This window comes from Procambarus clarkii, chromosome 83, assembly GCF_040958095.1.
Source record: "Procambarus clarkii isolate CNS0578487 chromosome 83, FALCON_Pclarkii_2.0, whole genome shotgun sequence".
NCBI classification, from domain to species: domain Eukaryota; kingdom Metazoa; phylum Arthropoda; class Malacostraca; order Decapoda; family Cambaridae; genus Procambarus; species Procambarus clarkii.
In genome coordinates this window covers 10,708,141-10,780,229 of record NC_091232.1, presented here as the reverse complement: position 1 = coordinate 10,780,229, position 72,089 = coordinate 10,708,141, and the positions used below count along the sequence as shown (strand labels likewise).

General features: G+C 41.9%; 2 protein-coding genes and 2 non-coding genes across 4 annotated transcripts in view; 2 read left to right on the top strand and 2 right to left on the bottom strand.

Annotated features, from left to right (window-relative positions):
- The first annotated feature begins 38,883 nt into the window (after window positions 1-38,883).
- Window positions 38,884-38,955, top strand: TRNAP-UGG (transfer RNA proline (anticodon UGG)). The gene has a single exon. It is a non-coding gene; the product is annotated as a tRNA-Pro (tRNA).
- Window positions 38,956-39,486: 531 nt separating this feature from the next.
- On the bottom strand, window positions 39,487-39,558 carry TRNAH-GUG (transfer RNA histidin (anticodon GUG)). Its single transcript has one exon. It is a non-coding gene; the product is annotated as a tRNA-His (tRNA).
- Window positions 39,559-44,146: 4,588 nt separating this feature from the next.
- Window positions 44,147-57,729, top strand: LOC123768856 (uncharacterized). The gene is made up of 4 exons (XM_045759646.2): window positions 44,147-44,242; window positions 50,777-52,779; window positions 53,401-53,549; window positions 55,135-57,729. The coding sequence occupies exons 2-4, from the start codon at window positions 50,779-50,781 to the stop codon at window positions 55,328-55,330; spliced, it is 2,346 nt and encodes a 781-aa protein (XP_045615602.2). The 5' UTR covers window positions 44,147-44,242; window positions 50,777-50,778; the 3' UTR covers window positions 55,331-57,729.
- Window positions 57,730-70,033: 12,304 nt separating this feature from the next.
- LOC123768857 (uncharacterized) overlaps window positions 70,034-72,089 on the bottom strand; it is a 2,918-nt gene continuing 862 nt past the window's right edge. The window contains exon 2 of the mRNA XM_045759647.2: window positions 70,034-71,333. Within this exon, the coding sequence (XP_045615603.2) occupies window positions 71,261-71,333 (73 nt within the window). The 3' untranslated portion in view covers window positions 70,034-71,260. The remainder of the gene's footprint in view (window positions 71,334-72,089) is intronic.

Sequence of the window (72,089 nt, the reverse complement as noted above, 5' to 3'; positions counted from 1 at the left end):
ATCCTGTGAGTGGTCCAGCCTATGAGCGGCAGTGGAGGTCATATCCGTAAAGTGAGCGGTAGTAGACCGAATACCTTGCCTGTAAATAGTATTGGAAAAAGGTTATAGAGGTACATAATGAGCTCAGGAACCGAGCCTCATTAATCCTTCGTAAACTTGGTTAGGTTCCCCGGCAGGATGTATGGTTCGACAGTCAACAGACGAGGCCCTGATAAGCCTTCCGCCGGATATTACAGCGAGGCGTGCAGCTAAGAAATCTTACATTCCCTATAGATGCTTTTTTATATGAACAATTGGATTTACCGGAAGCGATTAATGAAAGATGTGAAGATTAATTCTGGAATATTTTGCTGTTTGTTTAGTACTGAAATTCAACAAAGAAGATCGTTTGATCTCTACACTAAAAATCAGAGTGCATTAGAAAATTTTTTTGTTTTCTGCTATAGAAAGTCCATAGCTTCAAAACTTCAGTGATGGGGAGATATGAGGCGCTTTAGCAAACAAGTGCTCAGTCCACAAGGTTTAGGGCCGCGGCGGTTTGAAGGTTAAACAATGTCGAGGCCCAAAATAAGCATAGTAGGTCATTCTTGCTTAGAGAAACTAGTTGTGGATGACGGTCACTTCGTTTATAAGAGAAAGCGCAATAGAAAACTCTTCTGGGGGTCGTCTTCGTCACGCTGTCACGCTGAAGTAGGTACGAAACAAAGGTCTTCGTCAGTAGGGTCTTATATGACCCGGTTACTAACGCTCGCGGGGAAAGAAGTGGAAACGAAGGTCTTCGCCAGCAGCGACTTGTATCACAAATACACAACTGAATTATCTGTGACTCCCTCTCATCATTACTTGCTGTAAAACAGCTTACAATCCCCCCGTCCAATCCCAAATCCTTATCCTGATCCCTTCTCAGTGTTATACAGTCATAATGGTTTGGCGCTTCTCCTGATAATGCCTTTCTTCCTTCCAATTGCAATGTAATTTGATGTTAAGCACGTGTACCTAGACACCCAACCCACACATCTGAAAAAAGGATGGAACAACGTTTCGCTCCGTCCAGGATCACTATCAAGTCGTGGACGGACCGAAACGTCGTCACTTTCTTCATTTTCAGATGTGTGGGTTAGTCGTCTAATTTTCAGCCACAATATTGTGACTTTCTGTCAACATATATGCATAATTAAGGGGCCAAAGGCGGTGGATTCCCTCACACATTGAATCGCAAGAGCATGACACAGCTAATGCCATTGCCGAGCTTGCAGTAAATAAAGACAATGTTGAACATATTCTTGAATTGCCAAATAAAAGCCTATAAAGTGCCATTAGGGAGAACCTCTCATATGAAAACTAAAAAGAAAGCAGAAGTGAGCAAATTAGAACTAACAACTCCATTGTCTATCATAATAAAATGGGTCAAATAATATACATTTTATGGGTCAAGTAAGAAAATCAGTAGACTGACAGGTTGTCACAACTCGAAACACGACTTGGCTACAAGCATCTCTGGAAGCTGTATGATGATCTATATGTCATGTAAAGTGCGGGGCCAAAGACACTTTACACACTATGTGAGCACTGAACCAATTACAGAGAGATCGACACTTAGCGTGAAGGAGCAAATCATTTAAAAATAATGAAAAAATATATGAAATTCTCGAATTATATCCAGATTTGGTTTCTGGTAAAATAGCAAGAAAATATGATGAAAGTATGAGATTAAAATCACAAACAACACTCGGAATTCCTTATAATATCCAGTGTCGAAAATTGTGTTAAGAATTACTGATATGGCTTAGCTATATTGGGCAATATAATGTCATATGTGAGCTACAATGCAAGCCCTATTATGCTGTCACAAACAATATTGCTTACACTGTATCGCTTATGTTGTTAGATAGTATAATGAACACAAGATGTGCATATTAATTAATAAAACTAATAGCTTCCAACATAAACTGGGTCTGGTAAACAACTTTGATATCCTTGTGCACTACTTCTCACAGGTTGAGTATGGGGCGCACAGTAAAATACCGTTCAAAGTTCAAGTTCAAGTACGTTTATTGACACCATACAATACATCTCAACGGGATAGAGTAGCTTAGGCTATTTCTACCCCCTAGCCATTCTCCCATTCTGGCCTGGCCCAAATGGTCATTGGTAGAATGATCATTTGGTCATTCAACGGTAGAATGGTAGAATGGGCCATTCTGCCTACATAAAGTATCACATGAAGGTATTGTACTTCACAAATTAATCTTAATTTACGTAATAAAAAGCCTACAACCAGGAGCAGTCTCGACAGCTTATTCTTAATGCTACAATAAATCCGATTTGTTAAATGAAAAGCTATACATTCCGTTCAGGGTTAACAAATAGAAGGATACTGTTGACATTTGGTTTTTATAGAAGGGAGACCAAATATAACGGGTTACTCTTGTGTAAGAGAGTAACTGTAGACTTTCTCCTGCTGTTACAACTTCTACCTCTCTTCAGTGTCAATATTTTACACCGAGGTGAATTTTAAACTTACGCTTTCGCTCATAATTAGTTGTTTAATAAATAAATTATTATAAATGATGATGAAAATAATAATTATAAATATTTCTTATCAACATTACTGGGTTAAACATTTCTGTATTAGGGATATAATATATTTATAAGTATATTTTGGATGCAGTCGTTCTTGAAGACAGATATTCAAAATTATGAAACAAAATAGATCAATGATTCTAGCACGAATTTACTCTATATTCTGATATATTTCTATACTTGTGAAGGAAGTTAAAAAAATAACTTTCCTAATTATATGTTTACACTTTTAATGGGTCTAACATTTATCGTTTTAAAACGCGTTTCGCTAAATCACACTTAAGCATCCACGAAGATAATAAATATATACGAGCACAGACAGTAGTATATATATTCCATGTAGGCAACCAGCCACTTGGGCTGGACGGTGGAGCGACGGTCTCGCTTCATGCAGGTCGGCGTTCAATCCCCGATGTCCATAAGTGGTTGGGCACCATTATTTTCTCCCCGTCCCATCCCAAATCCTTATCCTGATTCCTTCAAAGTGCTATATAGTCGTTATGGCTTAGCGCTTTCTTCAGACAGTTTCCTTCCCTTCCACGTAGACACTGCTTTGAACATTTAATATCAAGAGGTAAAGTTTCAGGATATTCAAAATTGTCATCCACTCTTCTGAGGAAATATATATTCCATTCACCTGGGCTGTGTGGGTCTCGAACCCTGGACCCCTCATGCGTGTGAGGCCGCTCACACGCTGAGACTGCTCGTAGCCCAGTCGACAGAGCTTGAAAACTGAGAAAAGCTAGAGCTTTTCTAGCTAGATACAGCTAGAAAACTGCTGAGCGTTATCTAGCCACTCTTGTACCATGCCGCAGATTTAACCCTTCCTTCAGCTTGCTCAATTCCTGTTAAAACTTTATACGTACTGATCATGTTATAACACAAGAACTTCTGGCATATCTAACGCCTCCAGTCTCTCCTTATATCTCTTGTGTTTTAGGTCCGGGACCCATTTAGTAGCATATTTTTGGTTATTTGATGAGATCTGAGTACCACGTAACTGGTGCATATTCTGCTCAAGAAAGAAAGGGATTATTGGTATTGGGTAATTTTAATATGAAATTAACAGACTGAGAGATTAATGGGCAAAAAACGAAAAACAAACGAGCAATAAAATTCGTAGACATTTATGCTCAAACGTGTAAACCTGGCCACGATAATAAGGGAATGGGATATCCATTAATTGCTGGAATACAAAATGTGTATGTATGTGTATGTGTGTGTGTATGTGTATGCATATGCTAATTGTACCCGCGTTTTATTCTAATGACTAATTTCATAAAATAAAATATATCCACTCAAAATGCTTATGTTTTTACTATTAAAAACAGGTAAGATAATATTATGAAATTCAAATTAACTAACTTTTTTTTACCTCATTCCTAAGTTTATTTAACCTATATTTATACCTTATACTTAGCCCAAAACTATGGAGAAATACCAAGGTCCATATTCTTTATATTTACTTATTTTACACATTTACTTATTTACTTACACCTCAAAAGTGTACTTGGTATTCCATGTGTCTGTCGTACGTGTCAATTTACCGCAAAAAAAATGAGAAACTCCAAAAACCGTAAGATAATTGTCTAGAATTGTGTCTAAGTTCTCTCACTAAGTTCGCTCACGAGGGTCTGTCCCTGGGATCTCCTGTAAGACAAGAGACAATCATTTACATAAGAGTCTGAGGCAAGACTAAACAAAAAGCCACTCTTCCCTCAGGCTGTAAACGAAAGTTAACAAAAACACACAACAAAATTGTGTTTGAAGCGACGGTTCTGTCACAGGCGACGACAAACAGCCCAAGGAGAGAGCCTAGAGGTGGGTTTTGGAGTGACTGGTGCGGAATGCGATGCTGTTACTGTGGTCGCTCTTGTAAGGTCATAGTCAAAGTCGCTATACAACCAGCAATTAATATGACCAAGCCTTAGTGTTTTTTTCCCCCCTCGGTGGAGTCCGGTTAGTGGCGATTTTCATTTTCAATCCAATCGTTCGAGTTTATCGTAAGATGTATAGCTGTTATCAGTCACATCTCATATCCAGTTGTTCTGATTTGGGGTGGGGGGCCTAGGCCTGTGGTGTATATAGAGCCTCGAGGCCAAACGACAGAGCCTCGGTTCTATAACTAGAGGCTAGGGGTCAAATGCAGAGCCTATAGGAGCCGTAGCCAAAGCCTAGGGGTCAAATACAGAGCCTATAGGGGCCGTAGCCAAGGCCTAGGGGTCAAATACAGAGCCTAGGAGCCGCAGGTATGGAGCCTAGAGGGAGGGGGGGGGGGGTACCGAAGACATGGTTTACTCTACCCGTGAGCAATAAGAGAGACACAAGCGTAATACATGTTTACCAAGAGAAACGACCGTAGAAGACTGTCGTTTTAAGACATTAAGCGCCTCACCAAGCAGCGCCACACGTCTCGCACCCGGGATTATTTACACCCCTCAACGCCTCGGGTGTAATTCACTGTCACGCCGTATTTGAATGAGTGTGAAAATCCAGATTGCTAGCAAACCCATTACAAATTCTAATGGGCATGTGGTATGCTTCGAGCACACACACTCAGTAAACACGTACTGTATGTTTTGCTTTCACGTGAGGTGTGTGTGTCAGTTTCCCCTCCCACCTGTCGTGGAATAGGTGGGTGTGATGTGTGGGTTGTTCTTCTAACTTATGTGGGAAGGGTGGATGTGGTGTATCTGACTTTCTCTCATTTGCTGTAGGATGGGTGGGCGTGGTTTACAAGTCCATTATACAATTGCTATGGGAGTTTTGGGTGGTGTGTCAATATCTCTTCCACCTGCTGTTGGATAGGTTGTATTAGTCTCCTAATATGGGAGAGGAGTGCCATATCATCCCCAGTTACTGTGGGAGAGTAGTGCCATACCTTCCACAAGCTACTGTGGGCGAGGAATGCCATATCTTCCCCCAAGAGGACTGTCATATTTCTCCCCAGCTGAGATGACAGGCGAGAGCTTGCTCAAGCTAGATACAAATGAAGGTTCGAAAATCATGCTCGAATGCTCAACACAAGCCCAGTGCTCACTAAGAGTAGTGCTGAGCGCCTCTTCAAATCCGAACAGCGGGCGAGTATAGCACTCTGTGAACACCGATTCGCTAGTCGTTCATGAGATGGCCCTCGTGAGAGGAGGTGTGGGACAGAGACGTCAGTAGTCGTGGAAACTGGAGGAGGGATTGTACCAATCAAGCACAATCGTATAGAGACTTTGTTTCTTATTGGACGGTATATATAATGTGTGAAGCTCCCGAGACGCATCAGTAAGGGTTATGAACAAATCCACACGGGGCCTTGATTAGGGTTTTAACCTATGCTCTGGATGTCCACAGACGCGCTCTGAGAACCCTTGTGGATTTGTTCATTTGATTATCACGTTATTGTGATCGCTGTGTATATTGAAGAGCTATGGTAGTGCCGCATAATAATAATCATTAATATTCTGTATTGATATAAAATACATATATAACATGTTACAGAGCGGTATTCTTAAGAACACAGGTAATTTATATGAAGACACTACTACACTGAGGGCGTCGGGCATAATTTTGTGTTAATAAGCAACTGTTAGTTTAGAATGTGGTAGAGCTTATTAGCGCCGCACTTGCGTTCCTTGCTGCTATGGAACATTTCCAGAGAATCTTTTTTTTTTCAGATTTACGAGTTTCAGGAATTTCGGAAAATTCAGAAATAATATAGATTTCCAGATTGAAATTGAATACCTTACCTTACCTACCTTGAGGTGATTTCGAGGCTTAGCGACCCCGCGGCCCGGTCGTTGACCAGGCCTCCTTGTTGCTGGACTGGTCAACCAGGCTGTTGGACGCGGCTGCTCGCAGCCTGACGTATGAGTCACAGCCTGGTTGATCAGATATCCTTTGAATACAAATAAGTTGTTACAAGTAAAGTCGGATTATACCGATTCTGACCACCCTTTTCAATATACCACTATGTGTGTACCCTCTTTTTCCCCATTGCTCTATTTCTAATATAAATAATAACTCTAACTTGGCTCCTGCGCCTACCCACACCCTGTGCCCCAAGCTGAGCAGGTGTAATGGACCACACAAACTCTGCCTGGAGAGAGAGGCAGATTCACAGAGACATTAATTCACTTCCCACTCCTACAGTCAAGGGGGTCGCTGGTGGCCAGGAAATGACATGGCTTGCTTCGAGGACCTCCAAGATTACTCTCTGAAAGCACCACTACAAGGCACCTGGACAGTATGATGTGTGTATATCCCTTCCAGCTGCTCAGAGAGGTAAATACTATAGCCGTGCGGTTTCACATTGTCTGGGTACAGGCCATCCACAGATCTCCAGTATGAGCTATTGGTACTGGTAATGGCTATAAAAGGGCCTCGACTGACAGGCTATTCATGCCCGTGCCACCTTTTGGGTGGCTTAATCTTTATTAATAAATCTGGGGACACGAAGCCTATTAGGTTCTTAGATGTCCCCTCCCCCCACCTGGACCAGCGAAGGATCTGGTCCACCCTGCATCCTTCCTACCTACATCCATCCTACTTGCATCCTGACCTTCTCCAGGATGCAACCGTCAACAATTGACTAACTCTGGAGAACTCATTTAATGCTCTGACCCGTCATTACGGGGATTGAAACGTGCACAAACGTCTCCGTCCTATTCCAGAATCGACTTCAGGACCTGACAGGTTGTGACTCACCTGTGCTGACCAATAGGTGGTGTAGCCCAATTATGCTTCATTGGCATGACAGACATTTTGATACCCAATCCATACATCCGAAAATGAAGAAACGACGATGTTTCGGTCCTATCCTACACCATTATCAAATCAGAACACGACTGGATAATGGTGCAGGACGGACAGAAACGTCGTCAATTCTTCATTTATCAGATGTGTGGGGGTCGGAATTCAACGCTTCAACCACATTATTTGAACTAATCGTCTGCACGACTATTTGAGTCTGGCACGACTTAATTACCTACAAGATCCGAATATCTGACCCCAGCCCAACAATGAGTATAGAGAGGTGAGGGAGGGGGAAGATGTGCGGTGTTGGGGAGATTTTGAATGGTGGTGGGGGAGCTGACCTCGATTGGGATACCGAAAATAATTTAGTGCCGTCTTTCAGGTGTGTGTCGGTTCTGAGCTAGTTATAAACGCTGATGGAGAAGCTTTTCTCTCTCTCATTGGTTTGAAGAAGCTTTGAGGAGAAATAATCACTCGTCTAATATTTGGTAATTGCCGGAACTAGATAAATGCCTAATAATTTATCTTAAAAAAATAATGTTGTCTATGTTTTTACGCACTTGTCTATCACTTCCTTTCACTGAGGTAAACATACCAGAGTAGTGAGGATCACTACGCTCGAGTGACCCACGGAGAAAAATGGAATATTTTTTCCAAGATGAATGACAATTTTAATGATGCCAAACTGCTATTATTTCTACAGACTCTAAATCGATTTATAAAATAACATTTCCTTACCTGGGTACCATAAACTCTCATATTCGTTAAGAACTTCAGAACTTTTTAGAAACACTTACCTAAAGATGAATTTCCAATGGATGTTGGGCAACAATCAAACTATCGCCACTTATTTAAAGCACAGATCTTCTGCTCTTTGATTTCAGATCTGATGAAACTCGCTCGCTTCCTTTTGAAGCGAGCTGCAATGTTCGATACGTGATCAATATCTCACGATGTCTTTAACACTGTATAAATGAACACATGGGTTTATCTTATCCGTGATCACTGAGACACCAGGAGTTACCCTCCTACGTATAACGACTACCCGCTACTGATTTTTATTTTTTTCAGATTGAACCTTAACGTCTTAGAATTTATTCATATTAAGTGAGACCTGAGCTGAATAGCTCAGAGTCCTCGACTCCGTTGTTTACACATTAATTCAGCCCGTCCTCGACAACAAAAGCCAAATGCTCGATAATCCAGCCGCCAAACCAGCCCGTCCTCATAAACAATAGCCAAAGTCCATTCCATGAGCCCGCCAAACCCCCTGTTTATGAATGAAAAATGGTTTACACACGACTCCCAACTGATGACGTTCGAACATTTCTCGATCAGTGCTTCACTGGTGACCTCTGCTCGAATAGCAACGCTGTAAACAGCCCGTCCTCCAAGCAAAGATCCAAAAGTGATTCCATCCACCCGCCAAACCCCCTGTTTATGAATGAAAAACGGTTTACACACGACTCACAACTGATTTCGTTCGAACACTTCCGGAACAAGTGCTTCACTGACGAATTTTGTTCGAACCACAACGCTATAAATGCTTAACCCACGTACTAAAAATACAAATAATCGACAACAGAACCTAAACACCTAATCTAACCTACGCCAAACAATACATAGAAATCCTAATATATGATTTTATTAACTTTCATATGAGAACAAACCTATTTTTATTATCCAGTATGATAAGTACCCAGCTTCAACGAGCCTGGGGGCTAGAGTCACGAAGCAGTTACGCAAGCACTTACGAACGTGTACAACTTTCTTCAATCTTTGACGTCTTTGGTTATATTTATTAAACAGTTTACAAGCATAAAAACTTGCCAATCAACTGTTGTTATTGTTATAAACAGCCTCCTGGTGCTTCGAAGCTCATAAACTGTTAAATAATTGTAAACATAGCCGCCGAAGATTGAGAAAAGATGTACAGGTTCGTAAGTGCTTGTGTGACTGCTTCGTGAATCTGGACTTACGACAGGTTGTTGTTTACTCACTGCGTAACCAAAATCAATACTTTCTCGAATATAAACAAATATTAGTGTATAATAACATTTTGTGAATAGACTATATATAACTTAGCTCAGGTGTTTTTTTATTCTATTGTCAATTATTTGTACATTCAGAAGGTTGTGAAAAGCACCGAGAAAGGTAGACTCGTGTGTAAAGTGTTTGTCCTTCTAAAACAAGGGGATGGTGGCTGGAGTAACTAGGGGGCAGATTCACGAAGCAGTTATGAATGTGAATACGAAGCAGTTCGTATTCACTTACGAACCTGTACATCTTTTCTCAATCTTTGGCGGCTTTGTTTCCGATTATTAAACAGTTAATGAGCTCCGAAGCACCAGGAGGCTGTTTATAACAATAACAACAGTTGATTGGCAAGTTTTTATGCTTGTAAACTGTTTAATAAATATAACCAAAGACGTCAAAGATTGAAGAAAGTTGTACACGTTCGTAAGTGCTTGCGTAAGTGCTTTCGTGAATCTGGCCCCAGCATTTGATCATTGTTTATGAAGGTGGGCTGCCTGAAGGAGGCCTGCATTGATTTCATCTTGGGTTAGACAAGTAGGTCGATATGTCTTTTGAAATATTTTGATAAAGTGTTATTGTGTCTCGCGACATTTAATTATATTTTTAGTACATTTTTCAACTTGTATTATTTTCTTGTTAAAATTATTGGTAGTAATTTATTCTAGCTTTTAGAAGTTCAGCTGTTAGAACTAAAAGCTGAACATTAATTACTGTATGGCAAACAAGTAATAATAAAACACATATTAATCACAATAGCGTGATGCATCAAATGAACAAATCCACAAGGGGATTTGTGGATTTTAGCGTAGCTTCGAACGGGCGTAAGTTCGAACCCTCATCACGGCCCTTATGGATTTGTTCAAGTAATAAAAAACCTTCATTAGCCCAGTTTTCTGAAGGAGCTAACTGGTGCCTGCGACCTATACCGTAATGAACTATAAGGTGTATTCATGGGAGTGTGTCTCAAGCACCACATGCTGTCTGTGAAGCTGGCGTGACTGCAGAGCAGCAGCAACAGCAGCAGCAGCTGGGGACCCGCTGCCTGGCCATCATGCCAGCAGTAACACCTGGTTATCATACTGAGCTGCGATAACCGCCGTACGGTTATCTACGGTCTGCGCTACGGGATTTACTCTCCGGGTAATTTCAGGGAAATTTCAACGGTTTCTTTGTGCTAAATAAACACGTGAAATATATGTAATTTCTAGGTTTAGTACTAGTAAACTATTAGTATTAGTAAATTATTAATAATAATAATTTAAATGATAATTCAAATCACTGTTACTGATCATAGTAAAAAAATAGTAAAGGATTCAGAAAATACGGTCAAACTGGTAAGGTGAAGTATCTTTCGTATACACAGGTGTATACGAAAGATGCTAAGAGCCAAGAGAGTCGTATTTCCACGATTCAGAGGCGGAGCCCTGGAGATGGAGTTTACTGTAAGCAAATACAAACTGGTGAGATTTAAAAGGTGAATGCGAATACGTGCAACATACATACATACACACATACACACATATACACACACATATACATACACACACGTGTAAGTTTCAAGTGTAGATATGACAGAGCCCGATAGGCTCAGGAATCTGTACACCTGTTGATTGACGGTTGAGAGGCGGGACCAAAGAGCCAGAGCTCAACCCCCGCAAACACAACTAGGTGAGTACACGGACGCTCACACAGTCTTAAGATGAAAGCCTCTTCCGTATGTTTTCACAGGTGTCTTAAGCTAATCTCTAATGATGAGTGAATGTAAATTTCTCACAATTTTATTTCCAATAGGCTGTTGGTTCCTTTGTCTGGTCCTCTCCTCACTTCTGGAGTCCATTGAAGGAGCTTTCCTATATATATATTACAATATATATGTAATTGCCATGGATCATCGAGGAATTGAACTAGGGCCTGAAAAATATTTGGAGAGAATTATCCCAATAAGAACGTTCTCAAGTACCTACCTCCTCACTAGTTCAGCTGAGAATATAATATTAACAATAGACTGACACTGGTATACTACTGAGAATATAATATTGACCATAGACATTGCTATTCAACTAAGAATGGAAAATGATTCATACACTAACAGATTCCTATACATTTTTCTTTAGCTTTCAAGGTGCATTTCATCGAGATGGTTCAGAACTTTAACAACTAGTTCAGTCTCCGTCACATTTTTCTTCTCTATAGAGGAACTAAACGAGCGCTCATTACAACAGGAGAAATATTTATTTCAGCATTATCATAATCTCTAGTGAAATCAGTTTTGTATCGTTAAATAATATTACTCTAGGTAATGATCTAAATGGCAATTACATTAATTATGCATTATAAGTATCATTACTGCTTATATTAAATGCTAAATAACGTGCCTTTATGTGCATCATAAGAAGAGGAGACACAATGACAAAGATCCTGAACATGTGCATAAGAGTCAAACATCGAAGATGCAGAGGAGATTGATGAGGACAGTCTCCTCTACAAGATGAGGAGGCTGCCTCTTTACCTCCTCCTCTCCAGAGTCGGAGGACCTGAAGAGATGAAGTGAATGATCATTTACGCCATTAATATAATGTGAACAAGAAGGAGGAGGAGGACTTTTCGAGGAAGAATTTGGGTACCTTACCTTGAGGTTACCTTGAGGTTACCTTGAGGTTACCTTGAGGTTACCTTGAGGTTACCTTGAGGTGCTTCCGGGGTTTAGCGTCCCCGCGACCTGGGACCACGCCTCCTGGTTGCTTAACTGGTCAACCAGGCTGTTGGACGCGGCTGCTCTCAGCCTGACGTACGAATCATAGCCTGGTTAATCAGGTATAAAGGGTAGAATGAATATATGAATATATCAGGGTAGAATGACAAATCAACATCTAGGACCCACGAATTACAAAGTGTCACTGGGATAAGAAGTACGAGTTTACAAGGAAGAACTTGGGTAGGTACGAGAGAGCAATATCTAAGATCAACGAAGAAGTTAAAAGCTGGCAAGGAATGAAAATGAGAGTTTACGAGATAATCTTTGTTACATCATACATTGTTTAATATTATAATATTATTATAGGACTGCCTTACCGTGAAGCGAATCGTTTGCTAACAGGCTCAAGAGAACTCATCATTAGTGAGTGGTTTGCACTTATTTTTTTAAATGCCAGTTTGTGAGTTTGTATTTTCAGGCTTCATGGCTGCTTAGTTCCACATTTTACACATTGTCTTAATAATAATAAGAAGAATAGTAATAAGAATAATATTATTAATAATAACAGTAATAAAATAGTAATAAGAATATTAAAAATAATAAAGATATTAACAAGGCCCAACCTTGGAGTTCCCACAGGTCTCCAATCAAGACACAGAACACCTACAAGAGAAGTTCAAGGGAGCACAGTGGACTACCAACGCTGTAAAAGAACAAGATCTAAGTAAGTTTAAATGTAGGTAAGTTTTATTTGTAGATAATTTCTGTACAAATTAAATCTAATCTCTTAATATTATTTCTCGGCATCTACAGTGACTGATAGCCACATGTGGCATCCTATCATTCTGTACATAATTTTATGAAGGAAGAAACTGTATTGAAGACAAATTAGGGTTAATACTTTGACTTTGTTTAATTCCCAACACCAGACACATTTCTTCTGTGTCGCTTCATCAGATGTATTGCATTTCCTTCTCACCAGATGTCTTGACCCGTCTTGCATATTATCTAACCATTTTGGTTGATACTGAGGACAGAAATGTCGAATTAGAAGAGAATAATCCATGATGAATCTAATCTACGAGCTGTAAGATGTTATGAGCTCTCGTTGGTATCTAAGATATATGGCTATCTAACAAATATCTAAATGGTATCTAGTATCGTTGATATCTAACCCATGGCTATCTTTTTGAGATCTTGGCGAATTGATTCCATATTGAAATTTCACACAAGTACTTTAAAAAGCTAGATGATGTGATTCATCATTCAGTGTAAGGTGTTGAACACTTCCCAGTGGGCACGATACCCATGATCAACGCCAATTCAACACTGAATCAAATTCCTCAACGTTGATGCAACGTCAAACTCACGTCACTCTGGGATACTGTATCCACTGAGATGTGTAAACTCTGTTTCAACACCGCCACACTTCAACCACGTTGACTGAATATATTACATCAATTTGGATAGATCTACTTTTGTTAGGATGAGAAGGTCTATCTCATAGGTCTATTTTGAGCAGCTGAAACCATCATCGGTTCCGATCAGCTGTAAATTGGTTAATCGCCATTATACAAAACTTATTAGCACTGCTGTACCATGTATCCATACACTGTAACACAACCAGTCGTTATTTTTCTTTATAAATTATTAATGACATTATTTGTTCACCCATGTTGTGGCTTATTCCCTGCATTTTATTATTATTATTATTATTATTATTATAATTTTATAATTATTATATATAATTTGAGGAATCTGCTAGCTGCTGTTCATTAGAATAATCAAATATAACCGGAAGCACGGCCATATTGCATATAATTCTCATTCTTGGTAGTTCCACTACCATTTAAGTGTTTTGTTTTGGTAATTTTCCTGTCCAAATTACTCAGACATATGTCTACTCTAAACTCATATGCCACCTGCTTATTTGCCAAGTCACTATTGTTTTTTTTTTTCACCGCTAAATGTAAACAATGGAGTCCCTTTAGATTCGTCTGACCCAAATGTCTCATCAGACACCTGTGTGTGATCACGGCTCTGAAGTCTCTGTTTGGTCGGCTGTAGCCATAGGGGCCACGTTCAACCGCTTCAGCACACCTTGGGAAACGTTCAACCGCTTCGACTCACTCTGGGCCACGTTCAACCGCTTCAACACACTCTGGGAAACGTTCAACCGCTTCAACTCACTCTGGGGCCACGTTCAACCGCTTCAACACACTCTGGGGCCACGTTCAACCGCTTCAACACACTCTGGGGCCACGTTCAACCGCTTCAATACACTCTGGGGCCACGTTCAACCGCTTCAACACACTCTGGGGCCACGTTCAACCGCTTCAACACACTCTGGGACCACGTTCAACCGCTTCAACACACTCTGGGGCCACGTTCAACCGCTTCAACACACTCTGGGACCACGTTCAACCTCTTCAACACACTCTGGGCCACGTTCAACCGCTTCAACACACTCTGGGCCACGTTCAACCGCTTCAACACACTCTGGGCCCCGTTCAACCTCCCCGGGCCGCGTTCAGCTCCCAAGACTTCACAAGCAGCTGTTCTAAATCTCCAGTTGTAAAATTAAAACTTAATTACACGTAATCGCCACAAAAACCTATGATAATTTGCATGATAAAAGACCATGAATATTAATGTCTACGTCACATGGTGACTCTTCTCACATGTAGGTTACAAGAACACTTGAAACAATAGTCCATCAAGTGAAAAAAGTTTCTTTTGGCCATTAAATGGCCGAGAGAGTGACATAGAGTTGCGTCGTTTGGCTTCAAACAATTTTATTACGTGCTAAAGATATTGTAAATCGGTTCAAATATTTATAAAACATGAATTTTAAAAAATCTGAAATATTTTCAAAATATTTTATCCATCAGTGAGATAGGAAAAATTACGACACGAAATTTAATTTTTAATTCGTGCTCTTGTTCTTTGAATATATCTTATTATCTATTCTTAATCACTTTAAATGCCCCCCCCCCGTTATCAGTAACCAGATGTCTCGTTATCAGTAACACTCGAGAGAAAATCAGTAGCAGCCATTCATTGTGCAATAATATACGCGTTATCATATTGATCTTCTCGGCTCTTTGGTCACAAAATAACCTATTAAGCGACTTGCATAGTGTCTCCGTTACATAGCAGACACCGGTACAGGAAGCTCACGGCAGGTGGCGTGGTCGACCTGGGAGGTAGGGGGCAACAACTGTACATTATAACTGACAAACAAGGAACTCTCACAACACACACACACACACGGTTGAGAGGCGGGACCAAAGAGCCAGTGCTCAACCCCCGCAAACAGAACTAGGTGAGTACACACACACACACACACACACACACACACACACACACACACACACACACAATACAGGCATTTTTGAACCTAAAATAGCATTGATTTATTGATTTAATTGATTTATAAAAGAAAAGAACCTGATTTCGATGCGACATATTCGAAAGGATGAGCTCGAATATTTATTGTCTGATATTCAAACTATTATTCTCAAAAGAAAATGTTTGTAAATGATACAGTCATCAATGGGCTCCTTTACGTGTGCGAGGTCGTGTGGATGTTTATGTACTAGAATATATTAATGGTCCTGATTTTCCCTCCGGCATATGTTTGTGTTTATTCACTGGAACACCACCGCTCGTGTCACTTCGAACCAGGCTTTCACCCTCGAGACATTCATCGAAGCAGTCACCATCGCGCACCACCGCTTGTGTTACAACAAAGAGGCTTTCACCTCTGTGTTAATAACCTAAGCCATCAACACCGCTCCTTCAGCCTATCAACTCCTAAAGGAACAACATAGCAAGGAGCCGTGGTGTAGCGGCCCCTGGGATCGAGTGTATTATGGCAATGTCCTCGAGGTGATGTTAAATTACCTGTGCCATATGCTTAATGGAGTATGAAAGACCAACATACGAACGTGCTAATCCAGATGGAGCGCTTCGACTCCCACTTCGACTCGCGGTTTGGCTTCCATTTCGGCTCCCGTTTCGAGTCCCGCTTCGACTTCCGTTCGCTTCTACTCAGGTTTTGCTTCTGGGCCGCAGTCTGCATTCCTGTAACTCGGATGAAACGATTGAGGCGAAATAATGTTGATATCATGACAAGTTTTCCACCTAACAAGGAAAAATAAGTGGTGCTTTGTGCTTTAAATATCTCGAGGGCGGTAATAATGCTGTTTGCGCATGCTGCTGCCAGCTTATTATTATGCTAAACAGCTGTGCTTTACCTGTTGAGATATAATTCTTACTCCAACCCTATTTTTCCATGAATATATTTCTGACTCCCATTTTCATGGATGCACCTAGAGGTATCTCTCCGTTTAAGTGTATATACGATGAGAGGATAATCCAGGATATATATATATATATATATATATATATATATATATATATATATATATATATATATATATATATATATATATATATATATATATATATATATATCCTGGACAGTGTCAGAGACTAAGTATACTTGCTGGTTGGTCAGTAAACCATTGTGGTGGGCTTAATAACCTTGTGGTGGCTGATATGGCTTAAGAAAATAAGGGAGCAATACAGGAAGAGACGACTAAAGACATGAAAAGTTTAACCCGCTGTTCATTCCCCCCATTTACTGGGCACTAGCATCCCGTCACGAAGAACCAACACCGCCACACTCCAGCAAATCATCCAGAGCAGCGCCGCTTTGTAAGACTAGGTGCACAGAGCTTCCCGTGAGTTGCCATATATAGACAAGTTAAACATTCAAACTGTTGCATTGCTCACACACTCTCTTCGTGCAGGTCGGCGTTCAATTCCTGACCGTCCAAGTGGATGGGCACCATTCCTTCCGCCGCGTCCCATCCCGAAGCCTTATCCTGACCCCTTCCTAACGCTATATAATCCTAATGGCTTGGCGCTTTCCCCCCTGATCCTTCCCTCCCTTCACACTCCATCCTCGCTACCTCCAACCTTTATACCAACTGGAACACAGCACCGCTCCTGTGCCAGGTAAGTCCACTACGGGCTCACCATAGCCCGTGCTACTTGGTACTTATTCCGAGTAGCTGAATTTATAGCAACAACCAACTAGATGGGCTCCGTCCTGTTACTCTGTCCTCTCATATCCCAGTGCCTTCTTCCTTCTGGGTATTCTATCGGAATAAGATTGAATCAAGCAGGCAAAACGCTTCCTTCTGATAACTTCGTAATTCACTCCTCAAATGATGATAGGTTTTTATGGGACAAAATTGAGTCATAAGTTCTGTAATGACGACGTGACGTTGACCTAACACTGAGAAGGTTATACAGAACAATGCAGAAATGGGCACATGCGAATCTGTGCTGGAGATCAATGATATGAGTATAGCATGAAAGTTAATTGAACAATTTTCGTTAAGAATCGAAAATGTGTTAGATAATATAACGCTGATAGTGATTGTGAGGACTTGATTCATCAATCTTAGATTGAACCAATCGTGTGTTTCTAACAATTTGAACGATCATACACATACATAAATTTAAACAATCAAAAATATCATCAGGAATTTGTATCAGAAAATTGTCCTCGCTAGGAATGTTCATCAGAAAATTGTCCTCAGGAACCATATTTTCGTCTCCGTAGGCTCGGAATCTCGACATCTCCACCATGTCTACACTACACGGAACTTGTCAGTGCTGACCACACAAGTCAGCCTGTATAAAAATTAATGACTAAATCAAGTTCCAGATCTTTGAATCTTTACTTTTACAGATCTTGACAGTGAGATCAACTGCCAGGCGAGTTACCCCCAACATTGACACCCTCCCCGGTGGAGCCGGTGGCTGAGCGGACAGAACACTGGACGCGTGATCCAATGTCCCTGTTCGCTTAGCAGTATAGTAAATAGGAACCTGGATATTACACAGCTGATATGCTACGGGCTGCTTTCTGGTGGGGGGAGGGGGAGTAAAAAAAAGTGGCCTGGCCGAGGACCGGGCCGCTGGGACGCTAAGCCCCGAAATCGTCTCAAGAAAACCTCAAGATAACCAAGATATTAGCCAGAAAATAATACAAATAGTGCATTAAAAGGCCACAAAAAATTATAAAAGTAGTTTCAAAAGTTATCTGGATATTCAAAACTATCCGTATAGCTGTACTAGAAAATATTCAGAAAAACAAAAATCATACGAGCCAAATTTGTTATGATCCTCAGTGAAGCGAATTAACACATGTGTCTTACCTCCAAGTGCTTTTGGTTGAACACTTCTCTCTCTATTTACTGACAGCTTTCTATTTTCTAAGAGTCGAAAATGAAGAGCAGAACACACAAAAGGGGTGTGCATGTGTTGGAGGGAGTCCGCCGGCGCGTGAGCTGCCGTATGGACCAGGAGCCATAGGCGGGTGAGAGGCAGCAGCTGATGTGATCTACACAACGAGTTTCTCTATTTGTAAACAATCTTACGATTGGAAATTCTCACATCCTTCTGGATCCGTGTGGCGTTTGACAACGATTGTCACTGTGGTCTTGACAACGACAGCCACTGTGGTTGACAATGACAGTCACTGTGATGGATGACAAACGATAACTATATTAGATCCTTCATGACCACTGTGGTGCTTAACAACGATGGATTAAAAAAGATTAAAATGATTAAAACAAAGATTAAAATAAGAAAGTGTGGGACTAGCGGAGACGCGGATGACCCAGAGAGATGTTTGGTAAAATATATTTAGCGTAAATTGCAGGTAAATAGATAAAAGATAGATCTTTCTTTCTCATGATTTGATACAGTAAGCAAAATAAAAATCCTAAACAGAAACCTTCAAACCAAAGCTGTTCACATAACATATCAAGATCGATGCTCGAGACACGTTAATATTACGGGGCTTCAATTTTTTTTATACTAAAACTCCGCAATTTGGACGAACTGTTCAATTCCTTTAGAAATTCGATGCAGCAGGTGAGAGAACAGGTTGAAAGAAGACGTTACCGAGACGAATTCAGTAATCAACTTCAAACGCAAACACCACAAGAACCGTGAGTAAAAAACTCTCAATGAAACCACAATAACCTGGTATATCTATTATCTTCACTAGCTGAGTGTGGCATAGCGAGGTGGATTCCACACTCGGCCTCAAAGATGCTGTACATCTCGAAACATTCCACACTCGGTCCCCTCATTAAGGCAGCGTCTGGGATGCTCTCGGACGCAGGTTCGAATCCTCGTCACGGCCCTTGTGGATTTGTTCATTCCACACTCGGCCTCAAAGATGCTGTACATCTCCAGAGTTTCCAAACTCAGATTAAAAGATTTTCTCGATGATAAATCAGGTAACTATCTTTCCATTGACCATTAGACGTTAGACGAGGAGCTCTATTCCCCACACCAGAGCACGAGCGAAGAGCACTACAAAAAAAATGGATTTCGATCCAATCAATTTCGATTTGGTATCAATTTGGTACCTCCCAACATCATATATACGTCTGTGCGGGCTTCAGGCTGATTTGCTTTTAAGCACATTATGGTCAAGTCGGTAATGTGTGCGTGTCTGGGGTGACGTTAAACACGAGTTCGAGCCCCCACACTGCTTCAGAGATTTCCTCATAAGTATAAGGAAGAGCCTTAACTGAGCTAGAAAGCCGGAGCTTAGGAGCTAATGCATCAAACTACAAGTATATAAAGATGAGTACTCTGATATATATATTCTGTATTAACTATTTTCTGGTTTAGGGCTTCTATCCCTCTAACTAGTACTCTTGTATCAGGGTTTAGTTGGAAGAGTTCTCCAAAAGTCATGTTCGTTTTCGAGGTGAAGAAAAAGAAGTAAATAACTGTAGAATGTATTACACTTATTATAAAATTTTATAATAGGTGTAATACATTCTACAGTTAATATTCTACAGAAAGCCTGCTGCCAGTATACACGGAGATATATATATATATATATATATATATATATATATATATATATATATATATATATATATATATATATATATATATATATATATATTTATATACACACACTACACACTCATACAATGGATTACAATATATCACTAGTGTGAGCTGGTTAAGGTTAAGGTAACTTAGGCTAGGTTATAGTTAAGTTACGTAAGGTTGGATTAGGTTAGATTATCTTCAGTTAAGTTAGGTTAGTTTAAGTTTGCATTGCATGAATATGGCTCCTTGCTTCCCTTCAAAACCTTCTTTGAGCTTCACAACAAAATTAACCAGTAAAGTAAGCAATAAATCTAGACAGAAGATTGCGGCTTAAAAAAGCCTTCTTACTTAATAAAATAAAATCCCCATTGATAAAGCATTACTACAAATGAACCACTACAAACAATTTGCATAAAATGTTAACTGATTTGGGTCAATGAAGCAAAAAAATCAGACAGTCAACCGGACAAACAAATAGGCAAACAGCTAGTGACAGAGACGGATAAGAAAAAAGGGAGAGATACACCCGATGTTTGGACTTTCCACTGTGTAAACCATGTGATACTACGCTTAAGCTTTACGCTGCTGGAACCGAGCCTTTGTGTCTCCCATCAGCGTGATCTCAAATATATCACATAAGGTAAGGTAGTCATCAGGAGAGAGAGCGCTCAGGCAGAGCAAATGTACAGCAGGTGAATGGGAGATAAGACAAGGTTGGCGTTCAATCTCTGACCGTTTAAGTGATTGGACCATCATTCCTTCCTTTCGTCTTGTCCTAGATCCTTATCCTTATCTCGACTGATGAAGACTAGGCCTCCAAAGAGGCAGCACGGGCATGAATAGCCCGTAAGTCCCAAATCCTCATTGAATGATTGATGAAGATTCAGCCTCCCAAGAGGTGGGATGAGCATGAATAGCCAGTAAAAATCCTCAGTTGTTGTTGTTGTTGTTATAGATTCAGCTACTCGGAACAAGTTTAAGTAGCACGGGATATGGTGAGCCCGCAGTGGACTTACCTGGCACAAGAGCGATGTTCTTCTTTTGACTCAGAGGAAAGATACTCGTTGGATTGTGCAACCGTTGCCCGCTTCCCCTGACCCGATAGTTCAACGGTTATTTAGGGCTCATCACACCCAAACTCAAGAGTGTCTACAAGTAATTTTACTTATGGGCTATTCATGCCCGTGCCACCTCTTGGGTGGTTTAATCTTCATCAATCAATCAATCATGTCATTGTAGCGAGTCTGTGGTCCTCGTGCCGTTTGTATGTTTCTGAAGACGTCACGTTGTTGACGAGACGCTGAAATAAACTGAGAATAAAACGTGTGTATGTAACCACGAGCATATAGTGCCAACACATGAGACAAAGGCTGCGATTAAACTCAACTCTTGAAAATTTTGTCGCTATTTATCTCCTTAATCCATTCACCCAGTCGTGCTAGAACACAGGGGCCACAGGGGGTTGCTTCTATGGGGTGCGGGTGAGGGGGATGGGTCGAAGGGGGAGGGAAGAGGTCGAGGGGGATAGGGAAGGGGTCGAGGGGGGGAGGGAAGGGGTCGAGGGGGGAGGGAAGGGGTCGAAGGGGGAGGGGGGGACAGCCCTTTGAGAGAGACCCACGCAAAATTATGCATCCTCCGGGCGAGGCTTGTGGCAACCCTCAGGGCTCTGGAACACCGCCATGAAACACCTGCCTTACCGTAAGTCACCCAGATTTCTCTTGTTGCTGTGTAATCCCTCTAGCCACCCGGGCCTAGCGACACCTCAGCGGCGTAGAGGGAGGTCGTGAACTGGATACGATGGGATCTGTCCGACGTGAGAGCGCCGACGCCGCAGTCGGGGCCACCTGGAAGAGCGTCCAGATCGAGGTTTCACCCAGCGGGCTGCAGACAGCCTGGCCGCGGCCACGGCTGTCAGGTTCTCACCACACAAGACCATTAGACTCCGGTTGCCGAGTCTTCCTCAACCACCTGGTGGCTGGGAGCCAGTAGAGGCTTTCCGCTATGAAATGAGTGGACACAAATTTGGCACATGGCCAGACTCTGGGACTTGTCCAGACTCAACTCTAACTAATATTTAAGTGCATATTATTTGAGGAAGGGAATTATCAGGAGAAAGCGCCAAACCATTCAGCTACAGCCCCGCTCCTGTGCCAGGTAAGTCCACTACGGGCTCACCATAGCCCGTGCTACTTTGGAACTTTTGTTCTAAGTAGCTGAATCTAAAACAACAGCCAAATCATTACGACTATATAGCACTTGGAAGGGGTTAGGATAAGGATTTGGGATGGGCCGGGGGGGAAAGGAATGGTGCCCAACCACTTATACGGTCGGGGGATTGAACGCCGACCTGCACGAAGCGAGACCGTCGCTTTACCGTCCACCCCAAGTGGTTGGGTATATTATTTGAGCAGTAATATATTATTATCCTTCGAACATTACTATATTTTCTTGATTATTTCTCAATTTGTTGGAAATACTTGATGTCAGTATTTCTACCGCGAGCTTACTTGTAAGATGTTCAACAGCGAGCAAAGGAGAAATTATTTTTCTGCGCTGAATGTACAGTATTGAGACCTGGCGTATACCTCGTGTCTGTGGCTGAAGAACCTCTAACAGAAAATAAAATGAAACATTGTTGGTACCACAGAGACTTCTTGCCAACCTCAGACAGTGTCGTCCATCACGATGGAGGGAATGAACATGTCCTCATGTTCCAGAGGAGAGAGAGAGAGAGAAGATTAAGCCACCCAAAAGGTGGCATGGGTATGAATAGCCCATAAGTGGTGGCCCTTTTGAGCCATTTCCAGTATCAATAGATGATACTGGAGATCTGTGGAGGTGCGACTGCACCCTGCGTGACGGGAGATGTCTCCCGTGATGTTCCAGGTCCTCATCTTCATATATATATATATATATAATGTCCATCACGAAGGTGAGAAGGACCCTGGTGGTGCAGTTACCAGTCCCGGCATGATCCTCAGACCACCGCACCAGTGAAGGAAAACAATGAAGAGAAATATAAATTTCTTTTTCAATTAGAAACTAATTTAAAAAGCTTTCTCCATCAGTTCAAGCAGTCGTGAAGACCATTCACAAATGAGCCAGCTGTTGTTTAAGATCCCACGCGGTAGACTCTGCTATTAAGATAAAGTATACATTTATTTATTTATTTATTTATTTATTTATTTATATACAAGAAGGTACATTGGGTTTGTGAGAATACATTGGATAGTACAGTACTTGCACTCTTGTAAAGACACTAGTACGCGCAGCGTTTCGGGCAGAATTAAAATATTAATATACATAATAAAAGTACTGTATTTACTAAATGTATTCAACATTAATGACCAAGATGCTCAAATATATTTGACCAAGATTTCTAAAACATAATTAACTTGAATATTTATACTATTTATATTTGCATTGCATTAATATAAATACAGCTTGCGAACTTGACGTTAATTGAGGATTGAGGATTTTCTACTAATCCTCAAGACAGTTAAGCTGTCATTAAATATCATTTAGCAGCTCAATATATATTATATAAACTCAGCCTGCGTGAGGAGAGCATTATGTGCGTGTCAATAATATTAATTTGATCAGTATATTAGCCAAATCTCTTCTTTGTGTCCGGTCAGTTTATTGCAGAAATATCTCGCATGCTTTCAATATCACCTTTCAAATTCTAAGTTAAGTGTTACTCGAAGCCGAAATTGAGAACATTGATTTAGACTAATGTGAATGACCTGTGGATTTTATTATTTGTGGATAATTATTTGTAATGATTTGTAAAAGATGCTATGGAAATAATTTCTTACTGTGAATTAGACAACTGTAATGATTTTAAGTTTACAGATATTTCATGTTATTATTAGGATTTTCTCCTAGGTAGTTAATTTACTGTAAATTTGTGTAAACTAACGCAGCTATAAATGTACTAAACGAATTTTTCTGAATAAAGTTATGATTGAGTGACTGGACAGCGTAATATATAACTAGATTACCTAGAGCAGTACAGGGTCATCCACGATCCCCTAGAGGCACCTAAGGTCACCCTGGGGCCCCACATTGTCCCCTAGAGGCACCTAAGGTCACCCTGGGGCCCCACATTGTCCCCTAGAGGCACCTAAGGTCACCCTGGGGGCCCACATGGTCCCCTAGAGTCACCTAAGGTCACCCTGGGGCCCCACATTGTCCCCTAGAGGCACCTAAGGTCACCCTGGGGCCCCACATTGTCCCCTAGAGGCACCTAAGGTCACCCTGGGGCCCCACATTGTCCCCTAGAGGCACTTAAGGTCACCCTGGGGGCCCACATGGTCCCCTAGAGTCACCTAAGGTCACCCTGGGGCCCCACATTGTCCCCTAGAGGAACCTAAGGTCACCCTGGGGCCCCACATTGTCCCCTAGAGGCACCTAAGGTCACCCTGGGGCCCCACATTGTCCCCTAGAGGCACCTAAGGTCACCCTGGGGGCCCACATGGTCTCCTAGAGTCATCTAAGGTCACCCTGGGGGCCCACATGGTCTCCTAGAGTCATCTAAGGTCACCCTGTGGGCCCACATGGTCCCCTAGAGTCACCTAAGATCACCCTGGGGGCCCACATGGTCCCCTAGAGTCTCCTAAGGTCACCCTGGGGGCCCACATGGTCCCCTAGAGTCCCCTAAGGTCACCCTTAGTCACATAGGTTCACCCATGGCCGTTCAGGGACACCCAGAACTGCTTCTCGTTCTGTTATTCATCATCGCATGAAACATGTCGAAAATTCTGCACGAGTGGATGACCTGACCACCCACGAGTGGATGACCTCACCACCCACGAGTGGATGACCTCACCACCCACGAGTGGATGACCTCACCACCCACGAGTGGATGACCTCACCACCCACGAGTGGATGACCTGATCATTCACTCTAGGAACTCCTGAAGACCAGCTGGGCAAGACGTCGTGGGAGCGGGGATTCAGATTGGCAAACTCCCTCTCGTAGATATATTGACCTGGTCAAATAAAAAAAGGGTCTAGATCCATTCAAAATTTCCTTTTCTGGGCATGTTGATGTGAAAACCTTGTTTTGAAGGTGATAAATTGAAATAATAATATCCTCCACATATGCAATTAAAAATAAAGATATATTAACTCATTCCTAATTCTGAAATGTTTTTAATGGATTACAGGACTACTGGAAGTTTCTGTTATTTAGTTTAAATGAGAACAAAGAAATTACTATGATTCAGGAAATATCCTTTTAAAACCGAAAACATCAACGCATTAAAATATATAAAAATAGTTATACTTTTAATTTTTACTTGGGATTTGGTTACCCGATTTTAGAGAAAATGAAGCTCAAAGCATTACACATATGGCAAGCTTTTCAGCTTTGTTTTAAAACGTGATGGAGAAACGAGAAGGTCAAGTTCTCGTTAATGATCTCGCTCAACGTTTGCGAAAGGAAAGCATTGTCACTCGTCACAGACAGGGACAAAGTGGCTGTGACCACTCCACAGCTGAGCCCCGCATCCCTGTGTATATATAAATTGATAGTTTGCCTAAATTCTGTACCATTTCGGGACTAAATTATACAGGTAGGTTGGTCAGTAAACTATAGTCACAGCCTTAATAACCCTCGGGCGGTTGTTAGGCCACAGTTCGCAACCCTTGTTATTGATGGAGCGGTAACCAACGCAGGAAGCCAAGCACCGGAAGCAATTCACAGGAAGAAACAAACACACACCCACACACACACACACACACATACACACAACACACACACACACACACACACACACACACACACACACACACACACACACACACACACATACACACAACACACACACACACACACACACGTTGAAGCCAGTCAACCTCTCCCTCCTCAGGACGGAACATGACTGAGGACTCTCCGCCATCCTGGGAAAAGATCCTGTAGGTCAGGCCTGGGAGATATATGCCTATTGTTATGCTAATCATTTGTTCAACACAACTATATACAAGAAAGTAATACATTGGGATCTTTCTAATTGGAGTTACGCACTTATGCAACGCAACAGTGTATGACTTATATACACCCTAGATATACACCTGAGATGACACAGGTAAATTACTGAACAAAATATTAACACGTGGACTAAACCGGGGGCATCGCTGCTTTAGAACACACGGGGAGAAACTTAAATATCAGAAGATATCCAAATAAAACATACTTTTCATGTATTTACTTTGGCATAAGAACCCTCTACAGTACCTCGGAATCACGATCTGTCAAAAAGGTAAAGATGTTTCGGCTATAAGCAATGGAGACCTTGAAGTGCCCTCGAGTGCCTAAGTGTACAAGACACCAAATAAAAAATTAAACGACTAAACACTGTTTATATATGACTGGTGATGTCTGACCTGGGTGTCCGGTGCCCCACGGGAATGTTAGTGTGTTTCACCCACCCAAAACCTATGTCAACAAGTGACCGAATCTCTCCCTACACACACACACACGTCCGGAAAATTTCACCATTCATGCCAAGGCCTTTTGACTCTTATGTTAGAACTGATATATTCTGAGAATACTTCATGTTTCTTCCCTACACTGATCTATGGTGTAATGTAAATATGTAAAGCGAAAACATATACGAGTGAGAATCATTCACAGGGTTAAACTGTACATTATTTCTAGGCCACATATTTTGTGACATTAATCGCACATTTTATATAAATATAGGAGTCACACAGCGTGTATGTACTAATTATTATTGTTTTCTGGTTAAAGTATTTTCACTCAAAAAATATACGAAAGGTTAAATACAGGTTCGAAGGTAAGATGACATCGCGTTCTCCATTAGAGCAGGTATTCCTTGGCTTGACATACATGAACTGTGCCATTTCACTACACAAACGAATCCACATCAGTACAATGTCTGTACTCACCTATAATCAATTTCACTACCTGTGCTTTCTGGGTTGCGGTCTAACTCCAACCCCCCCCCCCCAACCCCCCTGTTGCTCCACCACCTATCTGGTGATTAACGCAACGGCTCATTTCCTACTTCTGAAGTCAACCTGTCCTCAGGTTAGGCTCGTTAAAATGGCGGCCGACCCCCCCCCCCCCCAAGAAACATTCATCAATATTAACGTATTGTGTTTTTTAAAAAATAGGTTTGTTTACATATATAAATTAATATTATTATTCATTCAAATTCTATGTATATATGTAGTTAGGCATAGGTTAGGTGTTTAGGTTCTGTTGGCAATTGTTTGTATTTGAAGTACCTGTATGAAACATTTACACAGTTGCGACAACCCGTCCTCGACTCAAGTCCATTACATCCAGCGGTCGACCCCAAAGACACATTCATAAATTTTAACATGCTGTCCATTCAAAACGGGAATTTTCTCAAATATAAATTAATATTATAATATATTAGCATATTGTGCATTTATAGGGATACGTTAGGTTAGGTGTTTAGGTTCTGTTGGCGATTATTTGTATTTGTAGTACGTGGGTGAAGCATTTACAGCGTTGTGGTTCGAACAAAATTCGTCAGTGAAGCACTTGTTCCGGAAGTGTTCGAACGTCATCAGTTGTGTGTAAACCGTTTTTCATTTATAAATAAGGGGTTTGACGGCTGTTTTAACGAGTATTTGGACTTACTTGAAGAGAATGTGCTGTATAAAAGCCAAAATCCTTCTTTATGAAATAAATCCAATCTTCTTTCGGCTCACAAATAATAATATTTGAGCTTTTTTCTATCATTGCTTTGCTCACTTTCTATGTTCGAATCGCACCACAGAAAAGGCTTTGCTTGCGTTCAACAAATGCAAATAATTGATGACATAACTATAAAACTTAATCTAGCCTAACATAGGTCTATTTATACACGAAATTGTATCATGTAACAATATTACTTTATATTGGAAGAGCAAAGCCTGTTGTGGTGTTCTCCACACGGCCATATTGGCAAAGGTTCCTTAAACAGACTGTTGCCGACATATAAAATAAAAACAACAGAAGAGAGAAAACCGCAAAAGGCTTTTTGACACTCAGTTTCGTACTCCAATTTATAATCAACCAAACACATTTGTGGACCTGTAGCAATATAACTATCTTACGTCTATTATGCTTTCTGGTAGTCTATCCCATAAATCTACACCGTAATTCTCACATAAGAGTCATATTGACACATCCCCGCGATCCACTACTGAGAGAATGGGTGATCAGCTGTCACTTTCAGACATGACATTCTCATACATTCGATCGGATTTTATGGAAGATCTTAAGCAATTTCATATATTTTGAAAGTGAAATTAGAACTGCATCTTTTTTTATACGAGAGGTTTATTTTAGCTCGAAGCTGCTTGAAAGGTCTGCCTGCAAGCAAAGTGGACCCCCTCTTGACCTTCAATAGGAGTAAAGTTGAGTATTGATTTTGTTTTCCTAATAACTTTCTACAGATAACCTTTACATCTTTACTACTTTCTCCATACTATATCTGGTGCTCTTCCTCTTTATTCCCTTGTCTCTTTCTCTGAGTAACAGTAACTTTATCTTGAGTCATTATGGGATTCTATATCACACGTCTGTACTGTCAACAATATTATATATATATAATTACACTACCCATCACATGGTAATTTAATGAGACCAATAACGAAATAACTATAAATTTTACTAAATTTTCCTGAGTGGCTTCAACGGAATAAAAGAATCTAAAGTCGACCCAGTATCCTCGGTGTTGTCACAAGGCACAAAATTCCTCACTCACCAGCCAGACGCAGAAATAGAAAGTTCGTAAAGAAAGTACTTCAAGAGGACCGAGACCATCACACTTTCGCTACACGACATCCTGTTCCCATTTTGACGCGTTGCGCTCTTTCACTGACCCCATTTTTGGCGGCCTCAGTCTTCAAGATGAACCGTTGATGAAGTAAAGCCATAGTCATCACGTGGAGAAAAAGTCGTTGCCTGGTGATTGGGACTCATCAGTGCTTCTACAGTCAACTCATCTGTATGTATTGAGAGTTTGTTGATAGGCTCAATTTGCAGGTGGTTCTTATGTTGAGAAAATCCCTTGTTGACTGCGTGAATCACAGCTGTATGTACCCTGATTCATTACCAAAGGGAATAGGAACGCTTGTTAAAAAGGTCGATGGTGCCAAACAGAACCAGAAACTGCTTAGAGAACCGGAATGTAGGCCACCGATGACTTGCTAACTTTCCTGACAGCAAAAAGAAGCTACGGTACAGCTTTCCGTAAGAGCGACAGCCCCTTAGATTAGGAAAGAAAATATGGACCGCGTGGACGTAGTATCAGAGCGAAGTTAGGCTACCGCTCCTGTGTCTTAGATCTCACTGGCTGCTGAGGCTCCAGCAAGCTTGCTCTCCTGCTGGCAGTCACCTCATATTTTCACGGCGGATGGTAACGAAGCCCAGCTCGCAGGCCAGCCATTCCGCCAGGAGAAATAGCGACGAATCAATGACAATGTCCGCTGCTCCTGCTACTGCAGAATATACGCTGGTAAAATGGCTGAGGCAGAAGAATATAGCCTAGTACAACACCCGATGAAGCAGAATATATATTGGTATAGAACATACGGCAGCAGAATGTATATACTGGAATAACAATAGTTCACAACAGCAAACTCGGCAAGAAAATTACTGATGGGTGTTATACCTGAACTCATTATAGATAGATGTTATACCTGTTATAACAAACTCCTGAGACTGATGGATGCCTATTGATGAATGGAGGAAACGAATGGTGCCCAACCACTTGAACGGTCGGGGATTGAACGCCGAACTGTAAGAAGCGAGACCGTAGCTCTATCACCCAGTTCAAACACATGGGGCAAACGTCTATCTAAATCTCGAAAGAATCTCGCGAAGCAAAAGTACCACACTCCCCACTGTAGTAACTGAAACGATAACAATTGCAAGCGAATTTCTGCTGCAACAGAAAACATTATGATTGGAAATGATTTTCTCAAGCAACAGGAAAAATAATGATCACAAGTGAGTGTCGCAGGCAAGACCACGGACCCCCACACTAGGGAGGGCGGCTCAGTATACTTGCATCAGCTCAACAACAAGTAGTTCACGTGGCCGGACCTGAGGCCCGACAGAAGCCGGCAGAACACGCTGGACAAACAGCAGGAGGCAGTCGTTCACACACGCCCAGGCGCACCTCAGCCGTCTTAGTCATTCTTATGGAGTCCAGTGCAAATCACGTCCGAGGCTGGTAGCGTTATTTTCCACACTATTTGTGGCCTCACACCGTGGTTACTGGGACGGCTGTGCCTTCACCTAGTTGTGCTGGCGGGGGTTGAGCTCTGGCTCTTTAGGCCCGCCTCTCAACTCTCAATCAACTGATTTTTGTTCACACACACACAGGAAGCAGCTCGTAGCAGCTGTCTAACTCCCTGGTACCTATTTACTACTAGTTGATCAGTGGCATCAGGGTGAAAGAAACTCTGCCCATTTGTTTCCGCCTCCGCTGGAGATCGAACCCGGGTCCTTGGGACTACGAACCCAGAGCGATGTCCATTCAGCCGTCAGGCCCCCGAATCCTTGCTGCCCCTCTCGATCCCTGGTCAGCCTGTCTACTCTTGATCTACCTGTCTACTCTTGCTCTACTTGTCTACTCTTGTTCAACCTTTCAACTTCCAAAGTCCATTTACTACTCTCAATTGCCATTCTGGCTCAGCATATCACTCCTGCCTCAGCTCGTAGTAGCCGCCTGCCACAGTGCTAGAGCTGAGCCGGCTGCCACAGTGCTAGAGCTGAGCCGGCTGCCGCAGTGCTAGAGCTGAGCCGACTGCCGCAGTGCTAGAGCTGAGCCGGCTGCCGCAGTGCTAGAGCTGAGCCGGCTGCCGCAGTGCTAGAGCTGAGCCGGCTGCCACAGTGCTAGAGCTGAGCCGGCTGCCGCAGTGCTAGAGCTGAGCCGGCTGCCACAGTGCTAGAGCTGAGCCGGCTGCCGCAGTGCTAGAGCTGAGCCGGCTGCCACAGTGCTAGAGCTGAGCCGGCTGCCGCAGTGCTAGAGCTGAGCCGGCTGCCGCAGTGCTAGAGCTGAGCCGGCTGCTACAGTGCTAGAGCTGAGCCGGCTGCCTCTCAGCTCTACAACAACAACTGAACAGTGCTATAGATACACACAGAAATCACAATAGCATGATATATATATATTATATTAAATCTAAGTAAATCTGACTAAGGCAGCGTCTGGGATCATCCCGGACGTAGGTTCGAACCCTCATCACGGCCCTCGTGGACTCATTCAGTGCTATAGATCACTACAAAAATGGTCAGTAAAGGCCGCGATGACTTGCAAGAGTGAAGAGTATCGACCTTCCCTCACGCGGGCTCCTCCCTGTTATTGTTTTTGTGTCTCTTCAGCTTTTTTTTACCTTTGTCCCTTCTCTTGCCCAAATTCATTGTTATTTATTTTGACCTGCTTCTTATTTAATCTATTTTCTTTCACGCCGCTCATATGTTGCTTCATGTGATTCATGATTCTTATGACTCATATTCTTCAAGTTCCTTCAGTCACCCTTTTCTCATTCCTGAGACTCTACGTTCTCTCACTTTTGTATTCCTTTCTTCTGTTCCTATTTACTCCCACATTTCTCACCTCAAATTTATTATGTGTGGCCTCCCGCCCCTTAGACAAACATCCCCTACATTTCCACACCTTGGGGTACCTCTCTCCCTATTCTCGCCTAGAACTTCAGCCCCGACCTCACTATTATAGAGCTTCGTGTGTCCTATTTAGCCATCCCCCATTACTTTGTAAATCTTTGCTTATCCGTTCTTCACCCTATTTTTTCGGCTTTACTTTCCTAATCTCTATTTATTGTCTCTTGGCAGTAAGATTTTTTTTTTTAGCTTGCACTTCTATCTTCTGTTTCCTCTCTCTTTCTCTCTTTCTCTCTCTCTCTCTCTCTCTCTCTCTCTCTCTCTCTCTCTCTCTCTCTCTCTCTCTCTCTCTCTCTCTCTCTCTCTCTCTCTCTATCTTTGGCTTATGTTTCCTCATTTGTTATCATGGTAATCTTACTCTTCCTTCTCTTAACGTTTCTCCATTCATCTGCTGAAAGACTAATGTTTGTAAACAAACATGGCTGAAATTTCGAGAACCATTCAGAAGTGTTTACATTATCAGAGCGTGTTTGTGTTGTGTGTTGTGTTGTTTTTTTCAAGATAGTATCCTTATTATACTCGTGTTTACTTTATGTTTTTTTCATAACTTTGAGCTAAAGTCTAGAAAATTTAAAACTTAAATTATCTTAAGTCTAGAAAGGTACATACTTTGTGTGTGTCCTTCCACGTAGAAGAAGTGCACATTGTGTAATGTACCTTTAATGTACATTAGGGCCTCAGATAGCGTATATTAGTCCAATTCTCCAGCTTCCTCCTCCAAGAATACCCAACACTTCTCCAGCTTCCTCCTCCAAGAATACCCAACACTTCTCCAACTTCCTCCTCCAAGAATACCCAACACTTCTCCAACTTCCTCCTCCAAGAATACCCAACACTTCTCCAACTTCCTCCTCCAAGAATACCCAACACTTCTCCAGCTTCCTCCTCCAAGAATACCCAACACTTCTCCAGCTTCCTCCTCCAAGAATACCCAACACTTCTACAGCTTCCTCCATCAAGAATACCCAACACTTCTCCAGCTTCCTCCTCCAAGAATACCCAACACTTCTCCAGCTTCCTCCTCCAAGAATACCCAACACTTCTCCAGCTTCCTCCTCCAAGAATACCCAACACTTCTCCAACTTCCTCCTCCAAGAATACCCAACACTTCTCCAACTTCCTCCTCCAAGAATACCCAACACTTCTCCAGCTTCCTCCTCCAAGAATACCCAACACTTCTCCAACTTCCTCCTCCAAGAATGCCCAACACTTCTCCAACTTCATCCACCAAGAATACTCCACGCTTCATCAGCTTCCTCTCATGAGAATATCCCAAATTTCTGCAGCGTCCTCTCTCAAGAATTAATTACCAAATATCTTGGAGCCACAAGTTACTAATATATAGATGTCTCATATGTAGGAAGAGACATAATTATTTGGTTTTAATTCGTTTAAAAGTCAGTAAAAAACAATTGTTTGGTTCATAATTATTTATTAACGTCAGAATAAGCAAGACAACAATTTATTTTATTGATTTGCGGTATTATATATGCCCTCATTAGTGGATATATAGATGCTTCCGTCGCAGTAATACGATTTATCGTTAATGACAACGAATTAGGACTCAGTGGCCAAGATCGATATGCGAATATATATATATATATATATATATATATATATATATATATATATATATATATATATATATATATATATATATATATATATATATATTATATATATATATATATATATATATATATATATATATATATATATATATATATATATATATATATATATATATATATATATATTGGGATGTCTCTGCACAAAAAATAATCAACACCGTGAACAAAAATATATTAAGCGTTACGCAGTTAACAAAGATCATTCAATCGTTCTTTGTCATAATGAGACCGAACTAATGACATTCACAAACACCAGCCTGGAGAACCTCACGTTTGAGTGTCTCACTTGAGTGACAAAGCTCACGCTCCAGTGAGGCTGACTGGTGAGGCTGACTGGTGAGGCTGACTGGTGAGGCTGACTGGTGAGGCTGGTCTAGTTTTTTTCTCTCTTTTTAACAAGCCTGGGAAAATGCAGCAATGTGCTGCTGCCCCTATTCAATATGGAAGTTTATTGAGTATAGATCAAGAGCTGGCTAGGAATTCATCTAATATCATCATCCGATGTATCAGGATGCAGTTCCAGCCCCGCTCTTGTGCCCGGTAAGTCCACAACGGGCTCACCATAGCCCGTGCTACTTGCAACTTTCTTGTTCTGAGCAGCTGAATCTCAAATAATAATAACGTATCAGGACGGTTAGTGATACGTGGTTTATTTCCACGGTAAACTCCACAGTAAACTCGTATCTCGTGGTACCACGAGATACGATTTTACTCTACGAGTCTGCACTTGCAAACTCCACTTGCAAACTTGCACTTGTAAAGCACAAGAATATTCACTCAAGAATACCTGCTGCTCATGTTGGAGAGCAGAAGGGAGTGATGGGAGGAGGAGGTTACAAGTGCCATCTGATGCTATATTAAGTCCGCTATGTTGAATACCTTGTGAGAATTGGCTCTTCTTGTGTGCTTTGTTGATGTATGGTTAGTAATGTCAGCTGTTGTGATGTGGAGGGCTGTTATATTACTGTGTAAGGCTGTTGTGTTATTGTGTTGTGATATTTTATTGTTCAGCATGGATGCTGTTGTGCTATGATGCACTCCTATGATAAGGAATGATGTTGAAGTGTCTTTGTTAAGTACGAGGGAGGGAGGGAACTATCCGGGGGGAAAGTGCCAAGCCATTACGACTATATAGCACTGGGAAGGGGTCAGGATAAGGATTTGGGATGGAACGGGGGGAAAGGAATGGTACCCAACCACTTGGACGGTCGAGGATTGAACGCTGACCTGCATGAAGCGAGATCGTCCCTCTACCGTCCAGCCCAAGTGGTAGGGACATTTGCTTTTGAATTATTAAGGACAGGTACAGTGTTATGTAGGGCTGCTGTAGTTTCATGCAGGGGGGGGGGGGAAGGGGGGAGGTGGGGGAGGGGGGAGGGGGGGGGGAGGGGGGAGGGGGGTAGGGGGGGAGGGCGGTAGGTGATATGTAATGCTGATTTGTTAATGGTTGTCATACTTTAAGGTTTACCAGCTGTTGTGTTCAGAGGGACCACTGTGGTATTAGTAGAAACGGCCTTAGTATTATGATTGACTGCTGTAGTGTCTATGGAGGTGCTGTAGTGTGTGTAGGGCTACTGTAATGTATGTATGGCTGCTGTAGAGTAGGTAGAGCTGTTGTAGTGTGTGTGGAACCGCTGTAGTGCATGTAGAGCAACTGTTATATATGTAGGGTTGCTATAGTGCATGTTGAGTTCATGTTGTGTATGTGGAGCTGCTGTAGTATATCTACGGCAGCTGCAGTGCATGTAACGCTGCTGTGATGCATGTAGAGCTGATGTAGGATATGTAGAGCTGATGTAGGATATGTAGAGCTGATGTAGGATATGTAGAGCTGGTAAAGTGAATATACAACTGCCATAATGTAACGCAGTTGTAATGTAATGTACGTAATGTAATTTAGACGAAAACAAGACACATTTAACTAGTCTTAGTAAAGAATTGAAAAGCGATGGCAATAATGGAGGAAGTCAGAGGTCGTAAAATTAAACTGAGAATCACGTAAAACAAATCAATACTAAGCTATTCATGTGAAGACATTTTAATATCTGTTATTGAACAGAAGATAAAATTGGCATTAGCAACCAATCGTGCCAGACGGAGTGACCTGAAAGGAGAGAAAGGGAACAGAATAACAGTAAGGAGAGCTGAAAGATGTAAGCCAAGAGAATGACAAACAACGGAGAAGCTTATACCAGAGTCGAGAGAAACTGATACGAGAGGACGTGAAGTGGACGTGGAAGTCACAGTCGAGTGTGTCACTCTGGGTCAAGATCTTGACATACGTGAAAACTTGTGAGCAACTGTAGGGAGAATATCGTGTACTCTCTCTCTCTCTCTCTCTCTCTCTGTCTCTCTTTCTCTCCTGCAGGAGAAAATCTTATGAAAACACAGATCAGCTATTTTGAATGATGTGTAAGTACGCGCGCGCGTGCGCGCGCACACACACACACACACACACACACACACACGAATCTGTACACCAGTTGATTGACGGTTGAGAGGCGGGACCAAAGAGCCAAAGCTCAACCCCCGCAAGCACAATTAGGTGAGTACACACACACACACACACACACACGCACGCACGCACACACACGTACACACACACACACACACACACACACACACACACACACACACACACACACACACACACACACACACACACACACACACACACACACACACCGTTGTTCACTCCATTATTCTAATTTCACTCCTGTCACTGTGACAGCCTCCGGTTAGGCAAGTGTTCCCTCAACCAGTTCAGGGATCTTCCCGTTACCCCGGCCTCTTCCCCAAGTTAAAGTACCCAGAAAACAAAAGCACTTTGCCCGCTGACAACTCCAAGCGCAAGTGGTAGAGGGAAAAGCAGCTACGTCGAGGAAATCAAATAGTATTGGAAAACGTATAGGAAATGAAATTTGTGTATATTATAAAGAAGCCTAAAATTTGATATAGTGTCGGGCTGCGGCCCATCAACCAAGATAGAGTTATATCAGGTGACCGGGACACCTTACTCATCAACTAGCAAGAATTCTTTAGGTCCCGTCATAAATGAGGATTATTATAAACTCTAAGTGTATTTTCACAGAGTACATCCCTCGCTGCATATATACAATTGATATATACAGTAAACTTGAAATTGTCCAGCACTAAAACTATCGACTATCTTTATTTTTTTTATTTATTTATTTATTTATATATTATATATATATACATCTAATACATAGACCTATATATTTTCCTTAATGTTTAGTTTAGGGTATACCAAAAAGCTGTGTGTAGCTGAAATTTCCTTTTAAATTAAGCGTCATACCATTTATTGATACAAATCAAAACTTTATTGACCATAAGGACAGATTAACCATTGTTTCTAGTTTGAGTGAAATTGTGAGTATTTTGTATTTTATTAATTTAGACACCCTTGTTAGTATTGAGTTTTCTGTAAAATTGCTTTAAAGAAAATGGAAATATGTGTGATAACTTTGGTACCTAACTTCAGTATTCGTTCCATTCACCTTGTCTGTGAATGGGTGGTACCCAGATTTTATTCGTTGTTACCATCAGAAGTTGCTAGTCACTGGTGAGAAGAAAGCTCCTATAATTGCCTAACTGGGAGTTCACAAGGCCAGGGTAAGGCTGTATTTGTGTTGTTAACCATCCAGCTGCTGGCCACTGAATGATATACTCAGGACCGTCTTAACAACATTGTAGGCCTGGGACAAAGCAATGCCCTGGGGCTCACCTACCCAGATGATGGGCATGAGGGGCCCCTACCTAGATAATGGGCACTGGAGGGGAGGTCCCTACCTAGATGATGACCACTGGGACCTCGTACCCAGATGATGGGCACTGGGACCTCCTACCCAGATGATGGGCACTGGGGCCTCCTATACCCAGATGCTGGGCACTGGGACCTCCTACCCAGATGATGGGCACTGGGACCTCCTACCCAGATGATGGGCACTGGGACCTCCTACCCAGATGATGGGCACTGGGGCCTCACCTGTCCGCTAGTGTACAGGAGCACCAACTGAACATTATGTGCAAATTATTTATTTTATAAATATAATTTGAAAGGAGAATTGAATTCCAGGTCTTTAATCCCTGCAGGAGGTCGAGTAATTATCCACTTCCAGAAAGACAACTACTAGAATAGGCAATTAGAGATTCTATAGAAACAGTAAACGGCAACAAATATTTTAGTAAAGTAGATCCGATTAACCGTAAAATTATTCTTAATGAAGCAAAATTAGCTAATCTCATTAATTCATATACGCACAGACCTTGTGGTATTCAGAGTGGAGATAATATTCCTGCGGTAGACCAGAAACCTAGACATCTGATAGGTAAATTTCTGTAAAAGTTTTGGCAACCATTGGGGAATCTCTGACAAATTTAATTTTACAAGAGTTCTTACATTCTTGTATTCTTGTACAGCCATTAGCACCCATAGCGTTTCGGGCAGGTCCTTAATCCTAATTTCCCCCGGAACACGACCCGCCAAATCGTTTAACAACCAATAGGTTTAACAAGACTTTTAACAACCTCTTGTTAAATCAGGTTTAACAAGACTTTTAACAACCTCTTGTTAAATCAGGTTTAACAAGAGGTGCAACATCTGACCATCAGAGAGCTGCTGCTGTTCTATAGACAGTCGTCATCTGTTTCGCTTCGTGCAAACTATGCAGTCACTTAATTCGTTTTGATGCCCACATGATGGGTATGGGGTGTGCTTAATTTTCCTAAATTTACCTGCAGGCCACCATCTCTGTAGTGGCCTTGACGGGGACAGGAAGTTGCCGGCTTGTCAAAGAACCCCCTCCCGATGCTCCCCAAGGATTTTTTGCAGCAGGAGAATAAATGAACTAAACTTGTTTTGGCTTCCGTTTAACTATACAACACATTTATTATACGTGAAAGACATATACACAGTCACTCCAACAGGACAAACATAGTGAGCGTGTATAATTGAAAGGCGGTAACAATATACAAAGGTATCCAGTATATATTTGGATTATACCCAGTCTGTAATAGATTTATCTTTAAATACAAATTTGTAGTTCAAGCTAGCTGTTGTAACCGAGTAGGTTTACAGTGATGTGGAACAAAATAATAAAGAAAATAATAGTTAACACTTGCTATTATCAGGGCAAATGTGGTGTGGGGGGGGGGGGGAACTTTGACAAGCCGCCGGCTTCCTGTCCTCGTCAAGGGCACTAGTGTTTGTGGCTCTCAGGTAAATTTATCATTACAGATATGAGTCTTCTCTTGACATATATTGATATAGTTATTAATATATAAGCAAATTATATATAATATAAATCTATAATTATATAAAATATGTAAGGGAGTTCCACCTCTGGCCGGAAGAAGGGGACATATGTGATATATAATTTTACAATTTAAAATATATAAACCATCCCCAAATGCTATGTAAAAACATAAACGCTAAGTACTCTCATAAACCCAATTTATCTAGAATATATAGACAAAAAAATATATTTAATAATAATTTCTACTGACCAATCATATGTTTAGTTATTCATTTATATATTAGGAGTGTTCTAAATATAATGTGGCCCGTTGGTCTAGGGGTATGATTCCTGCTTTGGGTGCAGGAGGTCCCGGGTTCAAATCCCGGACGGGCCCATTAATTTTTTGTTTTTCCATTAACAATATTTTTGTCTCTTAAGTATTAACAAACCTGAATATATCACCAATATTCGAAATTCAGATGTAATTCGAATAGTATCCCATATAAATATCATTTTATGTTTAAGCAATTGTATTTTCTTATACAAGAATTGACCGGCAGAAGATAATGTTTTTAGTTCATTTATTATGCACCCCATACCCATCATGTGGGCAATAGTGGAAAGGGTTACAGAGAAACATAATGGGCTCAGGGACTGAACCCCATAATTCATTTAGCTAAGCTAGTTACAGTCTTGATGAACTAGTTACTATGCCTATTCCTTGATAGTATTTTTCCCGTCTTCGGCATAAGGAAAAAATAGAAATAGAAAATACTCAATTGAGGAGATATTTATCATTGCAAATTCTTTAACCACAGTCTTGAGCGTAAAATTTAATAAGAAGATCTAGTGAGAGGCATCTCACTACTGATATTCGCAAAATGAGGCATAAAACTCTCTCAACAAACAATGAAAACCTCACACCTGCCGTGACCAGGATTCGAACCTGGGTTATTGCGGCCACAACGCAATGTACTAACCACTATACGATCACGGCCACCGGGTGAGTAGCAGTTAACTTACAAATTCTATTATTTGTATAAACAAAGCCAAAAAGCTGATATAATTTTGTATTATTTATAGAAAATCAATTTAAATATCTCATATTTTTGTCTTGTGTGCTTGATATTGAGCATCGAGAATACCGGGTTTAATCTCCGGGCGGGACAGAAATGGGCGAGTAGGTTTTCTTTCACCTAATGCATCTGTTCACCATACAGTAAAGTGGTACCTGGGAATTAGGTAACTATTGCGAGGTTACATCCTGGAAAAGGTCCTTTATTCGACCTTGGGAGACCTCCATAACAGCCTATAGTACACTGGCTTTGTGTCCCCGACAAAGTGAATTAAATCTACCATACATTTATTATGCATAAAGTCTTGCGTAAAATGTCTGTTCTGTTAATGACAAAGAATCTTTTTATTTTACGAGAGATATACTTATGAATATCTGTTGGTGTTTATGATTAAAATAACATTTACATATGACTTACTCATATGACGAAGAATAAGAAGGACTACCTTAAAATCATATCTTCATTTTCTATATAGCGTTTAGAGTCAAAGAGAATGGAATTAGGAATATTTATATGCCAAACCCAACCATACGATTTACAGTACCAGCTCATGTCGCACTATCCTGTAAGCCAAGCTTTTCTGAACTCGCTAAACGAATTAAGATATATATGATAGACAAAGGCTAGGGTAGATTAGGCTACGTTATGATAACAAGCTTAACTTTATCACACACACTACAATATACAACTAAAAATGCACAGTATTTGAAACAGGAATATTTGGCCTCTCACACTTTGAGAGGTTTGCTAACTGCTGGAAGTAACTGAGTGATTGTTACCTATCCACCGCTGCCCATAGGATGGGGGGCGGTGTGCAGGACAGATATATCAATTGTGACACTAGCTCTCGCACATATGTCAGTTTTAATCATTTAATCTAAGAATAAACAAAATCCAAATTAGTAACAAAGTAGATGGCAAATTCCTTTCTGTTCTCATCGATAACAAGCTAAATTTCCAGAGACACATTCTAAATATATCGAAAAAGTTTTTAAAACTAAAACTGTTGGCATTCTTTCTAAGATCAGATATTAGGTACCTCGTCCTGCCCTGATGACGCTCTATTACTCTCTCATGTATCTTTATCTCAGTTATGGTATTTGTGCTTGGGGTTCTACTACCCAAAATCATTTACGTCCTCTAATTATTCACCACAAAACTGATATTAGAACAATATCTAACTCTGGCCCCAGACAGCACTCGGTACCCTTACTCAAATCTTTGAATATGTTAGATATTAAGTCACTGCACATCCTCTCATGTATACTCTATATATTTAAAAATCTGAACTGCATAGTCAATCCTGTCCTTAGAAGCTTCCTAGAAGGTTGTAACAGAACCCATGGGCACCACACCAGAAACAAATACCTATTTGATATTCCAAGAGTGCAATTTAACCAAACTAGAAATGCTCTACAAATCAAGGGACCCACGAATGTGGAATGATCTCCCCAATCATGTCAGAGGCTGTACCTCTCTCAACCAGTTTAAGAGTAGAACTAAGTACTACCTAATTAACTCCATGTAACCTACCTTTCCCCCTAAATGTCATCCCATGTCTTGCTATTCTTAAACAATGGTGTTTGTTCACCAACTTGTACAATTGCTAATTTCTGCCATGTTCTACCCCCCCCCCCCCTCATTTTTTTTTTATTCATTTTCAACAGAATTTATACCTAATCCCAATTACTATTAAGTTTTAGTCTAAGTGTTTTTTTCCCCCACACCTTGCCCGAGACGCTATGCGTATTAGTGGCTTTAGGTATTGTTTGTACTAGCTCTGCCTATAAATCCAACATTATGTTTGCAAATCAACTATGTATGTACTTAGAAAGTACATACATAGACAACAACCTACCCTGGCTTTGGGCCCTGCAGAGGCCACTCCAGACCGACAACCAGAGCGCAACTCTATAGCCTCTCGAGACTGTAGGAAGCCTACTACTACTACTACTAATTGAACTGTTTTTGGACAAATTTTCGTTTCTTGATAATGATTAATGTTGAAGGTCATCATATTCCGTGTATCAATGAACTCTTGAGTTGCAAATGTTTTATCAGAGTGTCATCAGTTAGTTTAAATAGATTTGTTTAAACAGGTGATGTTAATTAACAAAATATAATGTTTCTATAAAGGGGCATCTACGATTGTAAGATAATTACAGACAGACGACTAACGACTTCATTCACCGTTGTTTTATCCGTTCTGGTATATTGTTCTTTCCATTAACGAGGACGTGTCGACGTGTCGAAAACAGAGAGTTCTTCCTTGTTCTCTCTCTCTCTCTCTCTCTCTCTCTCTCTCTCTCTCTCTCTCTCTCTCTCTCTCTCTCTCTCTCTCTCTCTCTCTCTCTCTCTCTCTCTCTCTCTCTCTCTCTCTCTTTCTCTCTCTGTTTCTTTCTCTCTCTCTCACTAGCAAGACACCAACTGAGGTACTTTCCATACCGTGGTCATGATATATGCAGCCGTCTCTCACTTCCGTCACCTGTACAACGAGTATATAATTCCCTCGGCTAATCACCATGAAAGTGTGAAGGGTGAAGACATTTCCGGCAGGCGCGGCTGACTTTCTTCAGCAATGTGGAGCAGCAAGTCCTCTGCAGACGAGGAGTCACAATAACGTGGCTGAAATATGTTGACCAAACCACACAATAGACAGTGAAGGGACGACGACATTTCGGTCCGTCCTGGACCGTTCTCAAGTCAATTCTTGCCATTCAACAATTCCTCTGTCCACCATGGGGGCCTAGAGGGCCAGAGGTCACAGGGCACACGACACGTGACCACTTACAGCTGTGCCTCACACAGTTAACGAGCTCTGAAGCGCTTAACGAGGTTGTTGTTGTCACCCCTCGAGGTATATCTTCGTTATGGATGATCTCGTATGACGCTTTAGGGGATCGCGAACTGTGTAATTGGCTATGAGTAATTTTTTGCATTATATGAGTGAATGGTAACTATGAAAGAATGGTGAGTGAGGAGAGTAGACACAGGTGGAGAGAATGATGCAACAAACATGCATGCAATGTTAATTGCAATGTTAATTTTGTTGTGCTGTTACATACTATAAGCTGACACAAAAGGGAAATAATCACCCATAAATATATGAAGCATAAAGTGCATAGTTTTGTACAACATGTTCGTCCCCTTCTTCCCTACACAGCTTAGTCAGATTCGTGAGCATTTCTCGTTACTACCTCCTCGTGCCCTCTGCGTCAACGGAAGCAACACACAAGGAACATCAAAGGAAGGAGTGAAACTAGGTTCCTCCACCACATGAACGTTCTGAAGGAGGTTCTCAAGATGTTACCGCCCTGCGAGGGACCTAGGTCTGTAGATATATGCCTACGACGCCTGATCAAAACAACAAAATACCTAAAAAAAAACACACTCCTCCTCCGCCAAGGATAACCCACTCCTCCTCCAAGGAAGGAGGGAAGGAGAAGGAAGCTGTAGTCCTGAAATACAAAAACTGACTCGGCCATCTTACGTGATACTCCAAGATGTCGCTGTTGATTTATATCTACGTATAAACCCATAGACGTGAGGACCTATGAGATCCTATCTCGATCATGGCGGCTTGTATTTACTAAACAGTCTACGAGGTCCGAGGCACTACGAGGCCGTCCTCAGTACGAGGCTATTATCGTTATGGATGACCTTGCTGGGGTCATGGCGCTCATGAACTGTTTACTAAATCCCGACCAAGAAGCTAAGTTGAAGGATGAGAAGTAAATATCCCGTAAGTGGATTCGTAAGTGGTTTGTGAATCCGACCATCTGGAATGCGAGTAACGACAGAGAAACAGTCGTGATGAGCAACTAACAGGACTCCAACGGCGGACCTCAGGGTCCCCGCAACAGGTGGTCTGCAACACTAACGGTGTGTTACGAAGGAATGGACAAAATGTTTTAGTTTAGTTCATGCAAAATGGAAACAAAATATTTACATTCGAATGCAGATATTTCCTTTACTGTGTATAAACGACTGTTCTCGAGCTATTCCAGGGGAGGGGAGGAACATTACTCTCTTAACAACTACATCATATTTATATATCATGAGTGGATAGTTAATCAATTGCAAGCCAACCATCACTGTTAGGTTCAAGCTGTGACAACCACAGGCACATATGGCCAGATATTTGCGTGACTACCAGGCTGTGAGTGCTTACCAGGCACTCCAACACTAGGGCCTTGTGCTTGTATCCATTAGTGTTGACTAGGTCACGTTTCACATAGCTGCAAGAGAGAGTCTTGAATCTTCAACAGTTAAATGGAGTATTGAAACAATATATATCTTTTTTGGTTAATATCTTCCTAACCGCAATGATTGCTTTTCAAGTTAATTCCATCGTCTCGAGATGAGATACATAGATATTATATAATTTTAATAAGAAGTTTCGGATGTTTTTGCTTAGTGTGTAAGTTGGTAGGTTGTACGGCTGGCAGCGCAAGAAGCACCTTGTCAGTTACTCTCGTACCGTGATGGATTCCTGCCAGTGTTAAGGTGGAACTCTGTGCCAAGAGGTTGTGTTATAGCGGGCTGCCGTCCGGTGGATAAGGCCTGCTTGCATCTCATTAAACTTTCACCTGCAAATATTTTCAGGTAAATTATACGATGATTGATTGTTGTTAAGCTCATGGCCTGTTGACCAGTCCAGCAATGAGGAGGCCTGGTCGACGACCGGGCCGCGGGGACGCTAAGCCCCGAAAACACCTCAAGGTATATCAACCTCTGGAGGGTTATTAGGGCCACCTCAATAGTATCTAACACACTTAGGAGATATATGGTAAGGTGATTATCAGGAGAAGATGCTAAGCCAGTGTGATTATATAGCAGTATAAGGGATGGTAGGACAAGGGTCTAGGATATGACGGTGGAAAGGAACTGTGTCGAACCACTTGGACTGTCGGGGATCGAACGCCGACTTGCAAGAAGCGAGGTCGTCGCTATACCGACCAGTCCAAGTGTCTGGCTATGTAACTACTAAATTATTTAATAAAATCTATTATGATATTGCTATTGATAAAAGACAGATCAACATGCAAAAAGTTGTATTTTTAAAAATAACACGGGTGGTACACGAAAAAGGGGATACAGGTGGTGGCAAATGAGTACCTAAATGAGCCTCAGAGCCATTAGAAAGAACCTTTTCAGTGTCAGAGTAATTTGTAAATGGAATGCACGTGGCAGTGATGTGGAGGAGGCTGACCCCATACACAGTTTCAAACGTAAATATGATAGAGCCCAGTAGGCTCAGGAATCTGTACACCAGTTGATTGACAGTTGAGAGGCGGGACCAGAGAGCCGAAGCTCAACCCCCGCAAGCACAACGTTTAGATGAGTATACAATTTTCACCAGCGTGGCGTCCATACCTCGTTAAACACAGAACGAAGCTGGAAAAAATTCCACATGTAATTCCACCAGACTAGTCCAGGAACTGAGAGGTACGACCTACGAGGAAAGAGTTCAACCTCACGCCACAGGAAGAAAGCAGAAACAGAGGAGACATGATTACCACATACACAACATAAACATAGACAGGCTACCCTGCAATGATTTCGGGGGCATAGCGTCCCCGAGGCTCGGTCCTCGACCAGGCTTCCTGGAGCACATAAGCCCAGACTGTTTAGTATAGATTGAACATAAACAAGAGAACACACGAAAACCAAGTACCAACACGAGCAATAAAGACATTATAAATGATTGTCTCCGTGCTAGGATATCGAGCAAATGACATGCGTTAAGAAATGAAGTGATGGAAGCAAACGCCATTCACAGCTGAGACATGACAGAGTCTAATCTTCATTATCAGTATCGTTTTCTGGCCTTAGATATATTTACTAACCAAAAATTGGTATTTGTATAATATATTAAGCATTAAAGACGTTAAGCAGGTTTCTCTGGCCCATCAGCTTAACGATTCTGGGGGTTATTTTGAGGTTATCTTGAGATGATTTCGGGGCTTTAGTGTCCCCGCGGCCCGGTCCTCGATCAGGCCTCCACCCCCAGGAAGCAGCCCGTGACAGCTGACTAACACCCAGTTACCTATTTTACTGCTAGGGGCATAGGGTGAAAGAAACTCTGCCCATTGTTTCTCGCCGGCGCCCGGGATCGAACCCGGGACTAAAGGATCACAAGCCCAGCGTGCTGTCCGCTCGGCCGACCGGCTCCCTTTCAGTAATATCAGAAATTTTAACGTTACAATTTAGATTTTTAATAATTGCCGTCTAATTTATTTATTTCATTTATTTATATGCAAGAAAGCACAATGGTTTGTGTTTGTATATATTTTGGTGATTAAATGCCACCAGTCCCCGTGACGTAGTGGTAAGACACTCGCCTGGCGTTTGGCGAACTCTTTGTCCTGGGTTCGTATCCTGGCCGGGATGATTCTCTGGGCGCCAATCCATAACTTTACCAACCAGTAAAATTGGTACCTGATTGCTAAACGATTTGGCGGGTCGTATTCGTATATTGCCGGAGAATGTTAAGATTAAAGACTTGCTCGAAACCCTCTTACCTGATTGTATATATAAAAACAATAAAATGGCACGTAATGTAAAATGACAATAATATTGCAAAGGGACAATGGCGTCTTGCAAAGAAAAGCAACCATTAAAATGAACAAATCCACAAGGGCCGTGACGAGGATTCGAACCTACGTCCGAGAGGATCCCAAACGCTGCCTTAGTCGACTGTGCTCCGACATGGTAAAAAGAATTGCAACCGGGAAATCACCCTGATTTACCAACGGACGTAGGATCCTCTCGGACGCAGGTTCGAACCCTCGTCACGGCCCTTGTGAATTTGTTCATTTGATGCATCACGTTATTGTGATTTCTGTGTGTAGTGTAGCAACCATTAAGCTTAAGCCACTGGATGAAATATGAATAATGTTGATGACGTCAACCTGTTTATCGACCTGATGACGTCAAATGTTTACACCGGACTCCATCAGGTGTTGGGAGGTGTTAGACTTGTGGTAGTGCCGCCGCGTGTCTGTGGCTACACCACAGCTGACGCCGCGGTGATTGCTCAACCACCGGTCCTTTTAGGCTCTTTGTGTCTGGGTCAGTGGGGTAGGAGGTTATCTTGAGGTTATCGAGAGATGATTTCGGGGCTTAGCTTCCCCGCGGCCCGGTCCTTGACCAGGCCTCCTTTTTGTTACACACCCCCGGGAAGCAGCCCGTAGCAGCTGTCTACCTCCCAGGTACTTATATGCTGCTAGGTAGCTGGGGCATCGGGATGATATTTTGCCCAATTGTTTCCTCCTCCACCGGGGATCGAACCCGGAACCTCAGGACTACGATTCCGAAGCGCTGTCCACACAGATCTACAGGGTCGAGGGAGGACTCGGTATTAAATGTGGATATAACCATAGGCTCTGGACTCTCTACCGCTAGATTATGGTTTGAGAGGCGGGGCACAAGAGCTGTAGCGCAACCCGCTGCAAATACAACCAGGTGAGTACAACAGGTGAGAACTGGTTCCTATGAGGCCGAAATTCTAAATGCAAAATTGTATTGTTTCTAATTAATGATTAACTAGGATAGGTTAAATTTTAAAACCGAACTGAACATAGAAATGAGTCCCAACAAAATTAAAATCCAGCAGCGCGTAGCAGCAATGTTAAAAAAAAAAAAACTAAAATCAAAAATATGTGAAAGACGCGGCTACTATCATAAGTGTCTGGTAGACTCTATCACGCCCAGTATTGTCTTGTAGACATCATTCCTAATAGAAGTATCTAAGAGATTCTTTCTCTCTTAAATTAAGAGTATCTGGGGAGGGGGTAGAAATAGCCTAAGCTACTCTATCCCTTTGTGATGTATTTCTTTCTTGTCTCAATAAACATACTTGAACTTGAGTATCTGGAAGACCATTCCCGGGTCAAGGCTGACTTCAGCGTCACCCTGTGCGGTAGTCAGTCAATGGACTACATGACCGAACATTTGTGTCATGGTATATTTTCACGTGAGTGTGCTCTTTGGTTACGGGCTCACCATAGCCCGTGCTACATGGACATTTCGTTCTGAATAGATAAATCTAAAACACAAAAGCTTGCAACCGAGCATGCCTTTTCTTGCCTCTGTATGTTTTAAGAACGTTTGTATATCTCTTGACACGAAGTTCTTTAATGTATAATGTTTTTATAGCGAGTCACGGTGTGTCGACTCAATGTGTTAGTCAGCTCTATATACACAAGGGACTGACTACGAGAGACTCCTGGAGTTATTTGACCCCACAGTTGACGTGACCCACCAGTGATGCCTGACTACGAGGGCCCTGAACCCACCAGTGATGCCTGACCACGAGGGCCCTGAACCCACCAGTGATGCCTGACCACGAGGGCCCTGAACCCACCAGTGATGCCTGACCACGAGGGCCCTGAACCCACCAGTGATGCCTGACCACGAGGGCCCTGAACCCACCAGTGATGCCTGACCACGAGGGTCCTGAACCCACCAGTGATACCCCACCACGAGGGCCCTGAACCCACCAGTGATACCCCACCACGAGGGTCCTGAACCCACCAGTGATACCCCACCACGAGGGCCCTGAACCCACCAGGGGGGGTTTAACTCTACGAGGGAGTTGGCCCTCACGAGGAATGAGACCTCACAAAGAAAACTACCGCACGATTTATGTAACTCTACGAGTAATGTGGTGTAAGGATGGACTGGGCACTATGAAGCACCTCACTCCACTAGCAGGTGAACTGTGAGAGTTAACTGACCTTAATTCAGACCTGGCCTTACGGGGGATTGAACACCACAAGAGCTCTCGTGCGATTTGATCTCACGATGAACCTGACTTCACAGCCATTATTACTGTAACCTGAACATTCTTTGGAGTTAGTAATCAACAATACTGACGTATATTGACAATCGTCAGAAATTGTTTAACACACACACACACATTATATATATATATATATATATATATATATATATATATATATATATATATATATATATATATATATATATATATATATATATATATATATATATATATATATGACAATGTCAGACCACGGAGGAAAAATGAAACAGGAAATTTCCTTAAGTACTTTCGTATATTAAATACATCTTCAGAAGAAGGTGACCTTCTGAAGATGTATTTAATATACGAAAGTACTTAAGGAAATTTCCTGTTTCATTTTTCCTCCGTGGTCTGACATTGTCACATTCTTAATCACGTGTTTATTTTCGTGATATACACACACACATATATATATATATATATATACAGCCTAGTGAACTGCAGTTCACTAGGCTTCAGTGTTATTACGGTTCCCTATGTACCGCCGCCTTCCCGTGTCCCACACTCAACAAGCGTGGCGGGAAAGACCAGTTGACAGACCATCCCGCTTCCCAGACGGAGAGAGCGCAAATTACACGAGCTCCTGGGTCATTACCAGAACACCGTCGTCACGAGAGAGAGAACTGAAATGGTGCTTGGTGTTGGGGGTCGTTGCGCAAAGACAATAGAGACAAAACAGTTGTTGTTGGTAGTGCTGGCGGAAGATACGAGTGCTGGCGGCTGGCGACGACTGGTGGCGGCTGGCGACGACTGGTGGCGACTGGCGACGACTGGTGGCGACTGGCGACGCCTTGCAGCGACTGGCGAAGACTGGTGGCGGCTGGCGAAAGTTGATGGTGATTGACGACGGCTGGCGAAGACTGGTGGCGGCTGGCGACGGCTGGCGGGGGCTGGTTGCCGGTGGCGGCTGGCGGCGGTGACTATGCTGGGAGTGAAGAGGGCTCCGGAAGGCTCCACGGGACGACCGTCCTACACTCCTCACAGCCTTAATTTTCCAGCAGATGCACATGGGATCGACAAAGCACCCGGCAGCTCCCGCGTCACGGCTGGTGGATCACCTAAACCCCGTATACGTCGTGTTGTCATGAGAGAGTACATCAGATGATTTGTTGTTGTCCATATACTCATTTCGTTTCTCGAGTTAACTTAAATAGTTTGAGAATCATCATTTACAGAAACATGCGACTAGCATGCGGCACCCTATTAGTCTCTACTCAGGCCACCTTCACTACTGTTACAATGACTCATCACCCACCTCATGGTGATGGTGTTGACAGTGATGGTGAGGGAGGAAATAGTGATGGTGTTGCCGGTGCCTCGGGAGAGAAACGTGCCTAGCGAAAAAAACCTAGTGACAGTGTGTGTGTGCGAAACATGGCAGAAGAGCCACGCTGGCGTCGTGACCTAAAAACCAATGAGCAGAATGAAACTGAGCCTATGAGGTAGATCCTGATGCCATGGCAGACTTAGAGTATGTTGACCAGACCACTCACTAGAAAGTGAAGAGACGACGACGTTTCGACCCGTCCTGGACCATTATCAAGTTGATTGTGATGAGAGGAAGATAGATAAAGATAAAGCCACCCAAGACGTAGCACGGGCATGAATAGCCCGTAAGATGAGAGGAAGTTGTTGTTGTTGTTGTTTAAGATTCAGCTACTGGGAACAAAAGTTCCAAGTAGCACGGGCAAGGGAGCCGGCCGGCTGAGCGGACAGCCCGCTGGGCACGTGATCCTGTGGTCCCGGGTTCGATCCCGGGCGCCGGCGAAGAACGATGGGCAGAGTTTCTTTCACCCTATGCCCCTGTTACCTAGCAGTAAATAGGTACCTGGGAGTTAGTTAGCTGTCACGTGCTGCTTCCTGGGGGTGGAGGCCTGGTCGAGGACCGGGCCGCTGGGACACTAAAGCCCCGAAATCAACTCAAGAAGATGGTGAGCCCGTAGTGGACTTACCTGGCACAGGAGCGGGGCAGTAACTTGGGGGCAGGAGGAAGGAACTTTTTGAGAGGAAGGAGGCAATGGCAATAAATAGGCGAGAGAGAGGTGAGGAGAAGGAAATCTTAGAGGAAGAACAAGCAAGGCAACAGGAACTGAAGGTAAGGTGTAATAAAGATCATTTTTCAGCCACGTTATTGTGACTCCTCATCTGCAGACTTACAGTATCACTATACACGTAACTGAAGCAAGTGATCCATGTTTGTTTTGAATATATATATATATATATATATATATATATATATATATATATATATATATATTTCTTCACAGGAAGCATCTCATTAAGCGGTCTTAATATCCCTTTCCTTGCAGTTATGGCGCAGCAGGGAGAGCAAATGTGGCCTCTAGCGTGGACGATGCTGTTGATGGCGTCTGTGATGACAGCTCTGGAAGGCAAGAGAAGCCACCCCACCAGAGTACCCGGCTCCGACCACCTCGTAGTGCAGACCGAGTTTCCTTACGCGTTTTGGCGGGCTTCGTCTCGACCCTCCACGCCGAGGGTCACCACCCCACACCACACAGAAGCTCCCAGTTATCCATATTTTTATGGCGAGGCGAAAGACGATCCAGGTAATGACCCAACTACCTGGCAGATTATGCCCATTCAAATACCTAACGATCTAGTGAGCTACTCCAGTCAGCGGACACAACTAACAACCAGTCAAGTGCCAAGCTACCCGACTACTCCCACGCCTCAATATGGCCGCCACCCTGGCGTAACTGACCCTCCTCCTCTCTTCCACCCGGAGAGGCTCTACCGCGCCAGGAATGAGAGTGACAATAACAGACAGCCTGCGGGGGGCTCTTCCACACACCAAGTTCATCGATATTCCAACGAAGAAAGTAACGTGCTGAGGGATTCCTACAGTAGTTACCACGCTGAATATTCTAAACCACCCCAGAAAATCGGTCAAACCGAGAAGCCCGAAGTCTCGTTACCATGGCATCAGAGTCTCTCTGCTGCCATAGACTCTCATTTGTCTAAGTTACCTGCTTTGCCCAAACTCCCCGAGTGGCCCCTGAGAGGGAAGCAAGACAAACACAAAATACAGACAGATACCCTAGCGGAAAAATCTGACACTACGAGTAATGATGAACACGTTGTACACAAGTTCTATCATATAATTCCCGACGTGTACACGGCCTACCAGGAGACCCAGACGCCGGGGCAAAATAACATCCCTAACGAACCTCACCGCGAGCACAGCTACTCGAACAATCAGTTCTCTGTGCAGAACAACCCAAACTACCCTAACGATCATGTTCTCCCTACTGCAGATAATAGGAACTTCACTATCAATCAATATTCCCAAAGTACCAACCATAATTACCAAAATGGCAATTCACCGTTCACCGAGCAAATTCCTAGCAATAACCAGCCTTTTTCAGCAAACAGAGCTGGATATGAACCTCACAAACACAATAGTTACACCCAAGACGACCGTGTAGAAAGTGGACAGACAGATCTCACGCAAAGTGGGCCACAAGCCACCGAATTGTATGCCACAGACAGCGAGTTTGACGAGACATGGGAACAACGACGCCCGAACCAAAACCGTCCCACGAGACGCCATCGTCGGCCAGGTCATCCCAGCCCTTCGTATCAGGGCCAACAACACAAAAATATCATCAAAGAACGTCCCTATACGGATCAAAGATGGCCCTCAAATGATGCAAATCATCCACTGCATGAGCTGAACAGCCCAATAAAATCCCATCTAAATCTCTACCGAAATCGTCCACAAAAGCCGACACGTCAAAGGACGAACCAAGCCAGCAGACCAGAATTTGAACAAGCTTTCAGCAGTCATGCACACCCTGAACAAGCTTTCAGCAGCCATGCACACCCTGAACAAGCTTTCAGCAGTCATGCACACCCTGAACAAGCTTTCAGCAGCCATGCACACCCTGAACAAGCTTTCAGCAGCCATGCACACCCTGAACAAGCTTTCAGCAGTCATGCACACCCTGAACAAGCTTTCAGCAGTCATGCACACCCTGAACAAGCTTTCAGCAGTCATGCACACCCTGAACCTCAGGTCTCTCGCTATCCTGCTCACGACATGGAGGAACAGCATCCTCGGCCCGCGTTCCTCGACCCGTCGATCGTAGACAGGCTGGCGAGTCTTGATCCTCTGTCGTCGACGGTGGTGCTGCCGGGAGGGCTGCTGGTGGTCGCCCTGGCACTCGCGGTCTTCTACTTCAACTACGTGTGGTACCCGACGCCGGTAGTCACAGCCAAGATGGTCAAAGTGCTCTTAGATGCGGCTCCGGCAGATATTATCCTCGTTGACCAGGAGAAGACCATTGAGGACGTACGTAAGGAATTTGCCGTGTCATTAATAATAATAATAATAATGATAATAATAATAATAATATTATTATTCATATTTTAATTTTATTATTATTATTTATTATGATTTAATATTTTACCATTATTATGATTCTTGAAGTTGTTATGTTTCCCTATTTCGTTTCAAGGTCAGACAGTCACTTTGGTGTTAAGATATCATATAGCTAATCTAAGCACGGGTGCTATTTTTGCTCTTCTTTACCAGAATTTGTTGTACATTTAATCATTATATGCAATTCAGAAAACAACTGACATATGCACTGTAGCGCGATAACAGCGTTCTCGCCTCGCAAGCACCGTAACAAAATTTACAGACGTCATTTACAGCAATGCTGAGTTCAGCGGTGATGCTGACACAAACCCAGGCAGACACAATTACAGTAAAAAAAACTTCAGCACCTAAGCCTCACTCTCGTCCCTCCCAATAAATGTATATACATCTAAGTTGCAATTCCCTCTAGTCACTAGTCTGATGCATTAATAAATCACCTCCCATAACAATCAAATATTCCTATTTCAAATTTTCATTACGCTTCTTTATATTTAGTGTTTTTCATTCACTGTGACTGTGTGCTGAGTGCAGGTGTACGAGGTGTTCCGGAGCCTGGAGGCGACCTACGCGCAGGACCAGAACCTCTGGTCACCAGCCTGTAAGAGCAGGTTGGTGTGTCAGGTTCATCAAGAGCTTCCCGACCTCTGGCAGGTCACACAGGCTTATGGTACTCTGGTCAGGTAGGTTGACTGAGCATGTGTGTGTGTGTGTGTTCTTCTCCTCACTCTGAGCATGTGTGTGCGAGTGTGTGTTCTTCTCCTCACTATGAGCATGTGTGTGTGTGTGTGTTCCTCTCCTCACTCTGAGCATGTGTGTGTGAGTGTGTGTTCTTCTCCTTTCTCTGAGCATGTGTGTGTGTGAGTTCTTCTCCTCACTATGAGCATGTGTGTGTGTGTGTGTGTTCCTTTCCTCACTCTGAGCATGTGTGTGTGTGTGTGTTCTTCTCCTCACTATGAGCATGTGTGTGTGTGTGTGTTCCTTTCCTCACTCTGAGCATGTGTGTGTGTGTGTGTTCTTCTCCTCACTATGAGCATGTGTGTGTGTGTGTTCCTTTCCTCGTTATGAGCATGTGTGTGTGTGTGTGTTCCTTTCCTTACTATGAGCATGTGTGTGTGTGTGTGTTCCTCTCCTCACTATGAGCATGTGTGTGTGTGTTCTCCTCCTCTCTCTCTGAGCATATATATGTTCTTCTCCTCACTCTGAGCATGTGTGTGTGTGTGTGTTCTTCTCCTTGCTCTGAGCATGTGTGTGTGTGTGTGTTCTTCTCCTCACTCTGAGCATGTGTATGTGTGTGTGTGTTCTCCTCGCTCTGAGCATGTGTGTATGTGTGTGTGTATGTGTTCTTCTCCTCACTCTGAGCATGTGTGTGTGTGTGTGTGTTCTCCTCGCTCTGAGCATGTGTGTGTTCCTCGCATGAACATTTGTTCTACTTTATGCAATACAAATATATTTTGATAAAATGCCTTTAAGAGAAAACAAATGCATTAAATACAACCATATACAATATACAGAATCGGTAGATGATTGTATTTGCATTTTTCAAATAACGTAACGTTAGTTTTAAAAATCTATTGACCTTACATATCTCGGAGTCTACGAGAAAACCCTTAAGATACCTTACAATCGGGCTCGTTCTCGTCTCACAATCGGGAATTCCGGATTCGAATCCCAGGCGAGACAGAAATGGCTGGGCGGGTTTCCTACCATTCAACGCCCTGTGTAGGGCATACGTAAATCTGTGTATCTATGTATTTACGTATGTAGCTTAGCCTAGCATTTTAAAACCACTACAATCACCTTCTGTGGTTGATTGTTCAATAAATCCCTGAACTATATGTTTAACAAATCTCTCACCCTGTCCATGGAGGATAGGAGAAAATGTATATATGCTAATTAGCATTGTAAATGTGTGGCCACGTCTGTGGTAGAAAAATAATAGTAAAATAAACGCCCCTGTTCACTTAGCAGTGCAGTAAATAGGTACCTGGGAGTTAGTCAGCTTGTTGCGGAGTTGCAACCTGGGAAGGGTTAGTAGTTCGACCATTTGGTGGACTTCGATACGAGTCTAACATTTATATGTACACTGGCTACCTGTCTCCCGATACAATGAATTATGTTACTTATAAAAATGAGCCATCAATGGAAATAAATAGACATATTTATATAACCACCTGGGATTGGGCGGTTATAGATAGGAGCTGCCTCGTATGGGCCAATAGGCCTTCTACAGTTGCCTTTGTTCTTATGCTCTTATATGTCTTACAGATCTAGCTTGGCGTCGAACCCGGAGGGTGATGGGGACTTCAACACGTACCTGCAGGCCGCCCAGCAAGGGACCGGGGACACCACCTGCAGCGACCACTACCCGGCCTGTGCCATGCCCCCCGTGCCTGTCCGAGCCTCGCTACAGAGGCTCCTGGGCATCGTGCAAGACGAGTACTCTGATGTGGTCTACAGTTAGACTCGTCCTGCTCTCCTCAGGACAAGAAGATGAAGCATTTGGATACGAACAGAAACGTTCGTCTCTGGGGGAAAAGTTTTGTCAAGAAATTTCAAAATTATAGAAAATTTCATGGCTACTCTGCATATAATGTAGAATTATATAGTGTGCAACGATTACAGAACATTCGCAGCTTTAAGAAAAAAAGTATAGTTTTTTAGCATGGAAAATCCTAAGTGGCAATAGAGCGTAATATTTAAGGGTGTTCAAATGCACCTGTTTCGCCTTCAAGTGACAGCAAATCTAGGAAAAAAACGGTGATTAATAAGACATGAGGAAAACGCATGTCTATTAATTTTTGCCGAAGGGTTTAGTTAGCCTGCCACCTTCATGGGCCATTCATGAAGCTGTCAGATGTTCTCAATACTTCGTAAAATTTTCATTCTAAATGAATATCTAGAACCTGTCTAGAGTTCTCTAGACATAACTCTAGACAGTGTAGAGAATATCTCTACACTGTCTAGAGTTTTAGGAGTTGACAGCTTTTACAAATTAACTTATCTGTGAAATATATCAAGTGTGTACCTACCAATATAATACATATTGGGCCTTAGTTCTTTTACAAGGCTAAATGATGACTGAATATGTTCGCGACACATAAAGCTTTAAATATACTGTATTGTAAATACTACGAACCAAAGGCATTCGAATATAGTTCAGAATGGACATCAACCTCTGTTAAAAATCAGAGCTAATATCATACTTTTAAGATATGAATATAAGTTATGTGGCATTAAACTATAACCAATCAGAAACCTCTTAAAAATCAAAGGTACAGGTGAGGGCTATTCATATAAGACTACTTAAGCCCAGAGTCATCCATGGAGCTGAGGCAGTGCGAATACCACAACTCTTTCCAGGTCAATTAATTGATTGACTGAGAAACAATATAGCTGGCACGGTAACGGCGTTCCCAGGCTGACGATACACACCCATTGACAAGAGATGGTCGAAGAACTACACAAGGTATAGATTCAGGTCAACTCTCGTGTAGTTATCTGTTGCGAATATCAGGTTACGTACTGTCAAATGAGAGAAACAACCCATGACCTTAATCCTGTCACCGAAACAGAATGTGGGAAATGTCTCCAGCTCGGTTACGTACCAGCCTCACTCATTTAGCTCATCACCAAGGCATGTATGTATTATATATATGCATAAACCTTAAACTCATCGGCATATATGTATTTACACCGAGAGATGGACCCCGTTTTTCGTTGTATATACAAAGGGAGTTTATTTTAGTCCTGAACTATGTTCAGACTAAAGTATACTTGCTAAGTTGGTCAGTAAGCTTTTGTGATGGTCTTAACCATCCAGAAGTTGATAGCCTTAAGCTCAACACCAAAACCAAGTCAATGGCACTTAATGCAACAGAGATCTGCTGCACCTTACTGTCATAACTGCATCGTCCCACTAACAGTCAATCACCTTCTCTTGTTAATGTGGTTCCTTCAACGTCGTCTGCCATGCGTCTGTTGCTCTCATATTGGCATACTGAAGGATATCTAGGCATTTATGAATATTGTGTTACACAAACGGGGCTATGTAAAGGTCCGAGTTCAGTGGCCACTTGTCATAATTACTTCATCGGGTGTTTGGACTCGCCTACCGAGTCCATCCCTCGGCCCGTTATACACTACTTTGTCATGGTCATTTCACACAACGTTGAGACACTCAACACAAGGAGGCACTCACAACAAAGACACACAATGAGGCCTCACCGCTATCCCCAGCTCAACGAACTGTAAGTGTGGCTGAGAAAGACTTTCTAACCACACACGACTTTTTGATGTTAAGTTTAAGAAAGTGGTAAAGAATCCAAGAACGTTTTTAACGCTAAGTTCGAATATAGAAAACTTTAACCATATGCAAAATAACGGGTCAGTATGTCCAAATTGAATCTTTAAGATGGTGACAATAATAATCAACAAAAAGGTTTAAAGAAGTGTTGGGGTTGAATTGTTGTGTAATGTGTATACGCCTATAAAATTAAGGTATGGTGACCAGACCACACACACTAGAAAGTGAAGGGACGATGACGTTCCGGTTCGTTCTGGACCATTCTCAAGTCGATTAGAATGGTCCAGGACGGACCGAAACGTCGTCGTCCCTTTACTTTCTAGTGTGTGGTCTGGTCAACATACTTCAGCCACGTTATTGTGACTCATCGCCTGCAAATTAAGGTATATTTGTTAAAATTATTTTTACAACTATATTTGTAATCTAACAAAGATCTCAAATGGTGTTTGTTAGTTTGTGTATATGTATTATTTTTTATTTAAATGTAATAATCTATTTTTGTTTAAGCAGTGTATATAGAGTTGCTTACAATATATTTCTACACTATTATGATATATAAAAATATATTATACCACATTATATTTTACTGTATTATATTATTATTTATTGTTGCACGTGCCATATTGTAAATATCTATAAATTTCATAGTATAGTTCAGCCTTTTGATCCTTAAACCCGATATTCTGGTCAGATATATATACATATAAGTGATATATTTCAGTGCAATATATTTTTCTTTGCAGATATCCGTAGGTGTCCTATATTGCTGATAATAACATAAAAGAAAGTAATATGAATTGTAACCCACATTAAATACAATTAATATTATTTTATAATACATGTTTCTAAGGTCTTGTCAAGGTGCATTCCTAAGCCTTAAATTGATATACAATTTATGTTTATAAACTATGGAAAATGTACATAGATTTGATTACGTAATATGTATTAAATATCTGACTTTTCGTATATATTACGAATTTTTATTATGTTGTTGTTGAAGATTCGCTACTTGGAAAAAAACGTTCTAAGCTGCACGGGCTATAGTGAGCCCGTAGTCTTTTTATTATGGTAATATTGAAACAATGACTTTTCTTATTGGGGACCTGCCGGTGTCTGATGGGAACTCCCATAACCTAAACGTGCTCCTGTCTCGCTGCCTACTCCTGGTGTTCTGTCTCCCTTCACTTTTAACTTGGATGACTCCCTCGTCCACATCCACTATACCGGTCTTATCATTACTACTCCACCCGCACCTAGTCAACAGACTCCTGTCTCCATCAACGCCATTTTTCCACAAGTTACCTTCACCTCTTTACCTACATCTTCCTTCTACAAGAAATGACTTTCATCAATATAAAATGTGGAGCACTGATATTATACTAGACAAATACACACACAAAAAAAAATTAAAAACGAGCTCTACTTACATGCTTGATTTACCCTGCTAGGAATGGATTAATAATTCCAGACACCACAAATTCTTATTTAACGTTAAATCTACAAACTACAACGATTGCAGATATTTATAAAAAAGGCAGAATTATATATATATACTACATAAACTTTAATTAAATATTTAAAAATACAGTTATAAAAAATGAATATAGAATTAAATTTTAATATTAAATAATAGACAAGAAAAAATGAATAAAATAATCAGACGCAAAATTAATTCCGTGAAAAGACAAAACAAAAAATGGCAAGGGGAGACAGTCAAATATCTAAACTGTAGGCAGTTGCACCACATACATAAAGGCGGCAGCTCTCTAATATATAAATACGGGCTATTCATGCCCGTGCCACCTCTTGGGTGGCTTAATCTTTATCAATCTAATATATAAAGTCTCCATTTCCGTTGTCAAAGCCAACATTTTATGAAATCAGGGATCACTTTAGGGAAATGGTCCACCCTTGCCATAAATCTAATACTAAAATTTTGGATACTTGTTGGAGCGGCCAGTTTGGCTTGAGAGTAACGGAGACTGTCTATATTAAAGTGTTACGGCCTTTGTTAAAAATAATATCTAGGCGGTTCAACTGCTTACTGTTTAGATATTATTAAAGTTTCCCCTTGCCTAGATTTGCTTCGTTTGTTTTATTTTTCCAATTAATTAATTTTACTTGTGACAGAGTGTTCATTTTTATTAATTATGAATCATAAAAAAATAATTTTATAAATTTTGTTTCAAAATTTGGGTTTTACGTTATATATTTTAACTATTTTCTTTGTTTTGAATAAATCTCTAAAACCGTTATAGTTTGTAGTTGTAATTTTAAATAAGTATTTATGATTTTCAGTAATTATTCAAAAAGTTACATTAGTAGTGTGAAAAGTGTTTTAGTGTTTTAAACTTGCGATTGGGTAATCGTGTGTTAATGCTGTATCTATTATATCGAGGTAAGTAAACTTAATTTTTCAGTTTAATTTCTATGACGTGTATTAGTTGATTTTTTTTTAGCACCCCTTAATGTTAATTATAAACTGGCTATGTTGATATAAATAACAATATGCTAATTGCCAGGCTAGAGAGGGAGTAATTTGATGGTAAATGCATCACAAAAATAGTTATAGGCCATTTATGTACACTTACGGCCATTTATGTACCTCTAGCAATGTAATAGTATCATAGAAAACTCATTTGCTTCTTAATAGTCCACACACGTGTGTACCACTCACTCACCGACAAAAGTTCTTTCACAACCCAGTGTACATTCTAATATAAATAAATAAATAATACTGAAAAGGTTACAGCAAAAATCCAGCTTTCCTAGCCAGAGAAACAGACTATGACTCTCAAAGAAAGCGGAGTAATGTTAAGATAGACTTAAGTCAGAGTTAGGCACCATTGTGTCTGGTCAGTTACTGGCTGAGTAACAGCCTCCCCTACAAAATAAATGAAAATAAAGACTAACAGGCTTCCCGTCGCCGACAAAGTTATTATACTATTTTATAATTGGATAATTGTCACTGCTCACTATATCTGCTATATATAAGAACTCCTAAACAACGACCTGAGTACATGGGGGAAAATGCGTGAAACATGATTAGGCTTTAGTTGGAACCCTCAGGACCCCTACAGAGAATTTAGTTGAATCTCAGGTTACATTGATTTTTGACCATGTTGTGGTGTAGTGGTCTAGGGTGTTTGCTTGGGAGTTCCTGAGGCATAGGTTCGAATCCTCCTTTGGCTTCTACTGATTTTCTCACACACATATACATCTACTGATTTAATACATCGCTTTAAGGGATTTCTTTGTACACTTTATATAATTTCTAGAACAGGTGGACAACACCGAGAGGAGAATCAAACTTCTTTTTGTATATTTACTGTGTTTAATTTAGTGTTGTTCTATGTTTTGGACTAAATCATATTGCCAGGTTGGTCACTAATTAAATTTAAATAGTAAATTCTGATTTGGAAGCAAATTAGCACTGTCATATGTATATATATATATATATATATATATATATATATATATATATATATATATATATATATATATATATATATATATATATATATATATATATATATATACATTTGTTTATTTTGTTCATATTATGCTCCCCCATTCCCATCCTACGGGCGGTAGGGCCCTCAACATGAACAGGAAAGCGGGGGCTTTGTCAAAGGTCTAATCATTTTACCTGATTATTTTATCAGGTGGATTTTGAACTGCAGCAATGTCCTCGTATTTACAGTTTCGGTGGGTAGGCGTTTTTTTTTTTTTTTTTTTTTTTGAGATATATACAAGAGTTGTTACATTCTTGTACAGCCACTAGTACGCGTAGCGTTTCGGGCAGGTCCTTAATCCTATGGTCCCTGGAATACGATCCCCGCCGCGAAGAATCGTTTTTTCATCCAAGTACACATTTTACTGTTGCGTTAAACAGAGGCTACAGTTAAGGAATTGCGCCCAGTAAATCCTCCCCGGCCAGGATACGAACCCATGACATAGCGCTCGCGGAACGCCAGGCGAGTGTCTTATTGGTTTATTGTCTTATTGGTTCTATTAGTTTTTAATCTTATGGGAGAAAATGTATCTCCCCTGTTTTCTGCCCTACATTGTGGCTTGTTGAGCATAAAACTAAATCCCCCCCACCCCTACACTTATATGTGTTTCATTTGATCTTTGAAAGAAGCTGTCTAAGTCAATATCCGTCAAATTGTTCTGTATTTTAAATGTTTTGATAATATCAGTCCTTTCGTGTCTGGCTTGTAGTGTCGCAGTGTTGCATTTATATTTTGTGTTTCAAAATATGATTATTAATCATGACATGATTATTAGTCATGTCCCCCACACCCATCCGTTGAACTGCAATAGAGAGTTTAAAGTCATATGCCAGCAATACCTACAGTAAACAATCTTGAAACACAACTAATTATTAAAATAGTTACTCATTAACTTTAGTTTTCTATAAATAAAATGGTTTGTGTTTTCTTTCAAACAAACTTTGTTACGGGAGTCTATTACAAAATGAAGTCTTTTCTTATTTGCAAGGTAAACGTGCAGTTAAATAAAATATAAAATTTTAAGTTATCTGAAGGTAACACTTGAGTTTAGAAACATTCCTTAGGCTGATTTTTATCAAGATTCTTCACAATCTAGCAGCACTACACTGCTTTAAAAAGACCTGGAGTACAGTGTACATGTACACCAAGAAGTGTACCATGCTTGTCGGTGTATATTCACGGATAGTTTACTTCAGATTTGGAAACAGAGGCTACAGTTAAGGATTTGCGCCCAGTAAATCCTCCCCGGCCAGGATACGAACCCAGGACACATGCACCGCTCGCGAAACGCAATGGGGTCGTCCGGCTGAGCGCCTCCGTCACTCAGCCATAGCGAGCAGGTGCCACGTGACATGACACGAGTAGGTGACACGTGACATGACACGAGTAGGTGACACGTGACATGACACGAGCAGGTGACACGTGACATGACACGAGCAGGTGACACGTGACAAGACATGAGCAGGTGACACGTGACATGACACGAGCAGGTGACACGTGACATGACACGAGCAGGTGACACGTGACATGCCACGAACAGGTGACACGTGACAAGACAGTTTGGATGTAAAATCTCAAGAATCATCACAACTTGATTGGATGACTATGTATCATAGTTATAACTATGCCCAGCCTAGGTAACTAACTGCCCAGCCTACGTATCATCTTGAGGTTATCTTGAGATGATTTCGGGGCTTTAGTGTCCCCGCGGCCCGGTCCTCGACCAGGCCTCCACCCCCAGGAAGCAGCCCGTGACAGCTGACTAACACCTAGGTACCTATTTTACTGCTAGGTAACAGGGGCATAGGGTGAAAGCAACTCTGCCCATTGTTTCTCGCCGGGCAGAGTTGCTTTCACCCTATGCCCCTGTTACCTAGCAGTAAAATAGGTACCTAGGTGTTAGTCAGCTGTCACGGGCTGCTTCCTGGGGGTGGAGGCCTGGTCGAGGACCGGGCCGCGTCATCATAGTTATAACTATGATACGTAGGTATCGTAGATACGTAGTTATCATAGTTATAACTATGATGCGTAGGCTGGACATGTGGTTAGCAGGATCGATGGTCAGCAGCTTTGGGGATGTTTAGTAGAGAATGGTGGTAATAACCGAAGCTCCTATATATCCCTTTGTGATGTAATTTATGATCTCAATAAACGTGAATCTAACTAATCCCAACCCAATCTAATCCAACTTGCCCAAACTAAATGCAACCGAGGCAATCCTAACCAAACCCAACCCAGTCAAAGCCAACGTAACCAAACCTAGCCTAACCCAAAATATTCCAGCTCGTATCGTATCCTCACACTCGTAAGTGCTGTACATGCATACTGGCTTGGGGGTGAAACATACACACAGGCGCCAGTGAGACCGGCCACACTCAGCACGCATCAGTTGTCATTCTTCCTCTGTACTCCAAGACCTCCGCCCTACCCAGGCACGATCACCTTGGCCTCAATAATAATAAACTTCAGGATAGGCCTCCGTCTCCCCCTAATACCCCCCCTCCCATAATACCCGTATACCCCCCTATCCCTTCCCACATGATACCTACACCCGTACTTCCTCGCCAGGAACATAAATACACTGAAAGATGTGTCCACGGTTTGTGTACACTGCGTGCACCGGTAGTCCTAGACTACCGGTCCTAAAAGTATACCCGGTAGCTGGTCAGTAGGCTATAATGATAACCTTAATAATCCTTTAAAGGTTGGTAGGCCTTAAGCCGTGACACACTTCCCCCCCCCCCCTCCCTCTCATCCCCCTCTCCCTTCCCCCTCTCCTTTCCCCCCTCTCTCTTACCCCTCCCTTCTGCCTTTTCTCTGGCAGCGAGGTAGGGGGTGTGGTGGGGCTCGCCTCCAAACACCTGATTTTATCCCTTTTATCTCTCTTTCTCTGGCTTTCTCTTCCGTTTCTTTGACCGGGATAATATCTAAGAGTGTGACTGGTGGAGCCGCTAGGCTTTGCTCCAGATGTTATGGATACATAGATATGTATGTTCTGTAATTCTCAAAGAGGTATTTAGCTTGAAACTGACTGATTTACGTCGACAGGACCTGTTTAAGGCTTTCCTGGAGGGAAAGTCCAATATTCAAGGTCGCAGGTACCCACAAAATCGCCCATGTTATCTATTTTCCTCACCCAAAACCAGTATTCTCTTTACCTCCTCCCCAGACCTTTATTCCCAGCTCTAACCCCGTCACCAGCCTGTAATCCCATGCTCTACCCCCTTCCCAGCCTGTAATCCCAAGCTGTACCTCCTCCCCCAGCCTGTAATCCCAAGCTGTACCTCCTTCCCAGCCTGTAATCCCAAGCTGTACCCCCTCCCCAGCCTGTAATCCCAAGCTGTACCTCCTCCCCAGCCTGTAATCCCAAGCTGCACCTCCTCCCCAGCCTGTAATCCCAAGCTGCACCTCTTCCCCAGCCTGTAATCCCAAGCTGTACCTCCTCCCCAGCCTGTAATCCCAAGCTGTGCCTCCTCCCCAGCCTGTAATCCCAAGCTGTACCTCCTCCCTAGCCTGTAATCCCAAGCTGTACCTCCTCCCCAGCCTGTAATCCCAAGCTGTACCTCCTCCCCAGCCTGTAATCCCAAGCTGTACCTCCTCCCAAGCCTGTAATCCCAAGCTGTACCCCCTCCCCAGCCTGTAATCCCAAGCTGTACCTCCTCACCTTCACCAAGCTCCGTAGGACAAGATTGTGTCGTGGGACAGGAAGCCGGAGTGTATTCATACACTTTTTTCCAAGTGCGTTTATACGTAGTGTGTTCTTTCCAATTGTGTTTTTCCCTAGGGTGATCTTTCCAAGTGTGTTCTTAACTAGTGTGTTCATACCTAGTGTGTTCACATGTAGTCTGATGTTATTAGTTTGTCTGTTCTTGCCTAAATATTTCTACTTACGTGTCGTTGCGGATAGAGAGGATGAGCTCTTGGGACCGCTTCTTTGATATGGAGGATCTGGCTCAATGCTATTTACAATTACCTACGACTTTTCCTACTATTTATATCTACTTTTAATACTGTGTCACTGTCACTGTACATCCACGTGTGTGGTTGGTTTTTAACGTTCACTGTAATTGCTGGCAGCCGTCTTAACGAGATCTCAAAAACATTCTAAATGAAAGTATACGGTGTTAATGAAGTGGTTTGTTGCAGATTGCTACGTGGGACGTGGTTTAAGACGTGGTTTACGTGGTTTAAGACGTAAACTGTCTTAAGTAAACTGTTAGCATTCGCATTACTAACCGGTGCAATGTGCTGTAGGAATATATACAAATACTATGGTATTTTTATATGTATTTATCCCATCCTCGGAAGGTTGCGCTAAAAAGTTATGAAATCGTTCAAGTGTTTCCTCTTTCATTTCTTCACTTAATAACATTATTCATCACGTGTTAATTTCTTAATGATTTACGATTCACACACACACACACACACACACACACACACACACACACACACACACACACACACACACACACACACACACACACACACACACACACATGCCCTTAGATATGACAGAGCCCGATAGGCTCAGGAATCTGTACACCTGTTGATTGACGGTTGAGAGGCGGGACCAAAGAGCCAGAGCTCAACCCCCGCAAACACAACTAGGTGAGTACACACACACAAATCCATATACACATATGCTGGCAGACAAAAAGAGTTAATGGAGACATGATTACCACCTACAAAGTTCACAGAGGAATTGATAATAAGGACAGACTATTTAGCATGTGGTGGTGCACGAAGAAGACTCAGGTGGATTCTGAGTACCCAAATGAGCCAGAGACACTAGAAATACAAAAAAATCCATTTCAAAGTAATTAACCAATAGAATGCACAAGGAAGTGATGTGGTCGAGGCAAACCCCACAGTTTACAAACTCTATACACAGTTTCCAGTGTGGATAAGATAGAGCCCAATAGGCTCAAGAACCTGTTCACCAGTTGATTGAGAGTTTAGAGACGGGACCAAAGAGCTGAAGCTCATCCCCGCAAGCACAATTAGGTGAGTACACAGAGAAAAGGGGTGGGGAGGGGGGTGGAGACGGGGGGAACAGAGAAGGGCCGCAGTTAATACCTGGACCAGGACCGGAGAGGCTCGCTCGCCAGCCTACCTCACAAAGGCCTATAAGGCAGGTAACGGAGGGGGGGGGGGGAGGAAGGGGGGAGGAGGGGAGGTAAGGATACTAAGGAACCTCACCATTCTGCCCTCCTAACTATCGCTGTGGTTCAGGTGTCCTGGTACCCGAATCACTGGCTTTCTCCTCCTTACTCCCTCTGGCGGCCGAGTTCTGGAATCTTGTGTCGTATAGTCTCGTTAATATCTCATTTGTATTTTCCCATTTAATATCATCTCTGTTTGCGATATAAATTTTTTGAGTGTCTACTCAGGTTACGTTACTAGAACATGTACTGTGAACATCAAATGTTCTTTAGGAAAATCAATGAGGAGGTTTTTAGGACACTACATACAAACGTGAGACAAGTCCTAGAGTATGCAGCGCCTTTGTAGAGTCTCCACCTCAAAAAAAAAAAAATAATAATTCACCAGAAACCTTTAAAAGCTATTAAGGTTTGCAACTCTGATCGCCCGGGACCTACGTGGAATCACGTATGAAGATAGGCTGGAGGGAATCGTTTTTATCATGTCAGAAAAGATGAGAAAGAGAGAAGAGACATGAGAGAGACATACAAAATATTTAATGGAATTCAGATGAAGGATTATTATAATTTTGGTTAAAAATAAAAATTGGGGTTTCTCTCAATGTACCCAGAGGCCGGGCTGATCATTGGATCTACACGATGGCAGACCTGCTCAGACCCGGTCGGCCGAGCGGACAGCACGCTGTACTTGTGATCCTGTGGTCCTGGGTTCGATCCCAGGCGCCGGCGAGAAGCAATGGGCAGAGTTTCTTTCACCCTATGCCCCTGTTACCTAGCAGTAAAATAGGTACATGGGTGTTAGTCAGCTGTCACGGGCTGCTTCCTGGGGGCGGAGGCCTGATCGAGGACCGGGCCGCGGGGACACTTAAAAAAAAGCCCCGAAATCATCTCAAGATAACTTCAAGATAACCCTTAATAAGTTACCCAAATTGTCCCCATACCTATCTTTTTCCGACTGTTGTTATCATCATCACTATAGTCGTCTAAGGTATCAGTATGACTTCAAAAGCTGTCAATAGTTTGGCTCTATTTTACATATGGAGTAACTAGGAACAGAATAGCTGAAAGAATATAAGTAAAAATTGTTCAGAGACTGAGTCCTATACCTCAATTATTTGGTTGTCATACCCGCCAGAGGGTATGGATATCCCAGAGTTATGCGCCCAACAACTAATTAAATCCCCAAATGTTTATGTTATTCAATATCTCTAAAAGCACAGTTTATAGATACTTTTTCCTAGAAAACCAGAGCATCCACAGGCAATAGATAATATGTACAAGGTAGAAGGAAAGAACATATAAAAAATCTGTGAAAAGTACCCATATTCGATCCATGGTGTTACACAGTGTACTAACTGGAACCAAAATTATATTTCCATAAAGAAACTATCTGCCAAGTTTATAATTCACAGACGTACATTTTTGACCAGTCCTGATCTCCTCAGTCTCTAGACTCCTTCCTGATGCACACACCTGGTGTGAATACACACCTGTATACACACCTGTATACACACCTGTATACACACCTGATGCCGGACCAGTCAACACTAGCAAAGATTTTAACAAAAGGAGACAGCTCTCAGTACAGAGGAAAAGCTGGAGCATTGCCCTCACCTTAACTTCAGGTGAGAGGAAAAATGGTAGACATGATAACGATATATAAGATTATGAGGTAAATATAGAAAAGTAGACAGAGAAACAATGTTTTACATGAGCAATCGATCATTGACGGACACTTGACCAGCAAATGAGTCAGATTTCGTCAAGAAATCCGTGTCGGAGTTGCATATAAACTTAGAAGCTTAGCTGGAGTGATTGAGGCACTTTAAGATGAGTGTGTGTAGATGAGTGCACTTGCACATGACGTTTCCTCACAAGTGACATAACAGTTGCGCGCTGCGTTACGTAACGAAACTCGGCAACAGCAGCAAATTGCAATAAATTCGCATATTGCTGCCAGCGTGGGAAAAGGTGCGGGGAGTTGTCGTGACTCAACGCTAGCGCATGTCTTACTGACAGACACATACACCTGTATGTGCACACCGACATACATACACAGATACACGTATATACTCAGCACACGCACATATGCACAGCAAACACAGACATACACAAACACATATACGAACATCCATTCGCAACCACACAGCAAACCAAAGAGAGAGGCGGGACCAAAAAGCCAAAGCTCAACCCCCGCAAGCACAACTAGGTGAGTACAACTAGATGAGTACACACACACACACACACACTCGCTTTCCCTTGATAATTTCCTCTCTCATTCATTCAGAGACATTTAGGTACAATTTTAAATAAAGATGTAAATGTAACGGAGAGAAGTACTAGGTGGGACCTGATCACAGCATACAAAATATTCGGCTGAATATACAATATACTAGGTCAGCCTTTTTTTAATTGAGAAGAAACAAGACAATGAGACTATAGATGGAAGTTGGAAACGTAAATATGTTAGAGGAACTTATGGAAGTACTCTTAAGCTGTACGGATCAGCAACCGAAATTCACTGAGAGAGCAATTCCGTGAGGTAACTTTCATGCACAACAAGAAGAAAAACACAACACAGAAGAAGACTGTCCAGAAAACTATGCCTCACTGGGGTAGAAACAGCTTAGAGGTTTGGCCTAAACACAGGTGAGAAAGCAACAATATGCAAGCACATATACATACACATATTGACGGGATGAAAACATTCTTCTGGAATCTAGATCAGGAGCCAATCAGAACTCTGCACCATCTGCACTACGAGGCCTGACGGCTGAGTGGACAGCGCTCGGGATTCGTAGTCCTGAGGTTCCGGCTTCGAACCCCGGCAGAGGCGAAAACAAATGGGCAGAGTTTCTTTCACCCCGATGTCCCTTCTCGCTTAGTAGTAAATAGGTACCTGGGAGCTAAACAGCTGCTACGGGCTGCTTCCTGCGGATGTGTAACAAAAAGGCGGCCTGGTCGAGGACCGGGCCGCGGGGACGCTAAGCCCCAAAATCATCTCAAGATAACTTCAAGAACAAGATCTGTCGGCATTGTGATATACATCACCATAGAATCCCCTAGCTATCACAAGTATGATGCCAGGCGTGAGATAACGGAGTTTACCACATAAAGCGAGAAGCAGCAGTTGTGGTGTGATGTAAACTTGTAACACAATAACACAGAGTGGCCAAGGAGAGGATTACACACAGAAATCACATTAGCGTGATGCATCACGCTATTGGCCTATTGACATAGCTTGAGTGCATGGGGGGAATTGTGTAAAATCCTGGTTTGAGTCTCGGAGAGGCTGCAGGATCCAAGTAAGTTCAGTAGAATTTCTGGTTGCAATTCTTATACCATGTCGTAGCTCAGTTGATTAAGACAGCATCAGGGATGCTCTCAGACGCAGGTTCGAATCCTCGTCACGGCCCTTGTGGATTTGTTCAAGGAGAGGATGTTTATCACGTTTCTCAAGACCAAGATGGAGGCTAAAAACGTGGGCGAGTCTTAGGATCATTTAATAGATTTTTCTGTGTGAGGGCATGGCTCACGTGAAGCGAGGTAGAGAGGCTAAGTCTATTCATTACTTTAAATATTATAGTGTCGGGAATCCTTTTTCAGATATCCGGTAAAGCAATCTATTTGCTTTAATTGTAAAGAGATAAATTAGACATGAAGATGAAAACGAACTATTTCTTTAATCATTTATTTCTGGTAAAATTGTTGGCTTCAGTAACGACTGTTAACCTTATGTATAAAATGTAAACGTATTTATATAAAAAAAGTTCAAAACCTATAATATTTTACTAAAGGGTGTATTATAAATATATAAAATATATATTTATATATAAGTCTTATATATAAGACTCATGTATATATATAAAGTCAGCCCCATCCCAAATATAGGCGATCAAATGCTGTATGAAATTCTCTGTGTTTTAGTAAGTTATGATGCTCATACGAGACACCATGATGCTCGAAATCATGTATAAAAACGTAATTATTTGTCTCTTTGGACGACATATTTATATATTCAAACAGTTTAGTGCAGTCTTCGAACATTTTTGTTCTTGTTGACTTGTGTGGTGTAAATTATACACATTTGTCACAGTTTTGTATTTTTATAATTTGTTAGAAAAAGTAATTGATTATACTACATAAATATTGTTCTGATGATAAGAAATTATATTGCAATCTTTCAATACATTTATTAAACAAGATATAAATACAAATTATAAATTAATCTAATATCCAAAACAAACATGAGTTATAAATTACGTAAAGTTTTAGAGAAAATCTGAATAACCTCAAAAAACAGAGAACCAAAAATATAGACGAGGAATTTAGCTGTTCGTTGGAGGAGAAGAATGATCAAAGAAGAGACAGTCAAGAAGATCCTTCGGCCTGCGAGGAGACGTCTGTCATAGTCAGGAAACAAAACCTTAAAGAAAAATGTTCTATAGACAAGCTCTTTTAAATTTCTTAAAAGAATTACCCTATTTATTTTATATATGTTTAAGAAATAGAAACATTATTTGAGAGAGTTAAAATCCAGGTTAAATTTATCTTTTCGCGGACATAAGCTGGATAATGTTTATACTAAAAGAGGATTTATAACTGAATTTCACTGGGCATCATATCTGACCGAAAATGTATTTAAGAATTAAATCGAGAGAAGCCCGTACTGATGACGATAGACCAGAGACTCTACTGGAGAGAGATGATGCCGGATGCCTTGTGGTACTGGAGAGGGATGATGCCGGATGCCTTGTGGAACTGGAGAGGGATGACGCCGGATGTCTTGTGGTACTGGAGAGGGATGATGCCAGATGCCTTGTGGTACTGGAGAGAGATGAAGCCGGATGTCTTGGGGTACTAGAAAGGGATGATGCCGGATGCCTTGTGGTACTGGAGAGGGATGATGCCGGATGCCTTGTGGTACTGGAGAGGGATGATGCCGAATGCCTTGTGGTACTGGAGAGGGATGATGCCGGATGCCTTGTGGTACTGGAGAGGGATGACGCCGGATGTCTTGTGGTACTGGAGAGAGATGAAGCCGGATGTCTTGTGGTACTGGAGAGAGATGATGCCGAATGCCTTGTGGAGAGAGATAATGCTTCGATACCTTCAGAAGAGATGATACCATATGGAGACAAAAGATGCCTAGGCGCATTCTGAAGAGAGGATGCTGGATTCCTTCCGGAGAAAGATGATACTGGATGCCTTATGAAAAAATTATGCTACGTTGTTTTCTGAAGAAAGATGATACCTGGATGTCTTCTAGTCAGAGAAGATGCCTTTTTATTTTGTCTTGTGAAGAGAGAAAATGTCTCGGTGCCTTATGGACAGAAATGATTTCTTGCCTTATTGAAGACAAGTGAGGCCTGGGTGCCATCTGGACATGACACCTGGAGAAAACAAAGTCTTCACTCCTGCTTCTCATACTTCTCCACGGCCTGAAGGATGGCTTCCAGGATGGGTGAGACCGTCTCCAAGGATCTGAAGGTCATAAAACGTAAATCTTTTACAACACAGACATAAATGTAATTGTTTTGATACATAGTTACACACTAATGTACCTAAACATCCAAATTATATGATTCCTTTTAAGAAAGGCAAAGTGAATCAGAGATGTGTAGAACACAATTAGGTCGTGTGTGCAGAAAATCACCAAAATGACAGTGAATTGGGCAACGTTGATTTTTGGTTGAAATCTGAATTAAATTTCAAGACGAGAAATGGGATATCACATTTGGTTTATATGACACTTGTACGTTAAAATTTTAGATAAAATTAACCTCATCTGGCATACTGACCATTTCCCTGGCTCACAGACGTAACGTATTCTGTATTAAATACAATCACCTTTCAAGCAAAATACTTTTTCTCTGCTTTGAATTCCATTTTGTACTATTTTTCACAAATTTGCTCTCTATATTTTTTTTTTTAGTTTTTAATCTAAAATTTGTCGAAGTTATTGCACACGTCAGATCGTCAATATTATTTTGAAAACAAAATGGAGGATTCAGAGTCTGCTAGGACAACCCTTGATAAATCAGAGGTCAGTCAGAACGACGTACTACAGTGGCTGCGTAACATTCTACATAACATTCATAACATTCTACATAACACAGAGGACACGCTGCTCAGTGATATTCACTGTCAACTAATGCTTAAATGTGATGCGTCTGATAACGTGGGCATCCGATATACTTAATGCTTAATGCTATATAGCCTAATGCAGATCTAGAGCAT

What these genes read in the sequence shown, in the direction of transcription:
- LOC123768856 (XM_045759646.2), top strand. Translation starts at nt 50,779, where the DNA reads ATGGCGCAGCAGGGAGAGCAAATGTGGCCTCTAGCGTGGACGATGCTG. An exon ending in AGGAGAAGACCATTGAGGAC is followed by an intron (nt 52,780 to 53,400) that starts GTACGTAAGGAA and finishes TGCTGAGTGCAG; the next exon opens with GTGTACGAGGTGTTCCGGAG. An exon ending in GCTTATGGTACTCTGGTCAG is followed by an intron (nt 53,550 to 55,134) that starts GTAGGTTGACTG and finishes TATGTCTTACAG; the next exon opens with ATCTAGCTTGGCGTCGAACC.